The sequence below is a fragment of the Nicotiana tabacum genome, chromosome 2 (assembly GCF_000715075.1).
Source record: "Nicotiana tabacum cultivar K326 chromosome 2, ASM71507v2, whole genome shotgun sequence".
Lineage (NCBI taxonomy): Eukaryota > Viridiplantae > Streptophyta > Magnoliopsida > Solanales > Solanaceae > Nicotiana > Nicotiana tabacum.
Genome location: NC_134081.1, coordinates 33,545,869 through 33,617,957, shown reverse-complemented (window position 1 = coordinate 33,617,957; position 72,089 = coordinate 33,545,869). Strand labels below are relative to the sequence as shown.

The window sequence follows — 72,089 nt, the reverse complement described above, 5'->3', positions numbered from 1 at the left end:
ATTTCCTTTGTGACTAGAGCATTCACTCCCATCCCATTTTTCCCTTAATTCATAGTTGATAACCTTATTGTGCCACACACTTGTTTGCCTCCCATGAACTCATAGTATCATTGTGTCTGGTTTGTTAAGTTTATCACACCACCACTTCATCACCAGTAGTGTCACTTTCCAATGTAATATCTAGACATGAACTCCCTCTATATCTTTTAGTTGATATTCGGCGTCACTCAAGTCGGCTGCATTACAGTTGATCCTTTATATCTTCTATTAACACTTGTGTTCTAGGCGAGTCCACCATTCTGATATGAACTATTTTGCGATAACCATGACTATCTCAATTTATAGATTTTCTTCCAATTTTATCGCCTCATTCTCCCTAGTTATTGAATAGCTATGCGCCCTTCCACATGTTACGTGGTCTTTTCCCTTAGTTAGGAATTCATCTTGCTCGCCTCTCGACACTTGTTGGGATATCCGTGGGAAAGTGTGTTCATCCGTGTATCACTTAATACTTCCTTGCTTGTAAGATCGTTATGAGACTCTCCATCAAGTACCGATGCACTCTTGGGTTATTATAACATTACATTTATATTTCCCACTCGTTCTGTCTTTCTTAAAGCCTTAGAGGTTTAGCTAAATCGCAAATCCGTGATTAACTTATTCTAAAAACTCGCAACCTTTCACATTTGACCTATATCACTTTCTTGGGTTCCATTGTTCCTGACCCCCTAACAAGTATAAAATCCCTTTGTAAACATACTCTTAGTTTCTAGGATCGTTGACCCTGTCATTCACATTGCCATGTATGAAGAATTTACCTTCCTTAACCTTCCACCTTTTTGGGGTACTAGTGGTCTATCATTAGCATATCCTTTCAGAGAATCATGCTACCCATTATCTCTTTTCTAGACTACACCTATCTTCAACAAAATATTCAAACATCATAGCTACATGGTCTTACTCTTGTTTCATTGTATTTAAGTGGCCTCTCTATGGCCCTTCCTCCCCCACTTGGGGTGAATGATTCACATTTTGACACAAGTCTTGAATTTAGCAACTTCAGTGACATATGTCTCATGTCTCTATCCCTCATATATATGTTCGACTATTAGGGAGATTTAAGTCACCATGGTATTAATCTCATATGTTCTCTACTCTTATTTAGCCACATAGGCTTCAGATCCAACTCCCTCATGTCAATATTCTTTTTCGAGTGTAATACCACTTCACACATTCCTAGGATTCTTATAACGTTCATAGTGCTAGGGTCTTCTCATTGTGGGTTCAACCAACTCTCTTTTCATAACTTTTTGTCTCCCGTGAGAGACCTACACATTTATCATTACTTTTCAGGCCATGCTTTTCATATATAACGTGCCTATGTAACATGTTTATATCTTAGAATCATATACATGGTTCCCACACTATCCACACGAATCGCACCTTGATTCAAGTTTAATGAACTATTTCAAAATTTTCAAATTCTGAACTTATGCTGAACACGTCTATACAACTCGGAATGACCCAAAATTTTACACACAAGTTATAAATCACTATACAAACATATTCCAAGGCTCGAAATCCAAAACGAACATCAATAACCACAAAGTCAACCATGAGTTAAACATATCGACTCTCCAAACCTTCAAATTTTTAACTTTCGGCAATTAGCCTCAAAATTATCTAGGAATACAGGAACTCAAGTCTGTGCATATGTCCAAGTCCAAAATCACTATCCGGACCTAACGGAATCATCAAACTCCGATCCAAGTTTAAATATATAAAAGTCAAACTTGGTCAACTCTTCCAACTTAAAGCTTCTAAATTGAGAATTATTCTTCCGAATTAATCTCGAACTTCCCGAAAATCAAAACCAACCTTTAAGGCGAATTCAGGATTTAAATTTTATGGGCTCAACTTTAAGGCTCTTAGCATTAAACCCGTGATATTTTTACAGTTATGAGTTTATATTTACTATTTGTTTTACTTTTAATAAATTTTTACACATAATTTTATACTCCACATCGAAAGTAGTAGGTTTAGATACATCCGTTATCTTTACATTGGATTCGTCCTGTCTAAAACGAAGAAGACTAACTATGGCAAGTAGTGAGGTCATTGTAATGTCATGGACGAAGCCTGTTTTTCACAAAAGGCAAAATTGCATGTGGAGCAAAATGCAAAATATTTTGTTCCTTTTGTATTTTTACACTATTTTGTTATTTGGGCTATTTGGGATCATATACAGTTGAAGAGATTCTCAATCTGAACAGATATGATAAAATTTAGTGCATTATTGCTATGCAAATTATATGAATACTCTTTAAGTGTTTTCTTTTTTTGTGGTTGTGTTTCTGGCTAAAAAGAATTGAGCCATTAAATAGGGAAGAAAAAGCTAAATAAAAAACTTAAACCCTTGACTAAACCAACTGTGATTAAATTATTCATCTTCAAAGCCTAAAAGTCTATATGAAACCAATTATTTTGAATTCAAAGTTTCGTGCATGCAGTTATGTTTTATTATACCTCCATAGTTTATGGAGTTTTATACCTTTTAAAAAAAATAAATCATCCCCTCAAGTAGATAAGAAGAGTTTTTCATTATGTTTAAAATTCACGTGATTGGCTCACTGCAAAGACTAGTATTTTAATCACTCAAATATAACTGAAGTTAGGATTATCGTAAAAATTAAAGTGACTTAATATTTGTACAGGTCTTTCCCGACTTTATAGGAAAACTAAAGGGACATTACTATATTTATAGGTCCTTAAAATTAGTTGTAAATCTCGTCTCTTCTTTGTTTATATTAAACTTCGGCTTGGAACAATGTCTCTTTTTTTTTTTTAATTAAACTTCGGCCTAGAGCCGAGATAGAGAGGATGCAAGCATCAATGTTAATAAAAACAACATAAAAGTATCAAAACTATCCCTATCGTTAACTAAATTATTTAATAATACCCTCCGCCCATCTATTGGTCCAAAATTACACCCAACGTTAATGTTATACCTAAAACTACCCCTCTTTTTAATGGGTCAACATGTGGGCCTCACATTTAAACAAGATATATGGGTCTTTGCACGGATTACAAGGTCATCCCGAGTGAGAACCTCTCGACCCTTCATAGGTTCCTGGTCATGGACCTTGAGATCACGAGGAAGAGGAGGAAGAAGGCGGTGTAAAGCCAACATAGGATCAAGTGGGGAACCTTGACGGAAGCTAAAGCGCAAGAGTTGAGGGTCAAGCTACTGACTATGGGGGCTTAGAGGAGTAGTGAGGATGCTAGTGCTATATGGACCACGATTCCGCAGTGCATTAGGGAAGCCACGAGAGAGGTATTAGGGGTCTCAAACGGTTACTCTGGTGGTCACAAGGGAGACTGGTGGTGGAATGGAGAGGTGCAAAGAAAAATAGAAACCAAGAAAGCGGCGTATCTGAAGCTAGTGGAAAGTGTAGATGAGGAGGAGAAGAGGGAGATTAGGGAGCAATATAAGTTGGCTAAGAAGGAAGCGAAGTTAGCAGTTACTGCAGCCAAGACTGCAGCTTATAGTTGTTTGTATGAGGAACTCAAGGGATGAGGTGAGGATTAGAGGTTGTTCAGTTTAGCCAAGGCGCGAGAAAGGAAGGCTCATGACTTAAACCAAATGAAGTGCATCAAGTACGAAGAAGGTAGAGTTTTGTTGGATGCGGGGCTTATCTGTCGGAGATGGAAGACCTACTTCCATAGTCTCTTGAATGAGGAGGGGGACAAGAGTATTGTACTGGGTGATTTGGAACTCTCTCGGAGTCATTGTAACTTTGGGTATTATAGGCGGATTAGAATTGATGAGGTTGAGAGGGCTATGCGTAAGATGAGCAGAGGCAAAGCGATCGAGCCGGATAAAATCCCGGTAGAGATAGACTCTTGTAGAGCTTATGACTCAGTTCCACCAGATTTTGGGGAGATGTTGACAGTTGTACTACTGAGTTTTATTTTGATTGTTTAATGGTTTAATTTGTGGTTTCATTATTATTCCTGTTATATCTGAATGTATGTTAGGCTTACCTTGTCTTAGAGACTAGGTGTCATCGCTACATCCAAAGGTGAGAAATTGGGGTCGTGACAGAGGTATTACTTGTTGACAACACTTACAATACTCTTATACTTAGAGGTCTTGCTTCTTGAGTTGTTACATGTTGTGATGACCAACTCTTAATGATATGAAATACACCGCCAATTATAGTAACTTTAAATGTTTCATGATGATCAATAAGATATTTAGAAGATATAAAATCAAAAAAACCAAGGCCGAACATAGTGTAATCATTATTTTAGTGAATTTTCGACTATGAGTTTATCCTAGACACAATAAGAGTGGAGGACGCAACTTAAAGTAGACACTCACCCATTAAAGTCAATTAATTTAGGTTGAATGTTAAGGGTTAGGGTTCGGGGTTGGGGTTAGGGTTCAGGATTTATTGACCATTAAAGGGGTTTATTGGCTACTAGTGGTTGATGGAAGACAACTCGTGCCTCTCCCTAACCAAATATGTTTTCGAATCGTTTAAAATTACCCATTTGACCGACCATATTAGAACAAAAAGTACTCAAATTTCAAGCCCAGTTTTTACTTCCGAAAAAACGTTAGTCAAACAATTGAAGAAGATGAGTGAAGGATCAAGTGTGTCATTTGGACCGAGAAAGAACTATTACTGCAGCATTGCTATCAGCCAGTTCACAGCTACAACTCCAGTGAATGCTGGTAGGTGATTCGCAAAATGTTCGAAACCTAACGTAATTTAACAATTTCATCCCTTTTTAACTTTGTTTTAGAAAATTATACTACTAAGAGGGCCCGCCTAGTAGCTATTTTATTAATAATAAAAAGAAAAACTACAAAGGAAGAGTACAAGTAAGGGGGGCAAAAGCTACAGTAGTGTTGCCTCTATTGCCTTGGTTATATAATCATCCATGTGCGCCTCCATTGCCTTATGATGGCAGCCTCATGATGTGGCTGCCGGAAAAGTCTCAGGAGAGCGAATGATCTCATAGTCGTTTGGACATTTTTCAACGGCATAGGACATATAGCAAACACTTACTGAGCTAGACCTTACCTTACAATTCCTATTGAGGCATGAACAACCTCATCTACTAGCAAGCATGTAAAAAATAAGAATTTGAGAGAACTAGATACTCTATAATCATCACAGAGTTTATAACACACTCTATGATGATATTACATATGATGATACTTAAAAAGTGATAGAATAAAACAAGGTAGAAATAAGAATCTTGCCCCTTCTTCTTCAAGCTTGTGAGTTCTTCAACTTGTAACTCCTTGTCTTCCTCTTCAACTATCTTAAAAAATTCTTCAAAATTCATCATTTCTTCTTGGACCTATTTGATCTTGTGGAGGTGGTAGCAGAAACCCCGTTTTGTTTAGCAACTCTTATTGAAAGTTGTCTAATGACAACTTCTTGTGTTACCTTCACATACCAACTATATTGCCTCTCATGTGCCTTCTTCTTATTTTTGTTGGATCCATTTCTCATATGTCTAGGTGAAATATATCCCTACCTAGCTACATTTTTAAAGGATGCATCTAGTAGTTCTTTCTCTTCCCCTTCTTCATAAAAACCTTGCCTTATATCCGCATCAAATGCTTCAATAGGATTGTATCCGGGCACTAGCAAGCTCTCAAAGTATCCATGTCATGAGAAATAAGAGCATGTAGAATATTTGTAAGAATCAATTTACTTGTACTTGCTAGAAAATCTGATTTTGAAACTCGCCTGGATTAATTACATGTTGCTGCCCATAGTTTGCCATAGTATTAGGAGCATGAATATGCAGATCCCTGACAGTTTGTACAGTCAAAATGTTGTGTTTGGATGCAGCAGTGCTTGATGATTTATCAAACCCCAAACATGTGCTAACTCACTAGCATTTGCATCTTCACGTGTGGTGTTGCAGGGCACGAAAACTGGAGCATTTGGGCTTAACAGTCGCCCTTTTTGCATCTCCTTCTTCTACTTTGTTGATGCATCTTTCGATAAGCTTGGTGTATTTAATTATTGTGCGTTGATAGGAGTTGTATTTTCCCCCACAAGCTGCTCCATGGCTATCATTTGAATCAATATCATTCCCTTCCTCTTCTTCAATCTGATCTGCCCAACTTTTTGACATATGTTCCTTACCATCTTCCTCATATCTCATATCTGGATCTTCATTGTCTTCTTCATATTCCACCACTTGATCTGCCCAATATTTAGATTTGATCATAGGTTCTTCAATTTTCCTATCGTCAAGCTCATCACTTGTGTGTGTACTCACTTCCTTTGGAATTTTTGTTGCCGACAAAATCATGGATAATGTTTGTTGGTTGTTTGAAACATGTAACATGTTGCCTGATCGATCAAACAAGTCATTGGAGGGGAAATCATGCTGTGAAGTATTGAAACCAACCCCAGCAATAACATCGTTTATCTTCACCTCTTAGCGTGGAATCCTTTTGTTGAAATAGCAAGAAACCCAGGCAGACCTTGATACAGATTCAAATTTTCTAGAATTTTAACTCCCATTGCAGTGAGATTAACCTTAGTAGGTGTGCTTGAGTTACTGGAATCATGCTTCTCATCCCTAACTACCACCATCAGCCCTTCCTTGTGTTTTATTTCCTTCTCCTTGTTGGTAGTTGCTACTTGATCATCAACCATCAAAACAACATAAGCATTCGTGCTAGGTAAGTACTTGGCACCAACTGTTCGAGCTGGAGATTTCAATCCACCTAAATCCTTCTTCTTACGAGTTACAGAACTCCAACCTTCCTCTCTATTCACATCCACCCCTTCTTTGCTACTTGAATTTGCAGCCTTTTCCAGTAGCTCATTAGGTTTAGTAGATGCATCCTTAGCATGGTTCTCCTGTGTAGCCATACTTCCAGTAAACCTTGCACAATGTGGTCAGTTTCATTTGGTAATTTTTGCATTAGATTACCAGTATTTCCAGCCCTCAAACGAGCTGATTGAACACCAGCAGTAGCCTGATCATCAACCAAATTTTGAGGCTGCATAACATCCTTGATCACTGCCTTAACACCTATAGCAACTGTACCATTCCCACCAGTTGTATTCATAGTAGTAGTAGCCTCCAAACTTCCCTTTTTAACTTTAGGGTTTCAAGTTTAGTGATAATGTTTTTTTCGATTTCATTGAATAGGGTAAAAGACATCGATTTATGGAATGGGACGATGATCTGCTAGATCCAAGGATTGCTGGCCTTATTAGTAGTTTGAAGTATGAAGAGGAAGATCTTCTGAATAAAAAAATAGTTCTGCAGATGAAAGTGGCTGACCTTAAAAATATTTTAGCGTTGGATGTTTCATGTAGAAGATGATGATGATGGAAAGATTGAACTAGAGGCCGTGCATATTCCTGTAGAAGATTATGTTGGAGGGATGGTTATGATGAAGCAAATGAGGCTGAATAAGTGAATTATGCTCTTGTGTGTCGTTGTCGGATTCGTGGCAGCTTGGGTAATGAAATGAGAAGGAATATTGATTTTTGTTGTTGGTAGGAATTGTTTAATTATTCTAAGTTTGCTTTTTTAGAAGTATTTAGGATCATGTAATATTCTACTGATGTACTGTGATATTTGGTGAAGTTATTAGACGCGACTTTAAGTCTATTATGCAACCAAATAGCTAATTTATTAATGGACCCAATATCTATTACGCAACCAAGTAACTACGTTATTACTAGACATATTATCTATTACACAAACTCTAGGTTTTTGTGATACAAAAAGAAAGTGCATTAAAACAAAAATTACAACAACAGTTAATCAATAAAAAGGTAGTTTCATTACATAAAGGTAAATGCAAATATCACAAATTACTACTAGTTCACCTAAAAAGAATTTGTCCCATGACCAACTCAAACTTCAATTACACTAATAAAACTAGGAAGGATCCATCCTTCCCCTGAAGATATCCACTGTAATTGTTTTCCTGACTTGTCATTAAGCTGCACCATCGGTGTATTAGTTAGGAGGAAGTCAATGACCTTCACTGCATATGCTCCACTGATTTTATTGCAATAATTAAAGACACAATTAGTTATTAAACAAACCAGGAAAATGAGTAAAACAGAATGGATGGCACATTGAATTTACCTTTGTTCGATCGATGGCACATCCAAAATACGCTTCGACGACAATTTTGTCGTAAGCACATCTTGGCCTAAGTCTGTACACTGGTTAGTTTTCATCAAAATACTATGCATATATGTGCACAGGGTTGAACAAGTTCTTCTAATTTACCATCATCATGTAAATTGATATTGTTATCCTAAATTCGAATCAAACCCTCTGCCAAGTGAATAACAACATGCACAAAATAGTTGTTATCAATTTGCCACATAGAGTACAATACTTTAGCCTTAAAAGCTCCAGAACCCCCAGATTTTGGCATACTTCCTTGAGGATATAGCATTAGGGGTGTAAGGCACAAGTCTTGGCAAGCATCAACATTCTCACAAAGTCCAAATCCTTCCCGTCTTTACTGGAAGCTTCCTTTATCTTATACCATACAGTGCACATATTGTTGCATAATGTAGCATCTATAACAATATGACTACAGACATAAAGGCGTAGACATTTTATATTTCGCACACTCATCAGCACCAACAATTCCTCCAATGCTAATATTATAAAAAGTGTACATTAAATATGGAGCTACTAAATAAAAATATATGCAATGATTAAGGGACTTACAAAATTGGTTACAGACGGGTTATGTCAAGCCCTAAAACCGAGGAGTGCGACCGGCGCTCAACCGAGTGAACCCGACTGAGCATGCCTGTTAGATTCCTTCTACCCAAACTCATTCATGAATAAAGAGAATATATGTTTTCCTTAATTAAACAATAAAGTGATCATGTCTGCAATTACCAATTTCTTACCATAAGTTTCACCATTTTAAAGTCTCAAATGGACAAGTATTACAACCACAACATAGCTTAGTTTGTCTTTCCCAGCACCAATACACAACCCACACTATGTCTACGGAGCCTCTATAGATAAAGAAGAGTACAATGATAATGTCGGCAACAAGGCCCCGGCTATACCTCAAACAGAATACACAAAGTACAAAAGATTCATGACCCCGGAATGAAGTGGGGCTCACCAAGTCAGCTGCGAAGAAGGTGCACTGCTATCACTGACCAATATCTCCTGCTGTGGAACTACCTGCAACCATTTAAAGATGCAGCGCCCCAGGCAAAAGGGACGTTAGTACTGTCGTATAGCACTAGTATGTATAACTAAAAACCCTCTCAATAGAATGACAAATAATACAAATAAGATTATCATAATATCAATGAAAGCCTTAATTTACATCAAACATCAATTTAGGATCAAGACAGTATTCAAATTAATTTCCATATCTCACATTGGGAGATATTTTTAGTATCAATATACCATTGTCCACAATACCAGTACCATTATTCACCATACCAATACCATTATTCACAAAATCAGTACCACCGCACTATTAGTACGGAGTCCGATCCCGACCCGATCGGCTAGGCTATCTCAGTAGAGACATCAACCACAATTTCTCTCAAGATCAATACCACCGTCTTTAACACGGAGTCCGATCACGACCCGATCGGCTAGGATATCCATTAGGGACATCGACCATAATCACAATTTCAATTACAATTTCCAGCACAATCACCACTATGTGTGCGGCATGGTGTCCGATTACGACCCGACCGGCTAGGCTGTCTTATTTGAGACATCAACCTTTTTATATCAATCATCGCATTTCATAATACTTTCATATCTTTTCATTTCATTGGCACTAGTGGCCATAATTATAAGATCATTCTTGGCACGTTGTCCATATTCAGTATTTCATGCTCACCTTATCAATTTCAAATATCATTATCATCATCAACAACAAACACAATTTAAATCAAAGTGTATAGTACACATGTGAGCGATTTAGAGGCACATAGAGATATTTCACAAAATTTGGCATAATAGCCTTCATTTGAACTTGACTAAAAGTCGAAACATTACTAATGCACAACCCATATTTTAACACATCCTCAATTGGTAACATAACATGAATAGAGCATTTGGGATGCTTGTTGAACATATATCTTTCAACCCAATCTTACTCGGAATAGCCAATTTCATAATGAATCACTCGGGACTTACATAATTTACATGAATATCGTGGGATTTAATTCTAAGAGAAGAGTTTAGCCAACATACCTCACTTGAGCTTCCTTACACTCTAAAACGTTCCGGAATTCTTAGCAACTTCAATCTATTGTAGAAATATAACAAATTTAATCAATATTAGGAAGGTGATCATGGTTCGAGCTCATTTGAGCATTTTATCAAACACTAAGTGTGCATTAAGGTTCCAAGGTCCTTTTATGGAGAATTCCATCACCCCACAACTCAATCTTTACCATTTTTAACGCAACAATCTTCCTACACTCTTTGATAACACATGCATGTAAAATAAACAACTCTCATGCCCAAAACTTATCTTGCTAGTTACCCATTTTCAGAAAAATTTCGAAATTAGGGTTTAGGGTGTAGAATCTTACCTCTAGGATGAAGACCTAGTGAGCTTTCCTTATCACTCTAGGGCACTCTCTCTCACTCTAAAATATTAGATTATGTCTCAAAAATATTCCTAAAGAGTGTATTTAACGAAATAGGGCTGGGTTTTAAAAATCCAAAAATGGAGCTCTGAAACAAGGTCTGCGATCGCATAATCGATATGCGGACCGCATATCGATCGCATAATTGGTTACAAAATAGCCAAAAGAATTGTCTGTGTATGCGGTCACTATGCGGTCCACATAACTTTTCTACGGTCGCATAATGACCGCATAACAGTTATGCGGCCGCATAGTCGACCGCAGAATTGCCTTCAATTTGGCCCTCTCCTGCCTTACTTCTTTACTTTCCGGTGCATTGTTCAACCCAAAGAGTCCGAAGAATTTCTACAATCCTCAAATACGTAAGCCTAGTCTGGCACCATGAAACATTATTTTCTTTGCAAACTTTACCGGGCTTTAAATACATGGTCATTCAAACAAATAAGGATACTTTTTCTTCATTTCTTCCTCGGCCTCCCAAGTAGCCTCTTCAACCTGTTGGTTTCGCCATAACACTTTCACGGAGGCAATTTATTTATTTCTCAATTTTCGGACTTGCCGATCAATAATAGAAACAGGAATCTCTTCGTAAGTCACTTTCTCATTTACCTCAATGGTCTCAACCGGAACAATGAGTGTCGGATCTCCAACTACTTTCTTCAACATAGACACATGAAACACCGGGTGTACGAATGACATCTCAGGTGGTAAGCCTAGTCTGAATTTCTACAATCCTCAAACACGTAAGCCTAGTCCGGCACCATAAAATATTATTTTCTTTGCAAACTTTACCGGGCTTTACACTTAAGTACTTCAAAATTTTCCGAGGTGTTACATTCTCCCCCGCTTAGGATCATTCGTCCTCGAATGAGGGTAAAAATCTGTCATTAGCATCTTATGTAACTCAGTTTGTTTCATACCACATTCGAGCAGCCCCAAATTTGACTAACTCCCAAAATCTCCAAATATTTCGCCAGAGTTTCCCTTATAACTAGGCCTATCCACCTGTCAGAGTGCCCCGGAAACACATCCTAACAACATATACGTATTCCAACGATGTAACATAATACAAAACAACACCAAATGTGGTCTCACAAGCAATATATATCCACAAAGGAACACCCTTAATGCCGGTTGTTTACATGATATAAAATTTATAAAAAGTAAGTCTTATAATATTTTCCTAGATCACAATTTTAAATATATGGTCATTCAAACAAATAAGGATACTTTTTCTTCATTTCTTCCTCGGCCTCCCAAGTAGCCTCTTCAACCTATTGGTTTCGCCACAACACTTTCACGGAGGCAATTTATTTATTTCTCAATTTTTGGACTTGCCGATCAATAATAGAAATCGGAATCTCTTCGTAAGTCAATTTCTCATTTACCTCAATGGTCTCAACCAGAACAATGAGTGTCGAATCTCCAACTACTTTCTTTAACATAGACACATGAAACACCGGGTGTACTAATGACATCTCAGGTGGTAAGCCTAGTCCTGAATTTCTACAATCCTCAAACACGTAAGCCTAATCTGGCACCATAAAATATTATTTTCTTTGCAAACTTTACCGGGTTTTACACTCAAGTACTTCGAAATTTTCCGGGGTGTTACAGGTTAACACTACACAACTGTTCAAAAAACTTCCAACGATAGTTGCCAGTCAAAATGTTTTTAGGAAACTTCTCCTTCTTGTCAAACCATTCATTGAATAGTTTGTTATCTTCCTCCGCAACTGGTTTGAGTACGTCTACCTTCAGTTCCTTCTTCTTCATATTGCTTGCAGAAATTGGACCCTTCCTCAGTATGCTTTGCAATTTGTAACCCTGTACCAAGGTAATCCAGATAGTTTGGAAGAGTTTTCAACTCTTCGCGCACATTTCCAAGGATCTTCAACACCTTATCCAATTTGTCATTGACAACATTCAACTCTTCGCGCACATTTGTATCACTTGGCTGAGCATCGCACATCCTACGTGGTCCTCCTCTACCAGTATCTTTATCAGAAACACCATCAACTATTGGTGAACTAGGAATACTCCCACCTAAAGGTTCATCATCCTCAAAGTCAACTTCATCATTAATCTCTAAGCTCACTTCATATGCCCAAGCCTACATTTTTTGAGAAGGTTTTTTACTACTTACCATGAATGCCCATGGGAAGCCGTATATGGCATAACTAGCGGATTTGGACTTTTATCAGAGATTTTGCTTTCCTTAATCTTTCTCACATATGATTTGTAAATTGGAAAAATTTCCTTCTTCAAGTACTCAATTGAAAGCCCAAAACACTCCTTTCCCCATAGATATTTCATGAAAACTTCCAAATTTTCAGCCATACAAATTCACTTCTTATCGACGCGCGCTATGTTATCCCTTGCATGCAAGATAGAATGGACAAACCACAACAATGAAAGCTTAAACCTCTCTTCTATGTTAAATCTCTTGGATTTCAACATCATCAAAAGCCTCTCTGCTTCCACCCCCTTCCTTCTACTTACGCATACATTGTCACAGAATGCTTCATCATCCTCCAACACTTTGTCCATTTCTTCTTTAATGGGTTTGGCACCATAGTTCAAGCCAGTCATAAAAGCAAACTCCTTCAATCCAAAGTGATCATGCTTGTCTCTAACTAAAAACCATAACTCGTGCTTCTTCGCACAATAAATTTGGCAAATTAGCAGGGAATGGAAAAACTATCTATTGAACTATGTCCAATTCTCTAAAAGTTTTGCAAACTGTCCAAAACAACTACTCTCAAACTTTTGCAACAATTTGATTGTTCTGATGCTTTCCTTGAACTCATGGAATTGGTTATCTTGGATCTCACACTAATCTTAGCCGGAAAATGTCTATGCTTTCTCAGAAAAGTCCTGAATTTATATTTAAATGCATCGATCGCCCTTACAAACACAGGAATTGATAGAATATCCTGGTCACCTTCACCTGCTCCATGTGTTTCACTTTCCAACTAATCTTCACCATCTTAACCATATTCAACTTGTTCATCATCTTCATCATCATCATCCTCATCATCATCATCATCATCATCATCACCATCATCATCATCATCATCATCATCTTCATCTTCTTCTTCTTCTTCTTCTTCTTCTTCTTCTTCTTAGCATTTTTATCAACCTCCTAAGCTAAATCACCATTTCTGTCAAGATCCAAATTTTCCTCCGTAGGATGTCGTGATGGAACATAGTCTCTACGACTAGGTAAGCCTAAAAATAATAATAACTAAATAAATATAAATTAACAATTTACTAAAAATAACTGAATAATAGATAAAAATCCTCCGAAAGCAGAATCTCACAATACACAAACCAAAACCAGTGGAACTGAGTCATAAGCTCTATAGAATATATCTAGAGTACTACTACATCACTGTCCGAAAGAAAATTCAACATAAAGTAAAATAAAGAAGGTAACTCCAAGGCCTACGAACGTGGAACAGGTATACCTTGAAGTCTCCCAAGCAACAACTACAACAATTCTCTAACAACATGCACGAGCAGATGTACCTGATCTACACAAAAAGATGTGCAGAAGCGTAGTATGAGTACACAATAACGGTACCCAGCAAATCAAGCCTAACCTCAGTAGAGTAGTGACGAGGCCAGGTTAAGACACCTATTAGAATATGAAATAGACAGTATAAAATGAAGTACAGATATAAAATAGGAAGTAAGAAACAACTAATACGGATAGATAATAGCAATAACTAGTACCGGGAATCGACAATAGGTATAACGTAAAAGAAACAACAAAAGTGCTACAAGGATCATGTACGGCAACAACTGCTTGAACAAATAAGGGATGATACAGCAAGACATATTTTCCACCAAAGCACCTTGCAACATGAAACGAATAGCAAGAACCACAATAAGGTACCACCTCGTGTATAAAAAAATCAAAATCGAGTACTGCCTCGTATAATCAAAAATTACAACCGAGGTACCGCCTCGTATCTATTTTTCTCAATTTCAATCAGAATCTTTCTTCATACCGCCGTGTGAGCCTTACATTTAAAAATAGGTTTTGAAAATAGTTTTTTTCGAAATAGCTACACACACTTTAGCCCACCTTATGATGCTGCGTGGCTTCACGTAGTTCTCCTACAAGCAACACACACATAGGTCCCACCTTATACCGCCGCACGTACATCAAACAAAGCCTTATACCGCTGTGTGCGCATCAATATCATATCACAATAACAATTCGCACCACAAGTTCCCACATATCACAACTTGCCAACAACAACAATATCAATGTTTCCACCATAATAGCCCATGGCTCCACCACAACATTTACAAGAACATCAATAACAACAATAGATGAAAATGCTCAATAAGATAGATGTGTTAACAATAACCAACATTGCCTCAACGTATTAACGACTTTCACAACTTCAATACCAATTAACTCGACAATGATAAAATAATGTATAACCACAATATTAGATAAGATTAACTCATAATAAAGGAAATAATATTCAACAATGAGTCTCAAATAATGGTAGTTAACAAATAAAGCGATAACACGAATAATTAATTCAAACAATGATAATTAACAATAAAGAGATAACATGTAACAATAGGGAGACAACAAGTTCAACTAGAGCATGGAGCAATTTAACTAGTAGGATGTAGAACAAATACTAAACAAGTCAACTAAGGCATTTAAGGATAGTCTAACACAACCGAGGATAATTTGACTATGAGAATTTAGAACATAATATGGCATTTCAATTAAAGCATGGAAATAGTCTAAGTAGCCTAAACCGGTCAAATACTAAGTACAACACGTGTACCCACTCGTCACCTTGTGTACACGAATTTTACTTAGCACAATTGAATCAAACAATACCAATCCTAAGGGGTAGTTCTCCCACACGAAGTTAGGCAAGACACTTACCTCAACTAGGCTAATTCAACACATGGAAATAGCTTTTCCCTTAAAATCCGCCTCCACGCGGCTCAAATCTAACCAAAATCGACTCAATATCATCAAACAATGCTAGGGAATTTAATTGCAATAGATAAAGTTATGATCTTTACACTTTTCTCAAAAAGTCAACTCGGGGTCTGCCCGATCAAAACCCGAGTCTAATGGTAGATTCCGTCTACCATGACCTCACGAGTTCATATATGTAATTAATTTCAAAATCCGAGTCCAAATCGACTCTCAAAACTCAATTTCTCCTTTTTCATAAACTTAGCAAAGTTTCACCAATTTCTACTTTGATTTACATGATTTTGATGTTAAATATAAGATATGTTGATGAAATATGATTAGAATTATGTTAGAATTACTTGCCCAAGGCTTGTAGGTGAAAATCTCCTCTCCAAGTCATCTCCTACCGAGTCTAGGGTTAAAAAATGAGAGAATGAACTCAAAAATCCCGTCTCCCAGTTATTTGATCAGTTGAAAATGTCGCAATTGCGACATGGGGTCGCAATTGCGAACCCTCGCAATTGTGAATAAAGCATCGCAATTGTAGCACTGAAGTCTTGGGGAAACTCTTCGTAAATGCGAAGATTGGATCACAGTTGCGACCCTTACTGCCCTCGCAATTGCGACCAAATCATCGCAATTGCGAAATTATCCCATCCCAGAAGACCTTCGCAAATACGAACACTGGGTTCGCAAATGAGAATGCAGTAGACTTGGACTACCTTCGCAATTGCGATCAAGAATCTCACAAATGCGAGATCTAAGGCCATGTGCAGAAAAAATAGCAATTCAATTCTAACAACACTCCGCTAAGCGTCCGAAACTCACCCGAGCCCTCGGGGCTCCAAACCAATCATCCACACAAGTCGAAAAACATCATACAAACTAGCTCGCGCGATCAAAATACAAAAATAACATCTAAAACTATGAAGTGAACTCTAAAGCGCATGATTTTCAAAGAGATTTTCAAGATCTTCTTAAATTTTAACTTAGCGTCAAAATCCGATCAAATCAACTCCGAACGATGCCAAATTTTGCAAAGAAGTTCTAAATTCCATAACGGACCTATTACAAGTCTCAAAATCAAATTCAGAACTCAATAGCGAAAAATCAACCTACGGTCAAACTTTCCAACTTTAAATTGCCAAATTTTGGCAAATCAACACAAATCAACCTACGGACATCCAAAATCAATTTTGGGCAAGTCTGAAATCACAATACGAAGCTATCAAAGTCATAAAAATACAGTTCCGGGGTCAGTTTCATAAAAGTCAAAGTTTGGTCAATATTTTCAAACTAAAGCCTCTAAGTCTAGAATCAAGGGTCCAAATCAACCCGAAAGCTTCCCGAAACGAAACTAATCAACCCCGCAAGTCATAAAAGCATAAACACACATATGTGAAGCAATAAAAGGGATAACGGGGCATAATTTTATAAAATAACCGATCGGGTTGTTACAATTTTCATCCTCCTCTGGAGCATCATTACCATTTTCATCCTTCTCCCCACCTAAAGTATCATCTACACTGTCATTTATTCTTCGACAACTGCTTTTTCGGTAACCTGTTCTACTATTTAATTTTTTGCTGAATTTATGTATAAATCTTCCTCCTCCTCCTCCTCCTCCTCCTCATCAACACCCTCTAATTCCAAGCTCCTTGCAACAGATTTTTTACTAACAAGTATATCCTCATCAACTAATCTAGAACTTAATCTTGTTCTTTTTTACTGGTAGGCTTTGATGGATCTCTTTTCTTTTTCCTCCTATCATGCTTAGAAATCTCTTTATTTGCTTTACTAAAGGAAGCTTCCGAAGTATATACATTTTTTTTCCTGGTGTCAGGTTTTTAAGGCTCAATATTTATTTTATTAGGGGAAGCTTCCAAAATATCTGCATTTCGTTTCCTGTTTGTAGGCTTTAAAGGTTGTTCAGTTTCTATCTTTGCCGAAGAATTATGCTTCTTAGCAATTGATTTCTTCCTCATGTTACCTACATGAATATATACAATGTCACATTTAATAATTTGAAACTTATGATCGGAATAATAAAAACAAGCTCCAATTCTAGCAAACATCTATGACCAGACGACAATCGATCACACATTTATCAATAAATAATAGGTCGCCAGACCGACGAAAATCTAAAATATAGAGCCCAAAAGTAATCCAAGAAGGAAATATAACCACACATACCATATAAGATATGTTTATATATAACCAAATCGAAATTATAATTGCACATGTACGAATCCCTCTACAAATCCCAAATCACAATTGTAAGAAACAAAAAAATAAGAATTTAAAATTTATCAAAATTGATAAGTTCTGAGAAAATATACAGTGCTTGTTGGATCTATATATACTATTCAACCCAAAATCGAAGCTTGATTCTTGTTGGATACCGCCGGAAATCATCGTGGTCGAGGGGGTTGAGTGAGAGAGAATAGAGTGAAGAAAGAGAAACTGGCGGAAAATGAAGGAAATAAAGCTTTTTCAAAATTTAATAGTTGAACTACAAGTTTTGAATATGTTAAAAAGGTCCCAACCACCTTAACCCACCCTTTTTAGCCATGCATTTTCCAAACCAAAAGAAATTGAGAAAGAGAATAGGAGGTCATATGGCTAATTAAAGTTTTGTGGAGGTCTTTATTACAATTTCTCTCATGTGACTACTTAAATGAGGATTCTACAATCATATTATCCTTTCTTATACAGACAATCCAAGGTTCCATAGGTTTTGACACTTTGTCATCGAAAACTTCTAGGATTTGATATGTTAATCGTTTAATTTACCAGGAAAATCATCGCGCTAGCTAATTGTTTCTTAGAATACTTTGCTTATCCTCCAACAACTTTAATGAAAGAATTTTTCAGAAACTGTCATGTGATTATAATATGTCTTATGTACTGGTAATATAAGTTTTTTATCCACTATAATACCCCTATATTATTAATTTGCTATATAGACTTAAAAAATCATAGCAATGTTCCCTTATTGCACTCTACACTCTAGAGCTTTGATATACTAATTTTTAGTGCATGTGCGTTTTACGTGTCTAACGTATTAATCAGTACAAATATATACAAAAAGAACAAATTAATTTGTTCTGCATGTACCCCATACACTCCAGTAATCTAGATAAACTGACTTGTGTCTCAGTAATCTTCATAGGCCGTCAGCCATGCACATTTAATCCTTTTTTTGAGTCTTATGTTTCTTCTCATCTCAAAAATTTTCATTTAACTCTAACTTATGCACCACATGACAAAGCAAGAACACTCTAAAAGAACTTCCACCTAATCCCTTCGTAAATAATTATATATATGGATTACATATTTATCAAATAAATAACTATCCATACAAAGATATAAAAAGGATAATTCCACCTACTTATATAACTATTTGAAAGAAAACACTAAAACATATATCGGATAATTAACAACTAATTATGAAAACTTTTGGAAACAACCTCTTTACCCTTGTTTACCCTTAAAATTAGATAACAATTACACTTATAATGTGGTTCTAAGGATACGTGATTTCACTTAATACCAATTGATAAATATGAAGATTAATAACAGAAATGAACTATAAAGTAAAGCAAACCAGTGTTAGAATGGAACCTAGCCCTCGAGTTTGGATACCCTCGAATTGGTTGATGCAAGAACAACTAAAATATAACAAGCTGATGAACAATAGTATAAACGAGAAAGAGAATTATATTACTTTGATATTTGTGAACAATATGTCTTACAGATGATTAGAAGCCCTCCCCTCCCCCCCTCCCCCTCCCCAAATAGTAGAAGAATTCCACTTATGGCATAATTCTAATTACAGAAGAAAATCTCATGATTAGCTAATTAACCGTTTCTGATTTGATCCGTTCCGAGATTTACGCCATGATCCTCGACCAGTCACGGATATCTCGCCTTTCTGTTATTGTGCTATCTTCGATCTTGCTCGATGTCTATCTCTTTTGGCTTCGATCGCTATTAGCCTCGATCTCGACAAGTACCTCAATTATGAACTCGGTACCTTATCCTCGTAGTTTAGTCTATTCCGTTATGAGGCCAACCTTCGATGCGACCTCCCGGTCTCGATCAAATAGTAAAATCGGGTGGTCCCGGTTTTAACCGTATACAAATAGTCCCCTCATTTTTAGGAGTGAAATGACAAGAAACGAATTAAGCCTTCAATTTTCTACCTCGACCTGTCATGACATCATCCTCGTGACGTAAGTGACGGGAGTGACCGAAACGTCCCGTCGGTACAGTTCCCCAAGTCATTAATAAGTGTCAGTTGGTGGTCGGCCATTAGTGCCTTTGAACCATCGCCGTGAATCCAATAAATAAACCCCTTCCTCATTGATTCAAACTTTACTTTCAGTTCCTTCTAATCTCCAAAGCTTTTACATCTCCTAAGTTCTTCCCTTTTACAAATCTTCAGGTTTTGCTGTTAATTCTTTCTCAAACGTCAGGTCCTATTATCTTCCTCTTCTTCAAACTTACACAAAAATGGCAAAAACGTCGAAAAAGGTACCACAAAAAGAACTTGCTTTATCTTCTCAACCGGCCGGCGGGAAAACGCCGGTGGAACCCAGTCTTGAGGAATACATTCCTGCGGGGTGCGCGCTAAACTCCGATTTCAAGACCGATAAAGCCTCGTCGATTCCTGGTCGATGCGAGCCAATGTTGAGGTATATATGCTCGATAACTGAAAGATATCTTAAGCAGGTAAAGAAAGATTGCAACTGGAAGGGCAAAGAGGTGGTGATCCTGACCCCCGAAGAAGACATCACCACCCATGTGGAAGGGTTTCTAAGTGTTTACACTTGCCCTTTCACGCTGGGCCCCATCGACCCCGTCATCATTAATTTTTGCCGTCAATATCAAATAACCCTAGGCCAAATCCATCCTTCCTTTTGGTGAATTGTTATCCTGCTCCGATTCTTCGTGAGCAAAGTCGAGGGGTTCCCTTTCACCCTCGATCACCTTATTAGATTGTATAGCCCCCGCCTCTATCGATGCGGGTTAATAAAACTCCAACGTCGGGCTACCAAAGTGTTGTTCTCGAGCATAGACGAGGACAGGGATCGAGGCTGGATGGGCCAGTTCGTTCGAGTGAGGACTTCCTACCTAATCCCAGCCGAGAAGATGCCATTTCCTGAGAAATGGAACATGAATCGTAAGTACTGTCTCACTGTTAGCTTCCATGTATTATTTGTTCCTTTGTATTTTCTCATTGATGTCTTTTTCCATGATGTAGCGGTCGCTTGGATGCCCCATGAGATTCCCAACCTCGGGAGCTAGGTTCGGAACCTGGCCTCGACCTCTACATACGTCGAGCGCTCATGGCGCGATTTAGCAAAGGGCCGATGGAAGTCCAAGACTCATGGTAAGCCCATTTTTTGTGTATTTGATGATTTGATTAAGATGTCCTTCTTCTACTTATTCAATTTTCTCGTGTACAGGTCTGGGCAAGGATGCGGTCATGAGGCCCCCCCATCTAATGAGGAGGAGATTTCGACCCCGGTTTCGAAGCCGGTGAAGGATAAGAAGAGGAAAAGGACCTCAACCTCCAAGGATCCAAAGCCTAAGAAGAATTCGGTTCGTAAGCCGAAGAAAGACATCGTTGCCCTGCCTGCGGATGTGATTCAACAGCTAAGGGAGGAAGAAGAAGAAGATGAAGACGATGCCTCGAAATCGGTGGCCCGAGTGAATAAAACCATCGAGGCCCCAAAGGCCGCTGAGTCAGTTGTGGTTGAGGATATTTCGCCTCGAGCCGAGGGGATCTTGGAAAAGGACTCGGGCAAAGTCCCCGAGTCGTCAAAAATCAAAGATGCCTCCCTCCGAGGTGAGCAAAAGGCGGGTATGTCTGAAGGCGCTGGCTCCGAGGCCCTTCGCAACGAGGAGAACGCCCCAAGTGGCTCACTTGGGGCAATAGATATTGGAGACTCATTGATTCTTCCTGCATTTTCCGAGGAGGCAATTCAGGAGGCCCAAGCTTTGAGGACTCCCAAAGTAGACGGGGCCCATGGAGAGGAGGACCCCTTCTGTGGTTACTTTATCGGGGTCGAGGATGCTACCAACCTGAATGAAGCATCGAGTCTCTTCGATGAAGCTCAACAAGCCTTGAATCGGGTGAGTCTCAACTCCCTTTGTCGATATCATACTTAGTTTATTTCTTCTCTTCATGTCTAACTTCCTTTCTTCTTTTTTTTGCATATAGGCTTTGGCACTCCATTAGGAGGTATTTTCAAAGTCCCGGGCAGAGTTGAACTGATGTAAGGCCGACCTCCTAGGGCTCACGGAGGAGATAAATGCCCTTAAACTTCTCAGTGGGCAAAAAGAAAATGAGATCAAGGACCTCCGAGCCGAGTTGGCCAAGGCTCACCAAGATCAGACCGACCTGATCGAGCAGGTAATGAAAATCTTAAAAGCTTATGGGCTCGATTCGGGAACGGTGGCTAACATTTCAATCTCACAGCTGCAGCAAAAGGTCGAGAGAATCGAGCAATTCCGTGAGGAGGTCGACATGATGAAGGCGGAGACGTTGGGGTGGAAATAAAGTATGGACCGCTTTGATGCTGAAAAAGAGGTTGCTCAAGCCCAATTGGCTTCGGTCGAACGTCAACTTCGATGCATGAAGGAGAAGAGCTCAGTTCAGGCAAAAATAATAAAGGAGCTCGAGGCTCGATTGGTTTCCGAACTTGCAAAGGCCAAATCTGAAGCCGAAAAGGCAAAGGACGAGGCAGAGATGATCGTGGACGGCTACCGAGCCGATGCTGAACCCGCTCAAGTCCAAGTGAGAGAGGCAGTCGAGACCTCTCAAACTCAAGCACATTGGATTGCTGAACTCGCCAAATGCCAATATCAGAGGAAAACCCTCGAGGAGATCCATGCTCGAGGTTTCGATCTTACTGACGAGATAATAAAGGCTAAAGCGCATGAAGCTGATGCTAGAGCGCTGGCCTCTTCTGATGATGATGATGATGGTGGCAGCAAGAGCGGGTGGTCCGAGAATGGGGAGGACCTTGATGGAGAAGAAGCTGCCCCTGAGGAAAATTAGGAATCTTAGGCTTTTTTCTTTTTTGATTTTTTGTGCGTGGCCCTGATCGGTCCTTGTAAATATTTTCGTATAGATAAAAGATCATTTTTCTCTTTGACTTGTCTTTATTCTATTTCCTGCCTCGTGAAAATTCTATTTCATTCATGCCTTATGGAGATTTTGCTCACAAGTTTGGGTCTTTAGGCAACTAGACCGAAGTCGGACTAGTGTAGTCTTTAAAATCGAGTGAGTACTTACTCAAACTCGAAGTAGAATGACCCTTAGATTTTAGTTGAGTAAGGACGATTTCTCGAACTCAAAAAATAAAATGGCCCTTAGGCTCTTGAATTAGGACGATATGGCCTCAAAAGAATGGCTTTTCCCCTTTTTGGGCTTGAAAAATTAATCATAAAAATTTGTCATGCCTTAGCACGAGATAAATTTGTACCCATTAGGTTTTTCGAGGATTGGTGTTATCGAAGTCCTTTGCTTTGTTATGCCTTAGCAAAATATTGTCCGGAAGTTCGAACAATTCGCTACCCCCTAGGGTTTTTCGAGGGTCGATATTATCAAGACCCTTAGTAATTCAGTCGAGGGTTGCCTTTTTTAACCAGTTTATGAGAATATTTGAAGGCCTGTTTTATAACGGAATTTGGACGTCTCCGAACCATGTTAATTGGGCCATAGCCTTTAGTTTGGGATTTGCCCCTTAGGCTTATTTCCCTGCTATACTTCGAACTCGTTCGAAGTGTTAGTCCCCGAGTGGGGTGGCCGTGACCTATAAAATCGAGGATTACCTTTTTAAGGTCTTACGATTTCGAGGTTTAGTAATTCGATCAGGTCAATTTTTGGACGGCAGTCCAAAAGTATAGGGTAAATTGCTTGAACTTCAGTTGTGATCGGCCTTTAAGCCAGTTTCCACAATAAATCATAAGTATGAAATTGTTAAGTATAAATTTCTCTAAAGCATGGAACATCTAGTAAGGAAAAATACTTCTTTCAATAGATTATACATACGTACATGTTTTGCCATTAGGGCTCAAGTAATCTACATGGACACGGTTCATTTGACCGTTTGGTCCTTTACCTATCGAGACCTTATCGACACGAAGTATTTTTCTTGTAACTATCCAAGGGTGATGCCCCCCAGTATTCGAGGTTGATTGTAAAGGAGCCTCGGATACTGTTGAATTGCTCTAAGTTAGCACGAACAATGGTTGCCTCGTTAAAAACCTCGCCTGAAAAACCCATTTGGGGCAAAACCTGGTCTAAGGGAAAAAGAGTGCAACACATGCTTTCAGACCTTGGGACTTTGTGTTTGAAGAATCCTTTGGTGTCTTCGATTAAACACCTGCAAATGGTTAGTATAAAATATAAACGAAAATGGAGAAGGTCGTACCTTAGCAGTAATATCGTTTGAGGAGTGATATGTTCCAATTGTTTGGTAATTGTTCGCCATTCATCGTGCCAAGTTTGTAGGATCCCTTTCCGATGATATTGAGGACCTGATACGGTCCCTCCCAGTTCGGGCCAAGTTTTCCTTCGTTTGGGTCTCAACTATTGAGGGTGACCTCCCTCAGAACCAAATCCCCGATTTTAAAGTGTCGAAGATTGGCTCTTCAATTGTAGTACCTTTGGATTCGTTGTTTCTGTGTGGCCATTCGAACAAGGGCGGCTTCCTATTTTTCATCTAGCAATTCGAGGCTTGTATTCATAGCCTCGTGATTTGACTCTTCCGTTGCGTATCGAAACCTGATGCTAGGTTCCCCGACTTTAACCGGGATCAGAGCTTCGGCACCATATACTAAAGAGAACGGTGTTTCCCCCGTACTAGATTTTGACGTTGTTCGCCCAAAGGACTTCGGGCAATATTTATTTCCATTTTCCCTTAGCGTCGTTCAATCTTTTCTTTAGATTTTGAATGATGGTCTTGTTTGTCGATTCGGCATGTCTGTTCCCACTAGGATGATATGGCGTCGATAGGATCCTTTTTATTTTGTGATCTTTGAGAAACTTTGTCACCTTGCTGCAGACGAATTGCTTTCCATTGTCTCATACGATCTCGGCAGGCATCCCGAATCGGCATATAATGTGGTCCCAAATGAAGTCTATGACTTCTTTCTCTCTAATTTTCTTGAAAGCCTGTGCTTCAACCCACTTAGAGAAATAGTCAGTCATAAACAAAATAAATTTAGCTTTACCTGGGGCCGATGGTAGAGGGCCAACGATATCCATTCCCCATTTTATGAATGGCCATAGGGATAAGACTGAGTGGAGTTGCTCTCCAGTTTGGTGAATCATTGGCGCATACCTTTGACATTTGTCGCACTTTCGAACAAACTCTTTTGTATCTTTTTCTATATCACCCCAATAGTATCCTGCTCTAATGACTTTGTGAACCAATGATTCTGCACCGGAATGATTTCTGCATGTGCCCTCATGGATTTATCATAGGATGTAGTTAGTATCTCCTGGTCCCAAACATAATGACAATGGTCCATCGAACATACTTCTATATAGTGTTCCATCTTCAGCCAATGTGAATCGTGCGGCCTTCGTACGTAGAGTCCTCGATTCCTTAGGATTCGATGGAAGCTTCCCGTTCTTTAGGTACTCGATATATTTGTTCCTTCAATCCCAGGTCAGACTTGTGGAGTTGATTCGGCATGGCCTTCTTCGATTACTGACCTTGAAAGTTGTACGACAGTCCCCGAGCTAATCTCGTTGTATTCGACTGATGACCCCAAATTTGCAAGGGCATCGACCTCGCTGTTTTGTTCTCGAGGCACATGCTGTAGGGTCCATTCTTTAAACTGATGTAGAGTCACATGTAGTTTGTCCAAGTACCTCTGCATTCGATCTTCTCGAACCTTGAAAGTTCTGTTGACTTGGTTTACCACAGGCAGGGAGTCGCATTTGGCCTCGATGACCTCTGCTCCCAAACCTTTAGTCAGCTCGAGACCTGCAATCATGGCCTCATACGCAGCCTCATTGTTAGTTTACTTGGAAGTTTTGATAGCTTGTATAGTTGTATTACCCGTGGACGGCTTCAAAACGATGCCTAGCCCGGACCCCTTCACGTTCGAAGCGCCGTCTGTGAAAAGGGTCCACACCCCCGATGATGTACCCGACTTTAATAATAGTTCCTTTTCGACCTCAGGTATGAGGGCAGGCATAAAGCCGGGCATGAAGTCCGCTAAGATTTGAGACTTGATGGCCGTTCGGGGTTGATACTCGATATCATACCCACTGATCTAGACGGCCCATTTGGCCAATCGGCCCGAAAGTTTGGACTTATGCAAAATATTGCGAAGGGGATAAGTAGTCACTACACAGATCGGGTGAAATTGAAAATATGATTTTAATTTACTAAAGGCGCTTATTAGGGCAAGCGCTAATTTTTCTAAGTGTGAGTACCGAGTCTCGGCCTCACCTAAAGTTCGACTAACATAGTAAATAGGAAATTGCGTACTTTGCTCATCTCGAACTAGGAACCCACTTACCGCAATCTCCGAAACTGCTAAGTACAAGTAAAGTTGCTCGTCCGCTTTCGGAGTATGAAGTAGTGGCGGGCTCGAGGGGTACCTCTTTAATCCTTTCGATACTTGTTGGCATTCTGGGGTCCATGCAAAATTATTCTTCTTTTTGAGCAGTGAGAAGAACCTGTGACTTCTATATGAAGACCTCGATATGAATCGGCCTAGGGCAGCTATATGCCCTGCTAATCTTTGTACGACCTTAACATTATCCACGACTGTGATGTATTCGATTGCCTTGATCTTATTAGGGTTAATTTTGATCCCCCGATTTGATACCATAAAGCCGAGGAACTTGCCCGAGCCAACCCCGAATGCACATTTCTCCGGGTTGAGTTTCACGTAGTATTATTTCCTTATTATATCGAAGGTTTCCTGCAAATGTGTCAAATGGTCCTCTACTCGCAGGGACTTAACTAGCATATCTTCAATATAAACCTCCATTGATTTACCTATTTATTCTTCGAACATTCGATTTACTAAGCGTTGATAAGTGGCACCAGCATTTTTTAGTCCAAGCGGCATTACGTTATAACAATAGGTGCCATATTTAGTGATGAACGATGTCTTTTCCTGATCCTCCAGATTCATTTGTATTTGATTGTACCCGGAGTAAGAATCGAGAAAGCTAAGGATCTCGTGGTCGGCCGTTGCATCGATCATGCGATCGATATTCGGCAGAGAAAAAGAGTCTTTAGGACATGCTCTATTTAAATCTTTATAATCTACACACATTCTAAGTTTATTTCCCTTTTTTAGGGACTACGACCATGTTTGCTAACCATTCGGGATATTTTACTTCCCGAATGGATCCTATTTTGAGAAGTTTGGCTACCTCGTCCTTGATGAATGCATGTTTTACCTCGGACTGGGGCCTTCACTTTTGTTTTACCGGGCGGAACTTTGGATCCAAGCTCAGTCGATGTGTAGTGATCTCCAGCGGGATCCCTATCATATCTAGGTGGGACCAAGCAAAACAATCCATATTATTGATAAGAAATTTAATGAGTTTTTCCCTGAGCTCAGGGGTTAACCCCGTACCCAGGTATACCTTTCGATTGGGTAGATGCTCGATCAGTATGACTTGCTCTAGCTCTTCGAACTATCAATTTAGTGGCGTCGGAATCCTCGGGGATTATGAAGGATCGAGGGGTCCCACAGTCATCATCCTCGTCTGTTCCCTGCTTCTCCGACTGAGCCGAGGCTGGTGGCTGATGTTGCTATTTAGCTTCCTGTTTTCCTTTGGACTCCGACCCCTTTGTTGACGAAAGTGCCGATACCGGTATTACTTCGTCGACTAAGAACATCTCTTTGGTAGCATGTTGTTCCCCATACACCGTTTTTACTCCATCCGGTGTTGGGAACTTCAACATTTGGTGAAGGGTTGAGGGGACCGCCCTCATGTTATGAATCCAGGGTCTTTCGAGTAGTGTGTTGTATCTCATATCGCCCTCGATCACATGGAACTTTATTTCTTGAATAGTTCCGGCTACATTTATTGGTAGGATGATTTCACCTTTAGTTGTTTCACTCGCCATGTTGAAGCCATTGAGAATCCGAGTTGCAGGTATGATCTGATCTTGTAGGACGAGCTGCTCCACGACCCTCGATCGAATAATATTGGTCGAGCTTCCTAGATCAATAAAAACACATTTAAACTAAATTTTATTCATAAGGATAGAGATTACCAAAGCATCATTGTGGGGTTGTGAGATTCCTTCTGCTTCCTCCTCATTGAATGATAAGGGGCCTTCTAGCACACAGTCTCAAGTTCATTTTTCCCTGGTGATTAATACTTTAGTGCATTTGAACACAGGCCCTGGTGGAATATCGACCCCACCAACGATCATGTGAATCACGTGTTGTGGTTCTTCCTGCTCGTTTTTCCTGTTTGCATCCCTGTCTCTGAAATGGGTTTTAGCTCGTTCACTCAAGAATTCTCGAAGGTGACCTTTGTTGAATAGACGGATCATCTCCTCCCTTAGTTGTCTACAGTCTTCGGTTTTATGACCATATGTACCATGGTATTTGCATATTTGATGTGTACCATCTAGTATCTTTGATTCTCCCAATGGCTGACATAATACCTGATGCGTCGATGCTGAAGTTGTATTCTGATAATCGTGGTGCTTCTGTTGGATCGGCATGTTTATCGAAGCCACTTTTGCTCATGAGCCCTCGAGAGCTTTATCCTCGATCGTTCCTTCAATCATTCCGGATGGGATTGCATCCTGGGCTGCTGTTTCTACGATCTGCATTGTATGGTTGGTACCGATCTCTGTTCGACCAGGGTTCTCTGTCGATATCCCTTTGAATTCTGCCGACGGGCCTGTTTGGATAAATAGAACCGGACGGGGTCCCCAATTGATCATCCTCGACCCTAATCTTTGACTGGTACCGATTATGTACATCGGCCAAGGTTACCACTGGATATTCAATTAAATTATGCTTTAGCTATCGTGATGCCACCGAACTTCATTCGTTCAAACCTTGAGTAAAGGCTTGAGCAGCCCAATCATCTGTGAATGGTGGTAGTTCCATGGGTTCCATCTGGAACCGAGATACGAATTCCCTCAACATTTTGTTGTCTTTTTGTTTCACTTTGAAGAGGTCCGACTTTCTAGTCACAACCTTTATTGCTCCGGCATGTGCCTTTACAAAGGAGTCTGCAAGCATTGCGAAGGAATCGATGGAATTAGGCGGCAAATTGTGGTACCATATCATTGCTCCTTTCGACAAGGTTTCTCCAAATTTCTTCTGTAGAACAGATTCAATCTCATCATCTTCCAAGTCATTCCCTTTTATTGCGCATGTATAAGAAGTGACATGCTCATTAGGGTCGGTGGTCCCATTGTACTTAGGAATTTCTAGCATTCGAAATTTCTTCGGAATGGGTTTCGGAGCCGCACTTGGAGGGAAAGGTTTTTGTACGAATTTCTTTGAATCCATACCCTTTAGAATCGGCGATGCCCCCGGTATTAGGTCAACCCGAGAGTTGTATGTCTCTACTTTCTTGTCATTTGCCTTGATTTTTCTCCCGATTCAATCCGTTTAGTGAGCTCCTCGACCATTTTCATAACAGCGAGGTCAGTCCCCGATTCGTTGGCGTTCGATCTTTCCGGCATAAACTCGGTCCTGTGGCTTCTGGTTCGATCCTACTCGGTGTTCAGTGCTGATTTTGTAGTTGTGCTATAGCGGCTTGTTGAGCCTGTAACATTTCTAATATCAATTGGAGGCTAACTCCACCATCTTATCCGCCTTGCGTACCTCGACCACCTGATCAAACTTCCCTGCGTAGGCTACCTTCGGGATCAACGCCCAAATTTGCATTTAGGGCGACAAGTGAACTGACATCGACGGGATGTGCAATTGGTGCTCCCTCGAGGCTAGCCTGAGGTGCCTCGATCCCTGGGGCTGCTATATTGTCATTTTCCCCATGAAATACGAGGCCGTTGTCACCATGTGTAGGCGTTGCTTATGAGTTTGACATGTTTATCCTGAAAACAAAGATTCTTACGAGAACAACTGTAAAGCAGTGTGTGTTATCGGAATCAGTATTAAGCAATCACTATTATCCTTGGCCCCAGGGTGGGCGCCAAACTGTTTACCCTTAAAATTGGATAAGAATTAAACTTATAATGTGGTTCTAAGGATACGTGATTTCACTTAATACTAATTGATAAATATGAAGATTAATAACAGGAATAAACTATAAAGTAAAGTAAACCAGTGTTAGAATGGAACTCATCCCTCGAGTTTGGATACCCTTAAAATGGTTGATGCAAGAACAATTAAAATATAATAAGCTGATGAACAATAGTATAAACGAGAAAGAGAATTATATTGCTTTGATATCTGTGAACAATGTGTCTTATAAATGATTAGAACCCCCCTCCCCTAAATAGTAGATGAATTCCACTTATGGCACAATTCTAATTACAGAAGGAAATCCCATGATTAGCTAATTAACCATTTCTGATTTGATCCGTTCCGAGATTTACGCCATGATCTTTGAATAGTCACGGATATCTCACATTTCTGTTATTGTGCTATCTTCGATCTTACTCGATGTCTATCTCATTTGGTTTCGATCGCTACTAGCCTCGATCTCGACATGTACCTCGATTCTGAACTCGGTACCTTATCCTCGTGGTTTAGTCTGTTCCGTTACGAGGCCATCCTTTGATGCGACCTCCCGGTCTTGGTCAAATAGTAAAATTGGGTGGTCCCGATTTTAACCGTATATAACCCTCAAGGTAGGGATAAGGTCTGCGTACACACTACTCTCTTCAGACCTAATTCGTAGGATTATATGGGATTTGTTGTTGTTGTTGTTAATCATGAAAACTTACGAACCAAAATAATGACTAAAATAGAAAAGGAATTGTCAAGAATTTGAAAAAATTGCTCTCTAAAATATAAGCTTAGCCAATTAAGATTTGACAACAAAATAAAATAAAAGATTGTGGGGCTTCTTAGGAGAACCTGAGTTTGGATCCGTCTCGGACATGCAAAACTCATACTCTCCTTTTTTTGCACCAGCCTCGTTATGTTGTTGAGGCTTACAAATTATAAATCTGACTTTTTCTTGCAACCACAAAATGTCTTTGGTGATGTGCTTTGGTGATTTCTTAGGGATTCTAAAAGCTAGTTTTTAGTTTCGCGGGATTTAAATGACCCTATATATTAGATTTTCTACATAGTTTAAATAAAGAAATTAGGTTTAATAAGTAAATTTTAGTTGATTTAAAGCTCCTAAATATTAGTAAAATAATTAATAACTATTTTATCCAATAGAAAATTTATTTTTAGAGGGTAAAAAAGATGAACGATATTTCGCTACGGGTCTCCGTGCTTTTGATATAACCAGTCTCTATAAACGTGTGTTGCAACGTTGTCTATAGAATAATTGTCATGTAGTAGAAATTTTGTTAAAGAAATAGTTAAACAACTGCATTAATATTCGATAAATATTTAGTTGATCTATGAAATAGAAAGCTTCTAAATAACAACAAGATGAATGAGAGATACTCAACAAGTGGATCTTAACAATTAACAACTTCACCTCAACGTGATAACGGCTTTTACAACTTCAACACCAATAAGTCAACAAAAAGATATTCTACGAAATAACAACTTCATGTAAGAGTAATTCAACAATTAAAGGGGTAACAAAATAATAAAGGAGATAGCAAATTCGACTAAAGCATATAAGAGAAACTACAACAAAAAAGTATGGAACAAGTGCTAATAATGTAAATTAGAGCATGTAAGAGTAAATTTAATGATGAAAGATGTAACATGTTATAACAAGTTCAATTAAGTACATGGAAGAAGTCTAAAATTTTAAACCGGTCAAATACCACATATAGCCCGTGTACACACTTGTCACCTTATATACACGTCCTCCGCATAATATAATGAACACAAAAGCCCAAATCCTAAGGGGTGGTTCCCCCATACAAAGTTAGGTAAGATACTTACATCAACTAGGCCAATCAACCCACAAAAATAGATTTTCCCCTAAATTTTGCCTCCACACGACTCAAATCTAACTAAAAATGACTTAACAATATCAAACAATGCAAGAGAAATCAATTACTATAGATAAAGCTTTGATCTTTACACAAATTCCCAAAAGTCAACAAAAGTTAACCCAGGGCCCGCTCGGTCAAAACTCAAGTCTAAGGGTAGATTCTGACTACACATAATCCCACGAGTCCATATATGTGTTTTATTTTCAAATCCGAGTCCAAATCGTCTCTCAAAATCAAAATCTTTATTTCTAAAAACCTTGACAAAATCCCAAAATTTCCTCTTTGATTCTCATAAATTTGATTTTAAATCTAAGACATAATCATGAAATATAGTTGGAAAATGATTAAAATCACTTACGCAATATTTGTAGACGAAAATCGCCTCCTACCGAGTCTAGGGTTCTAAGATATGAAAAATGAGACCTAAATACCACATTTTCTAACTTTTGTTCAGTTGCAGATGTCGCAATTGCGATACTGGGTTCGCAAGTGTGAAGGAATTATCGCAAATGTGGCCACTAACAGCCTAAGAGGAAGTCGCAAATGCGACATTGGCTTCGCAATTGCGAAGCCTGCCATCATTGCAAATGCAACACTTTTGTCGCAAACGCGAGCCTACCCTATTCCTGACATTCTTTGAAATTGCGATCTATGTATCGCAATTGCGATACCTGAGAGCCCCCCGCTAGGATCACAATTGCAAGGTTGGTGCTCACAATTGCGACATCAGAGCAATAACACACCAGAAAATCCTATTTCAGTCCAAACCTTTCTGAAACACGTCTAAAACTCATCCGAGCCCTCGGGGCTCCATACCAAATATTCACACAAGTATAAAACATCATAAGAACTTGCTCGCATGATCAAAACACAAAATTAACATCTATAACTATGAATCGGACACCAAAACACATTAATTTCAAAGAAAAATTCAAGAACATCTAGAATTGCAACCAAGCATCCGGATCCTATCAAATCAACTCCAAATGACACCAAATTTTGCAGACAAGTTCTAAATAGCATAATAGACCTATTCAAAGTCCCAAAACAAAATTATGAACCCGATATCCAAAAGTCAACCTACGGTCAAACATGAAAATTCTTCTAAGCCTCAAATTGCTATCTTTCGGCAAAACAATACAAATCAACCTACGAACCTCCGAATTTGATTTCAGGCATACGCCCAAGTCCAAAATTATGATACGAACCTATCGGTACCATCAAAATACCATTCCGGGATCGTTTTCACAAAAGTCAGATATTAGTCAATAAATCAACATAGGCTTCTAAGCCAAGAATCAAAGGGTCAAAATCAATCCTAAACCTTCCCAAAACGAATCAATCAACCAATCAACCCCGTAAGTCATAAAGACAAAATTATACATGTGTGAAGCATCAAAATGGGAAATAAGGTGCAAATACACAAAACGACTGGTCGGGTTGTTATAACCTCTAAGTAGATGAATGTTGTATATTAAATATTTGTCTATATTATAAACATGTGTTGATATTAAGTGATGATTTCAATGATTATAATAGGTAACTATTCATCAAATTGCAAACATTGCCTTAACATTATATTGTAATAATGGTCAATGGCTAGATAATAAAAGTCATGTTAACATTATATTGTAATAATGGTCAATGGCTATATAATTGGTGCTTCATTTCTCCTTTGTGTGATGGGTCCATATCATTGGATACATTCGCGTTATTGCTTGTTTGGTGCACGGATTGCATGGTATGTGGCTCTAGGTATGATTGATATTGTCACGACCCGGTCGGTTGTTTTGAGCTCTAGCGCGTCATTCAATGGTTTGAGACCCTAAGCAGCTTCACTTCATGTATTATGACTTGTACTTATGGTCGGAATTGAATTTCGGGAAGTTCGGATTTAGTTTGGGAAGAAAATTCTAATTTTGAGAGCTTTAAGTTGGAAGAATTGACTAAGGTTTGATTTTTGAGTAAACAAAGTTGGAATTAGGATTGGAAGGTTCCAACAGGTTCGTATGGTGATTTTGGACTTGGGCGTATGTCCGGATCAGTTTTTGGATGATTCCGGGAGCGTTTCGGCTCCTATTATAGAAGTTGGAATTTTGGAAAAATTTCATGAAAATTGGGTTGAGGTGGATTTTAATGTTATCAATATCTGTTTGGGATTTTGAGTCTGGGAATAGCTCCGTATGGTGATTCTGGTATTGGGAGCACGTCCGGAAGTGGATTTGGAGGTTCGTAAGTCATTTCGGTATCATTTGGCGAAAGTTAGAAATTTGAAGGTTTTTGGAGAGTTTAACCGGGAGTGGACTTTTGTTATCGGGGTCGAATTCCGATTTCGGAAGTTGGAGCAGGTCCATAATATTGAATGTGACTTGTGTGCAAAATTTGAGTTCAATCGGACGTGATTTGATAGGTTTCGACATCGAAGGTAGAAGTTTGAAGTTCTAAAGTTCATTAAGCTCGAATTGGGATGCGATTCATGATTTCGATGTTGTTAGCTGTGATTTGAAGTCTAGACTAAGTCCATGTTGTGTCTTAGGACTTGTTGGTATAATTGGTTGGGGTCTCGAGGGCCTCGGGTGGATTCCGAAAGGTTAACGGATCGATTTTTGGACTTAAGAATTTCTGAAGCTTAATGCTTCTGGTGTAATCACACCTTCGTGACTTTGGCCGAAGGTGCGAGATAGTGGGTGCGGAGAATTGCTCGCAGAAGCGGAGAAGGCCAGCTAGGGGGAGGACTGCAGGTGCGAAGTTTTGGCCGCATCTGCGCAAGCGCAGAAGCGAAGCATGGGGCGTAAAAGCGGAAGAACGCGCAGGAGCGGAAGGGGAGCTCGCACCTGCGATGTCGCAGAAGCGGGGAATGTTCCGCAGGTGTGAGGCATTGTGTATGGGTGAGTTTCGCAGAAGTGGAGGCATGGTCACAGAAGCGACGCCGCAGGTACGAAAAATCACCTGGGCAGTGAGGTTTTTAAAAAGATGGGATTTGGCCATTTTCCTTCATTTTTCATTTGGTTGGGCGATTTTTGGAGCTCTTGGAAGGGTGGTTTTTGTTATCTATGTCAAGGTAAGTGATTCCCACCTATTGCAAGTTAAATACTTGAATTATATAAGGATTTAGACTTGAAAATTAGTAGAAATTTGGGATTTTGAAGAAAAACCTAGAAATTGGTATTTTTGGATTTTGACCACAAAATTGGACATGAAATTGAGAATAAACTATATATTTGAGTTCGCGATGCTATCCAGTAGTGTTTATCTTCGAACATTTTCGGAATCCGAGCTGGGCTTGAGGGTGATTTTATCAACTTTTTGAGCGGAGTTGGAAATTGTTATAAATTGATTAATTATGAATATTAGAGTATATTTTGATTGGGCTGCATCTTATTTGACTAGTTTTGGATTGGCAGGCATCGGTTTAAGGTGTTAGAGAGGCTTTGGAGCCGGTTATAAAATTTCGGAGCAAGGTAAGTCTCCTGTCTAACTCTGTGAGGGGAAAATTACCCCTAGGTATTGTATATGGATGTGTGATACTTGTTGTGGGGGCTACGTACGCGCAAAGTGACGAGAGCTCGTACGTAGCTACATTCATGTTATTGTTCGGGTAGGCTTAGGTTCACATCAGGTTATAGCTATATTATTTGAGCAGTCTCTCCTATTAAATTCCTCTGTTTTACATTACTACTTGAGACTAGACTTGTTATTATAGAGACTTCACGAGTTCACGATTAGTCACCAAATAACTTTACTCCTCCTACGGCATGTTTCAGTGATATATATATATATATATACATACACACACACACTTCTTTGAAAGGTTTTTGTTAATGAAATTACAACTCACACTTTTATTCGTGAGTGGGGTTAAGGACCCATCAAAGCTGCTTACTCTTATGGGATCGGACCGTTCGCCTCGGCGGATTTATGTACCACACTCTCATGGGAGCGGGTCGTTCGCCTAGGCAGGTTAAAAAGATGCATCTATGGTTCGTGTTGTTCGACCCTCGGCAGTGCACAGTTTTATTATTATGTTGGATCGGGCCGTACGCATCGGCATTTTCCATATTATATCCTCATGGAATCGTGCGTAATATTTGGAAAGAAAATAGAGTATCTATAAGTTTTTCCGATTTGGGTTATGAAAATCTATCTGATGAGATCCACTATATTCATATATATGCTCCGGTTAAGGAGGGAAATTTCCAAATGGAGAGCTCGAGTTCCTCGTAAAGAGGGGTATTCATACCATATAATCTATACTTGTTTATCTCATTTATTTATGCTGCTTCATATTTACTTACCTCTTACTGTACATGATATTATTGGACCACTAGTAAGTGTCGATGTCGACCCCTCGTCACTGCTTCTTTGGGGTTGGGCTAGATACTTACTGGGTACACGTTGCTTACGTACTCATACTACACTTGCTGCATATTTTTTAGCAGGTACATACATGACTAGTGGCCTCGTGAGATGAGAGGCGTGTATACATGCGGGGACTTACGTGAGCTGCATTTTACATTATGACCCACAGCCGGTAGAGTCTCCTTCAGATTATTTACATTCTTCCTATCCAATTTGTATTCTGAACAACTGTTGTATTTTATTTTATATTCCTAGTTAATGCTCATGCACTTCTGACACCGGATTTTGGGGTGATTATGGGTTGTTCTATATTGAATTTGTTAAAAGTATTATTATTTACTCTGTAAATCCCCATTCTTTACTATTTAAATTGAAGGAAAATATGATTTCAAAAATAATAAAAATGAAAACCCAATTAAGTAATTATTGTTGGCTTGCTTAACTGTGGTGTCTGGCGCCATCACAACCTTTATGGATTTTGGGTCATGACAGGTATGGCATGTTGGTAGAGCAGCTTGTATTGGATGAGGTGAGGTTATTGGACCTGAAACGAGTGCTATCGGATCTAATTGAGGTATGTTTGGAAGAATAATGTCACTAGTCAACATAGATTTTAGCTAATGTTCTTAGCGGGAGAGAGAGCTTCATGACTTGTTGATCAGATGGATGGTTATGAGTATCTATGTGTTTCTTTCATCATTGGCAAGGTATGAAGGTTCAGAACGAGAATATGAGTTATATGGGATATCATGTGATTATAACCCGGGATATGGTTACAGCTTGATTCAGACTTTTACAGTGTATAGATGTGAGAATCGGGTCTTATAGTAGATTCCGAATGTTGGAGATTGGGTTCTAAAGGTTGTGAGCTACGGCTAAGGTAAAGATCTTCAATTAGATTGTTTTGTCTGACTTATATGGATTGGGATGACGTGATCTCACCCATGGGTATGGGCATGGTGAGTTTATACAGTGATTTGATAGCTTTGGGACGACTCTTGGCACGTTTGAGGATGCACATATGTTTAAGTGGGGGAGAATGTAATGACCCGACCGGTCGTTTTGAGCATTTGCTTTCAGTTTGGTAGTTTGAGGTTACGAGTATCTTTATATGGTGTATTATGGCTTGCTTGTTTCGTTGGTTTTGGTATTCTAGTGGTTCGGGATTGATTTGGAAGAATGACTCCTAACTACGAATCTTTAAGTTGGAAGAGTTGACTTGGATTGCCTTTTGTGTATTTGACCTCAGATCAGAGTTTTTACAGTTCCGTTAGGTCCGTATGGTAATTCTGGACCTAGGCGTATGTTCGGATGTGGATTTGGAGGTTTGCAGGTTATTTTGGCTTGAATTGGAGAAAGTTGGATAGTTGAAGGTTTGGAAGGTTGATATGTTTGACCGAGAGTTGACTTTGTTGATATCGGGGTTAGATCGTTATTTCGGGAGTTGGTATAGGTCTGTTGTTTCATTTGGGACTTGCATGCAAAATTCAAAGTCATTCCGAGTTGATTTGGTATGGTTCAGCATGAGTTTTAGAAGTTAAAAGTTCATTAGTTCATTAGACTTGAATTGAGGTATGACTCGTGGTTTTGATGTTGTTTGGTGTGATTTGAGGCCTCGAGTAGGTTTGCGTTATTTTTTGGGACTGGTTGGTGTTATTGGACAGGGTCCAGGGGGCCTCGGGTGTGTTTCGGATGAGTTTCGAATCATTTTCACTCATGTTTGGATTGTTGGTTTTCTAATACTTCAGGTGTTTTACGCGATCGCGAAATTGTGTTAGCGATCGCATAGTGTGTTTGGTGATTGGCAGCTTTTCTTCCTCGTGTTCGTAGTGCTTGAGTTGCGATCGCGGACCTTTGGTGTGCGGACTCATCGTGTTCGCATTTGCTGGTCGCAATCGCGTAGTAGTTGGTCATGCTGGGGAGGCAGGTGCTTTGGTCTTCATGTTTGCGGATGGTGCTCGCGTTCGCGTAAGCCTGGGTAGTTGGTTCATCGTGTTCGGGCCTGATGTTTGGCTATAAATGTGTATTTTTAGTGCATTACTTACCCTACATTTTAATGTTCTAGTGATTAAATGTGCAATGTTTGAGCCTAATTGTATCGTTTCATGTGTAGGATTATTGAAGGATGAAAATACATGAAGGTTGCACACATGGACAAAGATACACAAAAAGAGCACCAAAAGGCAAAAAAATTGGACCAGGCACCAGAGTGGGCGACGCCTGGTCCATCGTGCGGTCAACCAGGTTATATAGTGGGCGACGCCCACTCTGCAGTGCGCCCAACATCAGGCCTCGCGAGCTCTATGGCCTGGTTCTTTCCTAGTACGTGCATTAAACGTTTTCTACATGGATTTGGACTTGGGGACTCCGACCCTTCCTATAAATACCCCCTAAACATGATTAGTTGGGGGTTGGTCAATTTTGGAGGCAAGAAATGGCAAAGAAACACGAACGGAGAATAGAATCCATCCATCTTCCTTCTTTCATCTAGTATTCATAGCTTTTATGTTTAAAACCCATATTTTGATTTTTGCCATGAACATGAGTGGCTAAAACCCATAAGTTCTGGGGTTGTGATTTATCCATGAATATTGTTGTTTGAAGTTGGCTTGACCTTGATTATAATTCGTTAATATATGTTTTTTTCTTCAATTTTGAGATTAATTGCTTAATTGTCTAGCCAACAGTTAGGTTCTATTTACTATCTATGCTATGCTTGGTAAAGCTACATCTAGATTAGAGAAGAATTGAAAAGGGCACGATCTTAACTCTGAGTAGTGGGCAGATTTGTGGTTAGGATAGGAATATACCTAGTCACTATGCTCAATTTGAATATCATAATCTTAATGTGTTCTTAATAGATTGATTCCATATGACTATAGGCGTTAATCTATTTTGAATAGGCGAGTAGTAATTCAGGAGAATACTACGAGAGCAATTACTCGATTAATTAGCAACCATGAGCGAATTGTATAAAAGGGAGAGTTAATTAGAGCGCAATAAGATTGGTGAATCGATCACAACCCTAGAATGTTCGTCTCTATTGAATTAACAACAACTATTTTCTGCTTGATTAATTAGTTACTTGTTACAATTATTACTTAGTATAATCACACTCTTACACTCTGATTGACTCGAATGGATAACAATCTTGGTGAAATTATTAGGTAGTTAACACAAGTCTTTGTGGATTCGACACTCGACTTATCATTTTATTACTTGTACGACCACGTATACTTGCGTGTGTGTTTGGAAGCAACAAGTTTTTGGCACTGTTGCCGGAGACTTGAATATTGACTTCTTTACTAGCTTTTACTTTAGTTGTTTATTTAGTCAAGTCTAATATTTCTTATTGGTTGCGCTACTCTCAGGAACCTTGATTGAATGCGAAGGGTCAAGAGGTCAAGAGTCAGGATAGACTTCAAGGCTTTGACCCCGAGCTAGGGAGAACATATCACAGGAGGTTGAGAGAAGGAAGGGACACAGATAATCTTCATGCACTTGTTCAATTACCTGTGAACATGGCAGAGGAGCAACATATGGTTGTTCAGGAGGTGGCGATGCCTAGCATTGCTAATGTCACCTCCAGCATTCTGAAGCCCAGAATCACTGGGAACTTTGAGCTAAAACAGAGCATGATCTAGTTACTACATGCAAATGAATAGTTTATGGGTCTTTCGCACGAGTATCCACAACTACACATTCTGAACATCTTGGAGATTAGTGATACTTATATCACTAACGGAGTCACTCCAGACTATGTGAGGATCACAGTGTTCCCCTTTTCTTTATTGGCCGAAGCAAAGCGATGGTTGAAGTTGGAACCAGCTAATTCTATTACATCATGGAATGATCTGGCAAGAAAATTTTTGGCACAGTTTTTCCCTTCAGGCAAAACTGCAAAGATCAGAAGTGAGATAGTAGCATTTAAACAAGAATCGGGAGAGTCTTTATATTCAACTTGGGAAAGGTTCAAGTGGTTTCTCAGAGATTGTCCTCATCACAACCAGACAAATGAAGTGTTAGCTCATACTTTCATAGAAGGACTACATCCAGAGACAAAAATTATGGTGGACGCTGCAGCGAGAGGTCAAGTGTTGGAGAAAAGCATTGATGAAATTTATGCATTATTGAACAAATTCTCCAAAAGTAATTCTAATTGGAGAGGAGAGATGGGCAGACACACAGTTCAAAAATCTACAGGGGTCCTCGAGTTAGACGTTGTTTCTGCATTATCAGCGCAGATTGCCATATTGTCCAACCAAGTCAATAAGATGGCCTTGGTTATTAATAAGCAACAAGATCAGCCAGTTCAGCAGGTTCAAATATTTTGTGAAGTATGTGGAGAGGGCAACACGAGAGACTTATGCCCAGCTAATCTAGAGTCTGTATGTTTTGTGGGTAATGCAAATATGGGCTAGACCAATCAGTATTGGAACAATTACAATCCTAACTGGAGGAACCACCCAAACTTCTCTTGGGGTGGAAACCAAAATGCTCAGAATCAGTACAGGCCACAAGCTCCTCAACAGCAATATAGACCACCATAGACTGAGCAACATACAAACGCGACGAGTCACATTGAGGAGATGCTAAAGAAAGTGATGGCTGACCAGTAGGCCCAAGCAGCAGCCCACTCAGCAGAGATTAGAAATTTGGAGCGACAAATAAGGTAACTTTCCAGTGCCCAAAATACTTGACCAGCTGGAGCACTTCTAAGCGACACTGAGGCTAATCCTAAGACATCTATTAAATTTAGTGTCATTTAGGAATGAGATACAGTTAAAAGAAATACCATCAAAAAAGAGAAAGTAAGTTACATTTAATGAAAAACAAGCCACCATAGAAGCGAAACCAGAAATTGCAAGGGAGTCAGAAAAGCCAGTTGGAGAGGAGGGGGAAAAAGCAACCCCAACACTAGTTGCGAGACCACCACCTCCGTTCCTTTAAAACTTTCTTGATATTTTGAAGCAGGTGCAAATCAATATTCCGCTGGTAGACATCATGCAGGAAGTGCCCAAATATGTAAAATATATCAGAGACATAGTGGCAAATAAGATGAGGTTGGCCGAGTTTGAAACTGTGGCACTCACCGAAGAATGTATCTCAAGAATTCAAAGCAATATACCTCAAAAATTAAAGGATCTAGGTAGTTTCACTATCCAAATCTCGATTGGTAAGCACGCGTTCGGGTGAGCTTTGTGTGATCTTATGGAGAGCACCAATTTGATGCCAGTATCTATTTTTAGACAGTTGGTGTTGGGTGAGCCACGCCCAACTACGATGAGTCTACAGTTGGTTGATCTCCCCGTTGTTCATCCGGAAGGGGTGATTGAAGATGCGTTACTCCAAGTGGGTTCTATCATATTCCCGGATGATTTCAATATCTTAGACTATGAGCCTGATCAGGAAGTCCCATTTATTTTAGGGCGTCCATTCTTAGTTACGGGCCGAGCTATTATTGATGTGTGTGAAGGCAAGATGACAATAAGAGTGGGTGATCGAGTGGAGGTATTCAATGTTTATAAAGCACTCAAATTGCCAGCCCACTATGAAGAACTATCCATGATTTCTATGGTGGAAAGTGATGTGACTTCATTGGTGACTTATATGAGCTCCATAGACCCACTTGAATGAGTTTTGATGGGGGATGAAGAAGAAAGTGAAGATGAGATGATGGAAGAAGTTGAGCAAGTCCTTAACATATCTTGCAAGTATGTCCATGGGCTTGGAAGATTTGAGGAGTTGGACAGACCTGTTACTCTGACCCCTCCTAAACCATCTGTTGAAGAAGCTCCAAAGCTAGAGCTCAAGCCTCTTCCAGCGCACATGCGTTATGCCTACCTGGGAAATTCTGAAACTTTGCCAGTGATTATTTCATCCAGCCCAACCAATGTGCAAGAAGAAAAGCTGATAAGAGTGCTTCATGAGCACAAAAGAGCTAGTGGGTGGACAATTGCTAATATAAAGGGAATCAGTCCATCATTCTGCATGCATAAATATTTTCTGGAAGATGGACACCGCCCCAGTATTAAGCAACAATGGAGGTTGAATCCTATTATGAAGGAGGTCGTGAAGAAGGAAGTAATTAAGTGGCTTGATGCAGGTATCAACTTCCCTATTTCTAATAGCAACTGGGTAAGCCCAGTGCAATGTGTTCCTAAAAAGGGGGGATGACTGTTATAGAGAACGAAAAAAATGAGCTAATTCCTACTCGCACCATGACGGGTGGAGAGTTTACATTGACTATAGAAGGCTCAACAAAGAAACCCACAAGGACCACTTCCCACTTCCATTCATTGACCAAATGTTTGATAAGTTGGCTGGGCATGAGTATTATTGCTTCCTTGATGGTTATTCGGGGTATAACCAGATGGTCATACACCTAGAGAATCAGGAGAAAATGACTTTCACGTGCCCTTATGGTACTTTTGCTTTCAAGCAAATTCCATTTAGTCTTTTTAATGCAACAACAACAAGCGAATTCCATTTTCATTGATATGGTGGAAAATTTGTAGAAGTCTTCATGGATGATTTTTTAGTCTTTGGGTCTTCTTATGATGATTATTTGAAGAATTTGGGCAAGGTGTTGGCACGTTGTGAACAAATTTGGTATTAAATTGGGAAAAGTGTCATTTTATGGTGCAAGAGGGCATCATGTTGGGTCATAGAGTATCAAAGAATGGTATTGAAGTTGATAAGGTGAAGGTGGAGGCAGTTGAAAAATTACCTCCACCCATCTCTGAGAAGGCTATCCGGAGTTTCTTGGGACACACAGGTTTTTATAGACGCTTTAATAAAGATTTTTCTAAAATTGCTACTCCATTGTGCAGGTTGCTTGAAAAGGATGTGACTTTCAAATTTGATGAAGTTTGTCTGAAGGCATTTTAGGAGCTCAAGAAAAGGTTGGTTGCCCCCATCATTGTGGCACCAGATTGGTCCTTGCCATTTGAACTCATGTGTGATGCAAATGACCATGCTATTGGGGCAGTGCTAGGCTAGAGGAAGGATACGATGTTTTACTCCATATACTATGCGATTAAGACTCTTGATGATGCTCAGCTGAATTACACTACCACTGAGAAGGATCTATTGGCAGTTGTGTGGGCCTTTGAGAAATTTTGTGCTTACTTGGTGGGAACAAAAGTTATAGTCCACTACGATCATGTAGCAGTCAGGTATCTATTTACAAAAACGAATCCAATGCTAGATTGATGTGCTGGGTTTTTTTGTTGTAGGAATTCCATGTAGAAATACGAGATCGGAAGGGCACATAAAACCAAGTGCCTGACCACCTCTCAAGGCTGGAAAATCATGAGCACGTGGACGAAGGTGGACAAATTAAGGAGATATTTTCTGATGAGCAACTTTTTGCCATCACCCATGACCCTGCCCCATGGTACGCGGACTATATGAATTATATTGTTAGTGGGGTACTTCCTCCTGAAATTCAATCTGAGGCTAGAAAGTGGTTTTTGCATGATGTGAACTTTTACTACTGGGATGAGCCATTCTTGTACAAACAGTGTGCTGATCAGTTGATGAGGAGGTGCATTCCTAAAAGAGAGGTGGAATTAGTGTTGTATGACTACCATGCCTCGTCTTATGGGGGCCATCATGGAGGCGATAGGACAGTTGCAAAGGTGTTGCAGTCAGGGTTCTATAGGCCAACAATGTTCAAGGATGCCCATGAATTTGTTAAGAAGTATAACCAGTGTCAAAGAACAGGAACAATCACGGGGAGGCATGAGATGCCTTTGGATAATATCCTGGAGGTAGAGATTTTTGACGTGTGGGGCATAGACTTCATGGGACCATTCCCATTGTCTAGAGGAAACAAATATATTTTGCTAGTGCTGGAGTATGTGTCAAAATAGGTAGAGGTTGTCGCATTGCCAACCAATGATGCCAAGCTAGTAGCCACTTTAGTGAAGAAGAACATATTTCTGCAATAGGTTGTTGAATAACCTTCAAGCTAAGTATGGGGTCCGCCACAGAGTTGCCATAGCATATCATCCACAAACAAGTGGACAAGTTGTAGTGTCCAACAGAGAAATAAAGCAGATACTAGAGAATAAAGTGAATGAACAGGAAATATTGGGCTGCAAAGCTAAATGATGCCTTGTGGGCATATAGAATTGCATACAAAATACCAATTGGGCCATCTCTGTATAAGCTTGTTTATGGGAGGCATGTCACTTGCCGGTTAAACTTGAACATAAGGTGTATTGGGCGGTCAAGAAGTTGAATATGAACTTTGAAGCCGCGGGCGAGAAGAGGCTCTTGCCATTGAATGGGTTAGATGAGTTCAGGCTACACTCGTATGAAAATGCTAAGCTTTACAAGGAGAAAACAAAAGGATGGCATGACAAGCATATTAAGCCGCGTCACTTTGAACCGGCCAAAAGGTACTATTGTTCAATTCCAGGCTTAAGTTATTTCCTGGAAAGTTAAAATCGAGATGGTCGGGTCCAATTGAGGTGGTGAGAGTCACTCCTTAGGGTGCAATTGAGTTGCGCGCTTTAAACGGTGAAATCTTTTTTAGTGAATGAGAAAAGTGTCAAGCACTATTGGGGAGGTGACATTGATCGTCAGAAGTCCAAAGTAATACTCGCTGATGAGTAAGTGAAGCCCTGCGTCGTGCCGCGACGTTAAATAAGGTGCTTGTTGGGAGACAGCCCAATTTGTAGTGTAGTGTAGTTAGCTTAATTAGCTTTTAACTTTTATTTTAGATACTAATGAGTCTTGGTTGAATTTTGAGGTTTGGATAGGTACGGGATCATGTAAAAGGCCAATTAAACTCATGAAGAAGTCCAAAACACGAAGGATCTCACTACAGAGCTGGCCTAGCCCAGCCCAGCATGCGCCCCCATCTCGCGTTACACTGGGCGTCGCTTGGCCCAGCGCCAGGTCCAGCTCGTACCACAGTGGGCATCGCTAGGTATGCTGCTCGCCTTAGACTGGGTGTTGCCCAGCCCAGCACCCGGTATAGCTCGTGTCAGAGTGGGCGACGCTAGGTAAGTTTTTTGTTCGTTCTAATTTTGATAACCCTCAACACTCCATTCTAACACCCTCTTACAACATAAAACACAAACACATGCACAAACACTCCCTCACAAGCACAAAAACACACTGCCTCCCGCCTCTCTCTCTCTTTAACTCAACCAAACCCCTCCCATTCTCAACTCACTCAATACTCTCTCAAAAATCACTACTAATTGAAGACTCTCACCTTCTGTACAACATTCAAGGTATGGATTCTTCTCGTCTTCTCCTCTATTTTGGCAAAATTGAGGTAAAAATTGCAAAGGGCAAAATCTATGAGTGTTATGAATAAGAAAATGTGCATGCTTGTCCAAACCCCATAAAACCCTTAGGATTGTTATTCTTATTGTTCATACGAGTGTTTACACTCAAATCCCGAGCCGATTTGGGAGGGTGAGGGAATCCCTCACCCACACAAAAGCTTCAATCATACTAGTGCGTACCATGTGTTTGATAGAATTCCTCAAAGGCACGTTATGTCCCAGTTGGAGCCCGAGTCTCCAGGATTGATACACTAGTAGGTTGTAAGCATCCCGAAAATCAAAATTAAGTGTGGGGTGGCTCACCGAAGCCGGGTTGAATGGTTCAAGCATTGAACTTACATTGTATTACATCATGAACTAGTTGTCTTGTAGCGCGAATTATTACTTAAATTCAAGGGTGAAGCATGAATAACCTCAAATTACTTGACCGCCATATGCTAAACTGCTAAGTGTGTGGTTGTGCGACCATGTTTCAAATTAAATAAATGCCTTCTAAAATTGATTGACGTTCGCTTGTGCAGGTACAAAACAAAGATGGTGTGACTAACTGATAAGGAAAAAAGGCAAAGTTGTTGCTGCCACAAAGGGGTAGACATCCTCTATAGCACTACTAAAGAAGCGAAAAAGGGGAGAATCCACATCCAGTCAGGTTGAGGGATTGAAGGCAGTTGCAGCAATGGCAGCCTCACGTCCCAGGCCCCAGGGGCATCAAGAGCATGGAATTAAAAGTATACCCCCTCTCTTAAAGCATGGTATAAGCGTTGTCGCCCCAAGTATATGCATCTTGATATGGCCGTTGAGGAGAGTCGCTTACGAGCTAAGTATCTGGCGATCTGGAAATCTGTTCATGAGCTTGGATTGGGCTTTGTGTTTGGGAACCCCGGTGACATTAATATGAATATTGTACGGGAGTTTTATACCGGATTTGATCCAGATGATCCAGAGTCATACGTTCCTATTCGGTGTAGATTGATTGACTTTTCATCCACAACTATCTGCAACTACTTGGGGACCCTAGATGTCCCACATGAGCCTCTGGGAAATTTCATCGCCTGCCCAACGTATCGAGAGCTGAGACACACTTTATGTGGTGTCAATTTTATGGCCGCCTGGGTCCGTGACAAGAAGATCTGCCTCCATAAGAAATTCCTGAAGAAGAAGATGAAAATAGAGGCACATGTTTGGTTGAAGTTGATTAACACTCGATTGCTGCCATGCAATCATGACACTTTGATCAAGAGATATAGGGTGTGCTTGATGTACTCTCGGATGACCGGCCAAAAGGTTATTGTGGGTCATCTGATACGTCACCATATGACGCTTGTGAGGAAGAGTAAGATGGTTGATAGACTATTCTTTGGCAATTTGTCGACTCAATATCTGAAGAAGGAAAAGATATAAGAGGATAAAGAATTTGATATAATCATCCCAACACCCCTTCGTGGGACGGACATGACTAGCATCCTGCTGAAAAATGAGACTGATGTGGATGCACTCACTGGTCCTGAGCGAAATGCTCAAGATGATAATTTTATGGACCATTCTTTATGGGATGTTGGACATGCAGCTTCAGATTAAAGGGTGGCCAACTATTCAGGAAGAGAGAGACCATTTGCATGCACTGTACCCGCTCAATGCCCATGCACAGCATCTGGTGGGGCTTAGCCAGGGTCAGCGCTTTCCCGAGGATGAAGATGTTAACATGCTCGAGTGTTCCAAGGCTGAGCCCGAGCAGTCTGATGATGACGCTGATGAGGATGATGAACCAGGGGATGACAATGTGGATTGGGCAGCTGCAGACATGACCTTCTATGATGAGGGAGATGACGAGGAGTGACCAGGAAGTTTGTTTTCACCTCACTTGTTTTCATTGTTTTGTATGCATTGAGGAAATTGTATAAAAATAAGTGTGGGGTGGGAATTCTCTCGATCATGTATATAGTAGGTAGTGCTAATTAGTATATTTTTTTCAGTTAGTAATTTTTAACTTAGCTTCTTGTTTTTATTTTTTTTAGTTGTAGTTAGCCTAATGAAAAAGAAAAAAACACGAAAAAAGAAAGAAAAAGGTATAAAATACAGAAAAGCAATAAATAAATTTAGTATTAGAAAAATTTAGACTTTTCCCGACGATGGATCTCGTAGGCAGTTTTCTTGAGGGATTAAAGTCTAACAAAAAAGATTTGAAAAATAGAAAAATCCAAAAACATGTCTTTTGTTTTCCTTTAGGTAGTAATAATCCCCCGTGATTTTTCTTTGTGCCTCGGTTCTTTTTCATAGGATGTAGTTTGAACCAAGTAGTAGTTTTTTTTTATTTTTAGAGTAGATTAGGAATTTAGGAAATACAAGGAGGAAGATTGATGATCCTAGGCACCCTTGACTTATTTGGTAGTAGCATATTTAGGCTTAGCAAGTGGAGTATCTTCCCCTATGTTTTGAAATCGATCATGATGCCTTTATATATTGGATAGCATGTCTTGTGACGCCTATGTCTCTTTTGCTTGACTTATATTCACTTTGTGCTTGATGCTTAATATCTTGTGGCTCTATGAATACTTGCAATGTTTGAGAGTCGGAATGAGACCATCCTTAGTGAGTCATGTGCCATGTGTGAAGTGAGATTTTGTGTAGTCCATGTTATTGTGATTGAGTCTAGAACTTGCCCGGTATGTGAGTTGAAGCGAAATTTTAGGTGATGCTCGGTTTAAAAAAAATGATTTTAGGATTTCTTTGATCTTTTTAAGATTAATTGCTTATCACAAATAAAATCTATCCCTAGTAAACCCTTTTGAGCCTGTAGACTTTTTATTTGGCACCCACATTACGAGCTTATACCCTTTGTTCTTAATTGACATTATTTTGATCTTGTTACCTCTTAAGGTACTTTAATTAGGAAATGAGCGCTAGAAGAAGTAAGGACTAACTGTGGGGTGGCTTTCGAGTGGAACAAATAAAAGAAAGAAAGGTGCATTTGTTTTGTAAAATAATACACCACTAGCGAAAATTGAGAAAGAAAAAAAATAAGGAAAATATAGTTGAAATAATTGTTGTCTTGTTCTTGCTAGTGGGGTATAAAGTAAAGTAGTGCTTACAGAAAGAGAGAATATTTTTGGGGTATGATCTTGTTTGTGAAATTGAAGTGGATTGAAGAATTTGCGCTTAAAGTTTACTATGTGATGTGTTAAGGTACTTAGGAGGGTAAACCACAAATCCTAAATATATCCTACCCGTCCCTTAGCCCACATTACAATCATATGAAGTCCTAATTGATTTTAGACCGAGTGAGCCTACATTAGTAGAGATTTACATTATGTGCAAGCATATGGTACCAATTGCATGCATGTGACTTCTTTTGTGAGAGTGAGCGATTTCTTTGATATATGTGAGTCCTTAAACTATATTTGATCATGAGATTTAAACGTGTGGATTCAACTTACTCTCTAGTTCTTGTTGTGAAGGCACATGGTTTCAAGAGGGATAGGTAATATTATTAGACTTCTCTGCGACGTGGGTGTTCAAGCCATGAGTTCATTGTGATATCGAGTCGGCTTTTGAGGCTAGTATTGTTATGAGCATGTTGTCATCGTTGTGAACGTTTCTTTTGAAGAATGTCATAAGAAAAAGGGAAGTGTTTGTGATTGCATATGCTCTAGCTTAATTGTTGCTATCAACCGTGGTCATTGGTGCAGTGTGCTTCGATTGTGTAAATGTAAAGTGCTCAAGAATAGTGTAATATGTTGGTTGACTCGAGGACGAGCAACGTTTAAGTGTGGGGTTGTGATGTTTGGTTATAAATGTATATTTTTAGTGCATTGCTTACCCTACATTTTAATATTTTAGTGATTAAATATGCGACGTTTGAGCCTAATTATGTCATTTTATGTGTGGGATTGTTGAAGGATGAAAATACATGAAGGTTGTACACATGGACGTCAAACATACACAAAAGGAGCACCAAAAAGCAGAAAAATTAAACCAGGCGCCAGAGTAGGTGATACTTGGTCCAACGCACGGTCAACCAGGCTATATAATGGGTGACGCCCACTTTGCAGCGCACCCCACATCAGGCCTTGCAAGCTCTGAGGCCTGGTCCTTTCCTAGTACGTGCATTAAAATTTTTCTACATGGATTTGGTCTTGGGAACTCCGACCCTAACCTATAAATACCCCCTAAACGTGATTAGTTGGGGGTTGGTTGTAACGACCCGACTGGTCGTTTTGAGCATTTATACTTCGCTCGGGAGTTCGAGGGTACGAGTATCTCCGCATGATGTATTATAAGTTGTGTGAATGGTCGGTTTGGTTTTCAAGTTACTCAGAATCGATTTGGAAGAATGAACTTCAAGATTGAAGCTTTATGTTGGAAGAGTTGACCAAGTTTGACTTTTTAGCATTTACCTCGGATTGAAGTTTTGATGGTTCCGTTAGGTCTGGATGGTTATTTTGGACTCATGCGTATGCCCAAATTTGCATTTGAATATTTCTAGAAGGATTCGGCACTAATTGGCGAAAGTTAGAAATGGGAAGGTTTGAAAAGTTCATAAGTTTGACCGGAAGTTGACTTTAAGGGTATCGGATCCGGATTTTGGTTTCGGAACTTGGAATAGGTCCTTTTCATCATATGGAACTTACCTGCAAAATTTAGCGTCATTTGGAGTTGATTTGATATGTATCGGACGCTTGGTTGCGAATCTAGAAGTTCTTGAAGTTTGTTGTGATCCTCATGCATTTTGGCATCCGATTCATGCTTTTAGAGGTTATTTTGATATTTTGATCACGCGAGCGAGTTCGTGTTGTATTTTTGGACTAGTGTGGGTGTTTGGTTTGGAGCCTCGGGGGCTCGGGTGAGTTTCAGATTAGTTTCAAAATGATTTTTATGATTTTTGAGTGCTGGTACTGGTTTCATCGCATTTGCGATGATTTTGTCGTAAATGCGACTATTGCAATTGCGAAGTGGCCCTCGCATTTGCGAAAGTGGGCTGCTAGGGAAAAATTCGCATTTGCGAAGTGTGATTGTTCGCTTTTGCGAGGATCAATGCTGCTTTTGCGAGGCAATTGTCTTCGCATTTGCGAAGAATTGGGTCGTAAATGCGACCTTAGAAGAAACTCTCCTAGTTCGCTTTTGCGATGAATTGTCCGCTTTTGTGGGGTTCGCAAATGCGACATCTGCAACCTGCATATAGCTGGGTAATTCCGAGACTTAGCTTCATTTTGTTATATTTTGAACCCTAGCCTCGATGGGAGGCGATTTTGTGGAGGAATTTTCATACCAAATCATTTGTTAAGCACCTGTAATCGATTTTCAATTATATTTTATGATTATACATTAGAAATATCATTAAATTCATGAGAATCTAGGGAAAATATTGGGGATTTTGTCTAAGTTTTGAAAAATAAAAATTTGGGATTTGAAAGTCGAATACAACCCGAATTTGGAAATAAAACACGTAAATGGACTCGTGGGGATATGGGTGGTCAAGACCTACCCTTGGACCCAGGTTTGGACCAGGCGAGCCCGGGTTGACTTTTGTTAACTTTTTGGAAATTGTATAAAGGTCATAGCTTTATTAATTAAAATTGTTTTCTCTTGCATTGTGTGATGTATTTAAGTCGTCTTTGGCTAGATTGAGCCGGGCGGAGGTGAATTTGTAAAGGAATGAGCTAAATTGAGTATTTAGTTGGCCGAATTGAGATAAGTGTCTTGCCTGACCTTGTTGAGGGAATTTTTCCTACTATTTGACATTATTTGCTACATGTAGGGTGATAGATATATGAGGTGACGAGCATATATGCATGTGCCAGGGTTAATCATGCTCGGGGGTAAATTATGCTATAAATTGTGCCTAGTTGAATTATGTGACCTTCTTGCTTCATGTCTTACTTGACTTCTAGATACTAAGAATATGGAATTAAATGTTAGAAACCAAGATTTAGTTTATTATAACTTGATTAAAATTTGACGGAATGTTGAGAAACATTGATGTGTCTAATTCGGTCATCATTATGCTTAATCACTAATACATTGCTACGACTGTTACTCTTGAGATATTAGATTCTATACTTGAATTGTAGATCATTTTGAGAATTGTTGAAATACTTGAACAATAAGGTTCCTGAGGGTTATTGAATTATTGTCGGCTTGAAGGTAGTGATTAAGATTCATTTGGACCATTCGTTTAACCACCGTTGATATTATTTATGCTTCCTTCTTTGCTTGTCATTGATATGCATGTGCTTGGTGAGGAAGAGTGTAAAGCACGAAGGGTGATGTCGTTTCATAGTATATATATTATCATGTGAGGGAGAGTATACAGCACGAAGAGTGATGCAGTGCCATTGTATATATATTATCATGTGAGGGAGAGTGTAAAGCACGAAGGGTAATGTCGTTCCTTTTCATATATTTTATCATGTGAAGGAAAGTGTAAAGCACGAAGGGTGATGTCGTGCCATTTCATTTGAGTGTAAAACACGAAGGGTGATGACGTGCCATTTCATTTGAGAGTAAAAGCACGAAGGGTGATGCCGTGCCATTTCATTTATATTATCATGATTTTATATTATCACGAGTTCATGGCACGATGGCTGTTTTCATGCAGGCGAGGACTTGGGACATGCATTATGTTGTGATATCCTTTCCTCGTGTATACATTCATTCCTTTATATTGAGCTGTCATTGTCGTACCAATGTTTCCTATGTGACTTGTCATTATTGTCCTGTCTTTTGTTCTTTATCTCAATTGTTGTTGTGTTGTCCATGCCTTCTACTTGCTTAACTTGCAAATATCATGCCTACTTCTTGCTGTTATATTTACATCCATGTCGCAACTATTTTGTTTCACTTTAGTACAAGCCTTATACCATGTTATTCATTCATGCCTTTACTTGTTAGATTATAAAGATCAAGCTCTTTCTTCTTGTTTGTTATATTTATATCTAAGCCTTCCACAATGTTAGTTAGTGAAATTTATGTTCTTCTACCATACTTGTTTTTATTACTTCTGTGCCCTCTATCTCGTCTATTTCTATTTTCTATATGTTTCCGACTTGTTATTTGTTACTATCTGGGTACTCTCTACTTAGTGGACATTAATATTGTAAATTATTCTACCTGGTTGGTACTGCTACATGCACATTTGGCAAGGATGAGATAAATGCACGAAGGGTATTGCCGTGCTAACACACACACACACACACACACACACACACACACACACACACACACACACACACACATATATATATATATATATATATATATATATATATATATATATATATATATATATATGATGAGGAAGAGATAAAAGCACGAAGGGTGTTACCGTGCCATTTGATTTGATATCTTGAATATACTTCTCACACCAGGAAAATTATGAATTTACTACTGAGATTTCTCCTAGTAATTGTTTACTGCCTCACATAGTTGTTTATGGTACCCTTATCTGTTATTTTCTATAACTGTTTCTACTATTAGTCTACTACACAGGTTATAACAGTGAGTATCTTTTTAAACTAAAAATCCCCGTCACTACTTCGACGAGGTTAGACAATATACTAACTGAGTGCATGGGGTCGGTTGTACTCATACTACACTTCTGCACCTTGCGTGCAGATTTTGGAGCTGGAGTCATTGTGTATGTCGGGAGCTGGCATTGAAGATGTACCTGCGTTCCAATTATGGCTGCCACTTGTCCTTTGTAGCTTTAGATCTTGCTAATGTGTTTATGTAAACTTTCAAACAAATGATGTGTATAATTGTACCAACCTTGTAAATTTCAAATTCTTAGAAGCTCGTGATTCGTACTACCAGTCCTTGGATTAATATATAAATGTTCAGATAATTCTTCATTGTTTTCCTATAAATCTCATTTGGATTGTATTGACTGTTAGTTAGCTTATCTAGCGGGTCAAGTTAGGTGCCATCATAACTAGTGGATTTTGGGTCATGACAAGTTGGTATCAGAGCACTAGGTTCGTAGTTTCTACGAGTCATAAGCAAGTGTCTAGTAGAGTTTTGAGGATCGGTATGATGACGTCCATACTTATCTTCGGAAGGCTACAGGGCATTTAGGAAAATTTTCCTTCCTTCTTTCCTTATCGTGCGGCCTTGTTTCAGCTTGAAACCTACGATTTTGATTCTTCATATTCGTTCATATGTGATGTGGTGCACTCAGTGTTTGTTATGCGCCGACGATCTGTGATGTTACAGATGAATCACGAAGGGCCACGGATGCTTGATTATCATTGCGATGTGCTGCCTAGTCTCAGGAGCAAATACAGTGTTAAATCTTCCAGTCGTTCATTTGTGGTATGAGGCGGGTTCTTATATCTGGTTGGTAAGCATAGAATTGGGAAGACTGGCTGGTGGCCTAGCTGTTGTGATTAAGGTGGGTTCATGGTAAGGTGTCGATTTGAGTACAGCCGGTGGGCCATCTCTTGCGTGATGAGTTTGGATCATGTGTTTCGTATAAGGTTTCCATTCGGTGGAGTACACATATTATCGTTTCAGAGAATTTTGGGGAAGTTTGCTTGACTATTTCTAGGATGGGTAAGCGCTTGGCAGAGTTTTCCGGGTGTTCTATGACCAGTATTGCATGAGTTTTGAAGTATTCAGCTGAATAGCCATGCGAGATCAAGGTAGCTATAAAGATATGGTATCTTGGACTACCGATGATATGTTCTATGGCTTTGGGCTAAGTGCGGAAGTCTGCTAATGATGATCGAATTGTAGGGTCTTACGTTGTATCAGTTTTCGGGTTGAGGGATTGCTTGGTTGTTTCTTTGAATAGTCATGTGCTGGTGAAGCGCAGGTCGCTCGATGCATACTAGCTGTGTATTGAAGATTAGAGTAAGGTGAGTGGTTATCGAGAAGGTTTTGACGAGTTCCAGGTCTTACGTAGCATTTAAGTACTTCTAAATTTGTATACGGGTAGGGTTGAGATCGGTAGCGAATGGTGATCGGATCTGCAATAGTTCTATGTCAAGAATGAATCTACATGGAAATATTGGAGAGATGCAAGAAATGACTTCGGGTTCGCAGAAGGTTCCTTCAGAGCGAGCATATCGGATTGAGTTACTTTCGGGTTGGCAGTTTGTGTGACTCGGTTGAGTTATAGGTAATTGGTTCTGGTGACTCGATTATGTGTTAATGAGTTCCGAAGAATTCATCATGGTTATGACCACGGCCGGAGTTGGTTTTTGATACAGGTATAGAATCTATATTGTGTGTGTGGTGATGTTCTCCTGGATTAAGTTAAATGAAAGGTTCACGGTTGATGAGATGTTCAATTTGCTCATGGTTCAGAGTTGATTATGAAATTTTCGTAATGTCACGAGTTAGCATGTTAGAGGAGATACGCCATGTAGGGTTGAAAAGTTACATGTACAAGGTTGCGGTTTAGTTTTGGAAGGAAAGATATGAGTTCTTGATGACACAGATGATTTCGGGTGTTTAAGATTATGGTGGCACTATTTGTTATTGCCGGAGGAGAGTTCGCATGTTGGCAGGTGCATTGTGTTTTGACTTGTGGGTATTTTTCAGCAAGATGATGGGGTATGATGACGGGTGTATCATCGAGCGGAATGGATGTTATTCGTGCCTTGGTCTAAGTTATGCGTTTCTCTCTTATGCTATGACGGGTTGTGATGGTTACATGATTTTACGAACGCATATTGTAATTCTGTATGGGCCTTATGGCGTTATGGGCAAGATGGCTCTCATGATGTTGAATTTCTTATTGCAACATAGTTGTGCTTGTCTTTTTTAGTATTGTTGTGCCTAATCACCTTCCCACAGTTATATTGGTGCACTCTATCGTGTTTGATGTTGACGCACATGTGATCAGTGAGCCCAAGTATTATGGCTCGATGGGTACCCTATGTGGATTGATATGATGGGATCGGGTTGCGGGCTGCAATGGTACTGTGATGAAATGTAACTCCTTATGCTTATTTCGTGTATTTTGCTTTCACCTTGTGGAAAAGTGTTCATAAGAAAATGTTAAAATTACCTGTCTGCTTAGCTTGCTTAGTAGCCTTCTTATTGAATTTTCTTACTATTATCGGTCATGTCTGAATTTTTACTTGTTGGTGTACGGGACCACGTTGTGTGGGGCTCCATATGATTTTTTTGTTGAGACTTGTCGGTTGGGCTGCTTGTATTGGCTGAGATGAGGTTTCTAGACCCGAGATTTGCACTATCGTATTAGGATGAGGAATATTTGGAAGGATGGTACTATATTTCGGCTAAGGATTTGGGCAATGGCCCTGGTCAGGCGAGTGAGCTTCTTGGCTTATTGATCAGATGAGTGGTTAAGAGATTCCACGTGTTTCTTTCATTGTCGGCAGTGTATGAAGGTTTTGAACAAGGTTCTAATCGATATGAGGTTTACTACCGGTACCGAATTTGTTTTTGGGCAGCCATGGTGGTCAGCAGTTATTGCTGTGAGTATCTGAGTGATGGGGTATATCATGTGATTACATTTTGGGTTATGATTATGACTTAATACAACTTGTTCAGACTTATACAGTGTGTAGATGCAAGATTCGGGCTTTGTAAGGAATTTCGGATGTTGGAAATTTGGGTTCTAAGGCTTATGAGCTAAGGTTGAAGTAATGATCTCCAGTTATATTGTGTTGGCAGGCTTATATGGAGCGGGGTGACGTGGGATCACCCCCAAGTATGTGCATGGTAAGGTTACACCATGATTTGATAGCCTTGGAACGACTCTTGGCACGTTCGAGGACGAACGTATGTTTAAGTGTGGGAGAATGTAACGACCTACTGGTCGTTTTGAGCATTTGAACTTCGCTCGGCAGTTTGAGGGCACGAGTATCTCTGCATAATGTATTATAACTTGTGTGAATCGTCGGTTTTGGTTTTCAAGTTACTCGGAATCCATTTGGAGCAATGAACTTCAAGATTGAAGCTTTAAGTTGGAAGAGTTGACCAAGTTTGACTTTTTAGCATTTGACCTCGGATTGGAGTTTTGATGGTTCCATTAGGTCCGGATGGTGAATTTGGACTCGGGCGTATTCCCGAATTTGCATTTGGATATTTCTAGAAGGATTCGGCACTAATTGGCAAAAGTTGGAAATGGGAAGGTTTGAAAAGTTCATAAGTTTGACTGAAAGTTGACTTTAAGTCTATCGGGTTTAGATTTTGTATTCAAAACTTGGAATAGGTCCTTTTCGTCATATGTAACTTACCTGCAAAATTTAGCGTCATTTGGATTTGATTTGATTTGTATCGGATGCTTGGTTGCAATTCTAGAAGTTCTTGAAGTTTGTTATGATCCTCATGCGTTTTGGCATCTGATTCGTGCTTTTAGAGTTTATTTTGATGTTTTGATCACGCGAGCGAGTTCGTGTTGTGTTTTTGGACTAGTGTGGGTGTTTGGTTTGGAGCCTCGGGGGCTCGGGGTGAGTTTCAGATTGGTTTTGAAATATTTTTTATGCTTTTTGAGTGTTGGTACTGGTTTCATTGCATTTGCGATGTTTTTGTCGCAAATGTGACTATCACAATTGCGAAGTGGCCCTCGTATTTTCGAAAGTTTGCTGCTGGGGAAAAATTCGCATTTGCGAAGTGTTGTTGTTCGCTTTTCCGAGGATCCCTGCCGCTTTTGTGAGGAAACTGTCTTCGCATTTGCGAAGAATTGGGTCACAAATGCGGCCTTAGCATAAACTCTCGTAGTTCACTTTTGCGATGAATTGTCCGCTTTTGCGGGGTTCGCAAATGCGACATCTGCAGCCTGCATATGGTTGGGTAATTCCGAGACTTAGCTTCATTTTGTTATACTTTGAACCCTAGACTCGATAGGAGACGATTTTGTGGAGAGATTTTCATACGAAACCATTGGGTAAGCACCTCTAATCGATTTTCAATTATACTTTATGATTATACATGTCACGGCCCAAAAATCCCACTAGTCGTGATGGCACCTAACCCAACCCGTTAGGTAAGCCAATTTCCAACTATCCAATTCCAATAAAATTAATTAAAAGAAAATAACTAAAACCGATACATCTCCCCAAGAATCGGTAGTATAAATCATGAGCTTCTAAGAATAGAGTATACAAAGCGAAAATGAAATAAATACATAGTCTGTTTGAATAATACATAAACAGAGCTTTTATAAATCTAAGGCTACCCTAAACAAAAGGCAGCTACAACAGGAATGCAGGTACATCTTCAAGTCCCGCAACCATCGATCACAGCAACAACAGCAGCCAACATCTGCACGCAATATGCAGAAGTGTAGTATCAGTATAACCGACCCCATGTACTGAGTAAGTAACAAACCTAGCCGTAGGTTGAAAGTAGTGACGAGCTTCCACCAAGTCGGGTCCAAAACCAATAGTCCAAAATAATCCATAACAACATAAAGCAAATAATACCAGAAGTAACTTAGAGACAAAATGCTCAGCCAAATCATGATTTCAAAATAGTAGTTCTTTCTTTCAAATACATCAGTGAAAACCCAAATCGTTTGCTGGAGTTGCCAAAAATATGAATAGTTTGAAAATAATAAATTTCTCCCAAAATCTTGTCAATAATAAATAAGATGTTTCATTTTCCTTCCGGAAAACCCGTGTAAAAAAAACAAATGCATCACTATGCCCATCTGTCAACAATGTGTGAAAAATCATGAATGATGTGATGCAGTACAGCACGAGGAAATACATCTCTATGCATGTATGTCATGTGTGCATGCCAATGCAATGCAACTCAATGATAAAAATCATAAACAGCCCCTCGGGCAGAACATCACTCATATACAGCCTCTCGGGCAAACCTCACAGTCACTCGTGCCACTCGGGCATACCTCACAATCACTCATGCCTCCCAGTCACTCATCACTCGACACTCAGCACTCGACACTCGCACTCAGTAGGTACCTGCGCTCACTGGGGGTGTGTACAGACTCCGGAGGGGATCCTTCATCCCAAGCGCTATAATCTGCACGGACAACTCACATGCGATAATAATAAAGTTGGATCCGCACGGTCAACTCACGTGCGACGCGGACAACTCACACGCTATGGTATAAATACCTGGACCCGCACGGTCAACTCACGTGCTACGCGGACAACTCACGCACTATGGTATTAATATCCTCACAATCAGGCCCTCGGCCGATATCAAACATGTTGCGGCGTGTAGCCCGATCCCATAAATATGCAACATGCTGCGGCGTGCAGCCCGATCCCATAAATAGGCAACATGCTGCGGCGTGCAGCCCGATCCCATGAATATGAAACATAAATCAGGCCCTCGGCCTCACTCAGTCATAAACCTCTCAAGCCACTCGGGCATCTCAGTAAAACAGGGCATTCGGCCCAAAACATTTTTTATGCATCAAAATAGAGTTATAAAACTGAGTTATGATATGCAATAAAATGAATATGACTGAGTATGACTTTTCAATTTAACACAATAATTCACAGTAATATGACCTCTGTGGGTCCCAATAATACTGGCACATAGCCTCAACATGATTTGTAATATGCTTTTCAGCTCAATTTCTTTAACACATAAAACCGCATGGAAAATACCAAGGTTATTTAACTATAAAATTCCACATAAACAATTATGTCACAATTTCTATACACGCCTGTCACCTAGCATGTGTGTCACCTCCCAACAATTCAAAAAATACATATATTCAGGGTTCATACCCTCAACTCCAAGATTAGAAGAGTTACTTACCTCAATCCAAGCAAATTCTTTATTCCAATAAACCTTTTCCTCTTGATTCGGCCTCTGAACGCCTCGAATCTTAGTCAAAATAATTTGATACAATCAACACGAGGTATAGGAATCAATTCCATATGAAAATGCTAATTTTCCATAAAAATCTGAAATTTAGCTCAAAAATTGCCCATAGGGCCCATATCTCGGAACCCGATAAAAGTTACAAAATCCGAACACCCGTTCCGATACGAGTCCAACCATATAAAAATTATCAAATTCCGACATCGGATTGACCTTAAAATCTTCATTTTATATTTTTGGAAGATTTTATAAAAATCTGATTTTTCTTCCATAAATTCATGGATTCATGATGTAAATGAGTATGGAATCATAAAATATAATCAATATAGGATAAGGAACACTTACCCTAATATTTTCCCGTAAAAATCGCCCAAAATCGCCTAAACCGAGTTCCATAAACTCAAAAATGAGTAGAAATGGCAAGAACCCCGTTTTATAGACCCTCAGCTATTTCGGGCGTCACAGGTAGCGTGGGGCGCTACCTGTGGCGCATTTTCCAGCATCCCAAAATTCCCTGTGCCAGGGCTAGCGCCCCACGCTACCCTGGGCGCTCGCGGCGATGGAAAATTATTCCGGACACGGAAATAGTCATAACTCTCACATACGATGTCCGAATTCAACGATTCTTTTTGCTATGGCTCCGTAATTTCAATACGGATCTAATACTTCAATAAAAACTGAATTTGGAGCTCATTGGCTTAATGTGATACCACATATTCTTGAAGAATCGACATCCGGTCACTATTTTAACTTAAGCTTTAAACCTTGGAACTAGATGTTCCAATTCATTCCAAAATCTCACTGGACCCGAACCAATTGCCCTGGCAAGTCACACAACAACTGTAAAGCCCAATTTGAGAAGTAAATGGGGAAACAGGGTTGTAATACTCAAAACGACCGGCTGGGTCGTTACATTCTCCCCCACTTAAACATACGTTCGTCCTCGAACGTGCTAAGAGTTGTTTCTAAACCATCAAATCACTGTTCCATCTTACCATACACGTACCCGGGGGTGAACCCGCATCACCCTATTCCATATAGTCTTGACAACACAATCCAACTGAATTCATTAATTTAACTCTAGCCCATAAACCTTGGAATTAAATTTCTAACCTTTAGAATTTCTTTCAAGACACAAGTCTTACATTTACACACCGTATAAATCTGAAAAAGTTGCATCGAGTTATAACTATCACCACGGATATAATCAACCAAATGACACATCCCTCAACAATAGCAGTATGGAGCCAACCATTCCGGCTCGGTGTAGAATGCACATCTTAATTGGGCCTACCTATGGACCCCCAAATCAACTCGGGTTACCCACAATAGATAAAAATTCTTCCGTCAACTGACAAAATTTGAATATCAGCAGTCTATAAACCATGTGAGTAACGCAATACTAATTTATACATCTGTAAGTAAAAATACAATGCGCCTTCTGAAGTCCGCCCCTTTTCTCATACAACACCAAGTAGTAATAGTATTTATCTAGTTATTTGAAACCGTTCATGTTGTCCAACATTCGTTACCTGCTTTTCAAGAATGTACTGCCACCTTGTACCTGAAAATCTAGCTTTCGTACAACCCATAAGCAATTGTACTATTCTTAAGCACCTTCAAAACTACTACAACTGTAACCCTTACTCTGAGAATACCTTATGTGAATTTGAAATTTTTCTTCTTACCTTCCTTATACAAAAGTGTAGAATCCATAGTTATATAGAATTTTCGTAAGTCCAGGCACCATCAAACGAAAATCTCAGATTTTATGCACACGCGAGTCCGAAAACATTCTCAATTGCTATATATAATTCTCAAACCCATTGGAATTTTCTCGGGAGTCACGCACTTTGCTCACATCTAATTGCACCGCTCAAATGGGCCAAAAGACACGTGCCCCATTAGCACCACAACACTCAAAGAAGCAACTCTATTTTAACACCACGTATCAAATTCATACTCCGTGCGCACTACATCATTCGCCAATAACAACTTACTCATCCCGCGAATTTCATTTACTCATACGTGCAATATAATCCTTATCCAGGAATTTCCTTATTCGAGTCATACTCGATCTCAACTTCTGCAAGTCATAGCTAACCCACAAGTAAGCCTCAGACCAAAATTAAAATTTAACACCTAACCATTAAATCAAATTATCAATAGAAGACTCCCCCACTTGGCTCAAAGCCATAGATTAAAACATTCCATAACTCACAATACCAATACTCTCTTACTGCCATAATGCCACAGTCCGTCCAATGAAACTTCTTCCCAAGTTCATACAACGCCAACCATAAAAATACCTCAATCATCCGCTAAGCTCGTATTCATCCTCTTAACACACAAGTCAACTTTCTCAACCAGATTCAGATTCAAATCTCCACCCATACACCCCGTCGTTAGAAAAGAAACTCTCTACTCACAGCATAAGGAATACTCCTACGTAGATTACTCCGCAGGGGATAATCCACCTGCTTAGCCTCAATCTGGTATCTTGTTATACCCTTTCGCATTCACAATTACTATGCAATCACTTAGTCTATCTGAGTCCAAACTCATTAACCAGACGTGAGAATTTAGTTTTACCCCAAAGTTTAACAATGTGAAATATCCATCAAAACATTCATACTACAGATTGTACGCCACATCAATTCGAAAATCAAGCACCCAATGGCCTTTCCTTTACATTTCAAGGAAACACTTCTCGTCATATTCAAATCGTCTTAACACATCCCGCAGTTACATCATACTCATCACAAAGCCATTTCACCGCTCATCAAGCCATAAATTCCACTCGTATGGACATTACTGGATATATGAGTCCAAATGTACATGTTATAACTGAAGCTACCGAGCTCAAGCTGTGGTCTAACCATGGCCTCAAGTACTCTAGACTGGTCCATCACCAAAACACAGAATAATCTCGCATAACATCCCTAAAATCACAAGCCGGCGATGCACAACTGATACCGAGCGCTCATGGTACGCATAAGAATACGTGGAAGGAATTCAAAGAGTTATATTTCAAGCTGAATCAATTCCGCACGATAAGGAAAGAAAGATGGGAAATTATCCTAAATGCCCTGTAGCCTCTCGAAGATAAGTATGGACGTCATCATACCGATCCGCAAGACTCTACTAGACACTTGCTCATGACTTGTAGAACCTATGAACCTAGAGCTCTGATACCAACTTGTCACGACCCAAAAATCCCACTAGTCGTTATGGCACCTAACCCAACCCGTTAGGTAAGCCAATTTCCAACTATCCAATTCCAATAAAATTAATTAAAAGAAAATATCTAAAACCAATACATCTCCCCAAGAATCGGTAGTACAAATCATGAGCTTCTAAGAATAGAGTATACAAAGTGGAAATGAAATAAATACATAGTCTGTTTGAATAATACATAAACGGAGCTTTTATAAATCTAAGGCTACCCTGAACAAAAGGCAGCTACAACAGGAATGCAGGTACATATTCAAGTCCCGCAACCATCGATCACAGCAACAACAACAGCCAACATCTGCACGCAATGTGCAGAAGTGTAGTATCAGTACAACCGACCCCATGTACTGAGTAAGTAACAAACCTAGCCGTAGGTTGAAAGTAGTGACGAGCTTCCACCAAGTCGGGTCCAAAACCAATAGTCCACAATAATCCATAACAACATAAAGCAAATAATACCAGAAGTAACTCAGAGACAAAATGCTCAGCCAAATCATGATTTCAAAATAGTAGTTCTTTCTTTCAAATACATCAGTGAAAACCCAAATCGTTTGCTGGAGTTGCCAAAAATATGAATAGTTTGAAAACAATAAATTTCTCCCAAAATCTTGTCAATAATAAATAAGATGTTTCATTTTCCTTCCGGAAAACCCGTGTAAAAAAAACAAATGCATCACTATGCCCATCTGTCAACAATGTGTGAAAAATCATGAATGATGTGATGCAGTACAGCACGAGGAAATACATCTCTATGCATGTATGTCATGTGTGCATGCCAATGCAATGCAACTCAATGATAAAAATCATAAACAGCCCCTCGGGCAGAACATCACTCATATACAGCCTCTCGGGCAAACCTCACAGTCACTCGTGCCACTCGGGCATACCTCACAATCACTCATGCCTCCCAGTCACTCATCACTCGACACTCAGCACTCGACACTCGCACTCAGTAGGTACCTGCGCTCACTGGGGGTGTGTACAGACTCCGGAGGGGATCCTTCATCCCAAGCGCTATAATCTGCACGGACAACTCACGTGCCATCATATCAATACCTGGATCCGCACGGTCAACTCACATGCTACGCGGACAACTCACGCGCTATGGTATAAATACCTGGACCCGCACGGTCAACTCACGTGCTACGCGGACAACTCACGCGCTATGGTATTAATATCCACACAATCAGGCCTTCGGCCGATATCAAACATGTTGCGGCGTGCAGCCCGATCCCATAAATATGCAACATGCTGCGGCGTATAGCCCGATCCCATAAATATGCAACATGTTACGGCGTGCAGCCCGATCCCATGAATATGAAACATAAATCAGGCCCTCGGCCTCACTCAGTCATAAACCTCTCAAGCCACTCGGGCATCTCAGTAAAACAGGGCATTCGGCCCAAAACATTTTTTATGCATCAAAATAGAGTCATAAAACTGAGTTATGATATGCAATAAAATGAATATGACTGAGTATGATTTTTCAATTTAACACAATAATTCACAGTAATATGACCTCTGTGGGTCCCAATAATACTGGCACATAGCCTCAACATGATTTGTAATATGCTTTTCAGCTCAATTTCTTTAACACATAAAACCGCATGGAAAATACCAAGGTTATTTAACTATAAAATTCCACATAAGCAATTATGTCACAATTTCTATACACGCTCGTCACCTAGCATGTGCGTCACCTCCCAACAATTCAAAAAATACATATATTCAGGGTTCATACCCTCAATTCCAAGATTAGAAGAGTTACTAACCTCAATCCAAGCAAATTCTTTATTCTAATAAACCTTTTCCTCTTGATTCTGCCTCCGAATGCCTCGAATCTTAGTCAAAATAATTTGATACAATCAACACGAGGTATAGGAATCAATTCCATATGAAAATGCTAATTTTTCATAAAAATCCGAAATTTAGCTCAAAAATTGCCCATGGGGCCCACATCTCGGAACCCGACAAAAGTTACAAAATCCGAACACCCATTCCGATACGAGTCCAACCATACAAAAATTATCAAATTCCGACATCGGATTGACCTTAAAATCTTCATTTTACATTTTTGGAAGATTTTATAAAAATCTGATTTTTCTTCCATAAATTCATGGATTCATGATGTAAATGAGTATGGAATTATGAAATATAATCAATATAGGATAAGAAACACTTACCCCAATATTTTTCCGTTAAAATCGCCCAACAATCGCCTAAACCGAGCTCCATAAACTCAAAAATGAGTAGAAATGGCAAGTACCCCGTTTTATAGACCCTCAGCTGTTTCGGGCGTCACAGGTAGCGTAGGGCGCTTCCTGTGGCACAGTTTCCAGCATCCCAAAATTCCCAGTGCCAGGGCTAGCGCCCCACGCTACACCGGGCGCTTGCGGCGATGGAAAATTATTCCCGACACGGAAATAGGCATAACTCTCACATACGATGTCTGAATTCAACGATTCTTTTTGCTATGGCTCCATAATTTCAATACGGATCTAATACTTCAATAAAAACTGAATTTGGAGCTCGTTTGCTTAATATGATACCACATATTCTTGAAGAATCGACATCTGGTCACTATTTTAACTTAAGCTTTAAACCTTGGAACTAGATGTTCCAATTCATTCCAAAATCTCACTAGACCCGAACCAATTGCCCCGGCAAGTCACACAACAATTGTAAAGCCCAATTTGAGAAGTAAATGGGGAAACGGGGTTGTAATGCTCAAAACGATCGGCTGGGTCGTTACAATACATTAGATTTAACATCAAATTCATGAGAATCTAGGGAAAAATTTGGGGATTTTGTCTAAGTTTTGAAAAATAAAAATTTGGGATTTGAAAGTCGAATAGCACCCGAATTTGGAAATAAAACACGTATATGGACTCGTGGGGCTCTGGGTGGTCAAGACCTACCCTCGGACCCGGGTTTGGACCGGGCGGGCCCGGGCTTGACGTTTGTTGACCTTTTGGAAATTGTATAAAGGTCATAGCTTTATTTAAAATTATTTTCTCTTGCATTGTGTGATGTATTTAAGTCGTCTTTGGCTAGATTGGGCCGGGCGGAGGTGAATTTGTAAAGGAAGAAGCTAAATTGAGTATTTAGTTGGCCGAATTGAGGTAAGTGTCTTGCCTAACCTTGTTGAGGGAATTTTTCCTACTATTTGACATTATTTGCTACATGCGGGGGTGATAGATATATGAGGTGACGTGCATATATGCATGTGCCAGGGTTAATCATGCTCGGGGATAAATTATGCTATAAACTGGGCCTTGTTGAATTACGTGACCTTCTTGCTTCATGTCTTACTTAACTTCTAGATACTAAGAATATGGAATTAAATCTTAGAAACCAAGATTTAGTTTATTATAACTTGATTAAAATTTGACGGAATGTTGAGAAACATTGATGTGTCTAATTCAGTCATCATTATGCTTAATCACTAATACATTGCTATGACTGTTACTCTTGAGATATTATATTCTATACTTTAGTTGTAGATCATTTTGAGAATTGTTGAAATACTTGAACAATAAGGTTCCTGAGGGTTATTGAATTATTGTCGGCTTGAAAGTTGTGAGTGAGATTCATTTGGAACATTTGTTTAACCACTCTCCTTGATGTTATTTATGCTTCCTACCTTGCTTGTCATTGATATACATGTGCTTTGTGAGGAAGAGTGTAAAGGACGAAGGGTGATCTCGTGCCATAGTATATATATTATCATGCGAGGGAGAGTGTAAAGTACGAAGGGTGATGCCGTGCCATAGTATATATATTATCATGTGAGGGAGAGTGTAAAGCACAAAGGGTGATGCAATATCATTGTATATATATTGTCAAGTGAGGGGGAGTGTAAAGCACGAAGAGTGATGTCGTACCATAGTATATATATTATCATGCGAGGGAGAGTGAAAAGAACGAAGGGTGATGTCGTGCCATAGTATATATATTATCATGTGAGGGAGAATGTAAAGCACGAAGGGTGATACAGTGCCATTGTATATATATTGTCATGTGAGGGGGAGTGTAAAGCACGAAGAGTGATGTCATGCCTTTTCATATATTTTATCATGTGAAGAAAAGTGTAAAGCACGAAGGGTGATGCCGTGCCATTTCATTTGAGTGCAAAGCATGAAGGGTGATGCCGTGCCATTTCATTTGAGAGTAAAATCACGAAGGGTGATGCCGTACCATTTCATTTATATTATCATGCTTTTATATTATCATGAGTTTATGGCACGATGGGTGTTTCCGTGCAGGCGAGGATGAGGGACATGCACTCTGTTGTGATATCCTTTCCTCGTGTATACGTTCATGCCTTTATATTGAGCTGTCATTGTCGTACCTATGTTTCCTATGTGACTTGTCGTTATTGTCCTGTCTTTTGTTCTCTATCTCAATTGTTGTTGTGTTGCCCATGCCTTGTACTTTCTTAACTTGTAACTATCATGCCTACTTCCTGCTGTTATATTTACATCCATGTCGTAACTATTTTGTTGCACTTTAGTACAAGCCTTATACCATGTTAGTCATTCATGCCTTTACTTGTTAGCTTATAAAGATCAACTTCTTTCTTCTTGTCCGTTATATTTATGTAACGACCCGGCCGGTCGTTTCGGGAGTTATAACCCCATTTCCCCTATTTCTATTTCCTTTAAGCTCTTAAGCTATATTATGATATACCGGGTTAGTTGGTTCGGGCCCGGAGTGGTTTCGAAGTGAAATGAGACACTTAGTCTCTTATTTAAAACCTTAAGTTGGAAAAGTCAACCGAATGTTGACCTATATGTAAACGATCTCGGATTTGAATTCTGATGGTTCTTTTAGCTCCGTTAGGTGATTTGGACTTAGGAGTGCGTCCGGATTGAAATTTGGAGGTTCGTGGTAGAATTAGGTTTGAATTGGCGAAGTTGGAAATTTGGCGATTTTGGTCGGCAGTGGAAAATTTGATATCAGGGTCGGAATGGAATTCCGGAAGTTAGAAGAGGTTCGTAGTGTCATTTGTGACGTGTGTCCAAATTTTGAGGTTATTCGGACGTGGTTTGGTTGGTTTCGGCACGGTTGCCGAATTTGAAAAATTTAGAAGTTCTTAGGCTTGAATCCGAGGGTTATTTGGAGTTTGGATGTTGTTTTGAGTGATTCGAAGGTTCGACTAAGTTTGTATGTTGATATATGACTTGTTGGTATTTTTGGTTGAGGTCCCGAGGGCCTCGAGGTGATTCCGGGTGGTTAACAAATTTGTTGAAGTTGGAATTTCCAGCTGGAAGTGCTGCTTCTGCTATTTCCGCACCTGCGGAAGGAAGAGTCGCAGGTGCGAGGCCGCTGGTGCAAGTGGGGAGTTCGCAGGTGCGGGCAATGCTGGGCTAGGCAGGATGCGCAGGTGCTATTTGGAGGCCGCATCTGTGAGCCCGCAGGTGCGAAACCTGGGGCGCAGATGCGGAAAGGGGGATGCTAGGCAGGCTTCGCAGAAGCGGAGGAAACGCGCAGGTGCGCCTTCGCAGGACGCGGGGTTTTGGGCTGCAGATGCTGATGCTGGGTTCCTAAGTGAGTTCTGCACCTGCGATGGATTTTTCCGCAGGTGCGGTGGCGCAGAAGCGTGAAATGTTCCGCAAGTGCGAAAAACCTAGGCAGAAACCATAAATAGAACCCTTCGCGAATTTGGTTCATTTCCACCATTTTCAAGTCGGTGTTTGGAGATTTTGGAGTGATTTTTGAAGGGTGATTCAAGGGTTATCAGTGAGGTAATTTTCTTGAGCCCTAATACTCGTATATGTGGTGATTTCCCGTTGTCTAATCATGTAATTAGTGAAAATGAGGGGTTAGGGCTTGGAATTTTTGGAGAGTAATTTAAGGATTTGAAGGACCAACGATGTCGGATTTTGATGAATTTGGTATGGTTAGATTCGTGAGTGAATGAGCTTTCTAGTTTTGTGAATTTTGTCGGATTTCGTGACGTGGGCCCGGGGGCCGGGTTTGAGCCAATTTCGGGTTTTGCTCTAATTTGATAGTTTTTCTTGTGGAATTCATTCCATTAGCGTATATTTATGGCATTGTACTGATTGTAAATAGATTTGGAGCATTTGGAGGCCGAGTCCAGAGACAAGAGCATTACGGGTAGAGATTTGACCGGTTTGAGGTAAGTAACGATTGTAAATCTAGTCCTGAGGGTATAAACCCCGAATTGTTTGTATCATTCTAGTATTTTGAGGTGACGCACATGCTAGGTGACGGGTGTGTGGGCGTGCACTGCTGGGGATTGTGACTTGGTACTTTGTTGAAACTATATGATACTTATATGTTTTAGAAAGAGTTTCTGTAAATTGGGTTGAATGCCATGTTTGAGCCTTGTGCCTGTGTTGTTTGGACCCTTAGAGGCATTTTCTTACTATCCTCTCATTGTTTTCGATTGAAAATCTATACTCAGTCACGGTTATACTTGTTTACTGCATAACTCAGTTTTATGACTCTATTTTGATGCATATAAATGTTGTTTTGGGCTGAATGCCCTATTTTTACTGAAATGCCCGAGTGGCTTGAGAGGTTTATGACTGAGTGAGGCCGAGGGCCTGATTTGTGAGGATATTTATGGGATCGGGCTGCACGCCACAGCATGTTGTATATTTATGGGATCGGGCTGCACGCCGCAGCATGTTGTATATTTATGGGATCGGGCTGCACGCCGCAGCATGTTTGATATCGGCCGAGGGCCTGAGTGATTTATGCCATGATTTGGCTTCATCTAGTGCTTGGGCTGAAGGAGCCCCTCCGGAGTCTGTACACATCTCCAGTCTGTACACACCCCAGTGAGCGCAGGTACCTACTGAGTGCGAGTGCCGAGTGCCAAGTACTGAGTGATTGTGAGGTATGCCCGAGTGGCAAGAGTGATTGTGAGGTATGCCCGAGTGGCAAGAGTGATTGTGAAGTATGCCCGAGTGGAAAGAGTGATTGTGAGGTGTTCCCAAGTGATACTAGTGACTGTGAGGTTTGCCCGAGGGGTTGTTTATGATTTCATCATTTTTGCTCACCTTTGCATTTTTCCTCTGTCTGAAAACTGTTGAAAAATATCTTTAAATGATTTTCACTGGAACTGGGTTTAAACGAGATGTTTTAATTCAAATCCTGATTTTTAAAAGCATGTGGTATTTTACTGAGATTTCCTGATATGAATGTTAAATGCTTTATTGCTCGTCACTACTGCTCAGTCTTTATTTATTGTTGTTATATACTGAGTTGGAGTACTCACGTTACTCCCTGCACCTTGTGTGCAGATCCTGGTGTAGCTGGACACGGTAGCGGTTGTTGATTGTTCTGATTGCAGATTTTCCCGTGGATAGCAAGGTAGCTGCCTGGCGATCGTAGCCCTGCTCTTCTCCCTCCTATCTTCCTTTAGTTGTATTTAGCTATTTTCTAGGCTGAGTTAGTCTTGATATTGTTAGACAGATTGTAGTAGATGCTCATGACTAGTGACACCCCAATGTCGGGCTTTTCCTTCCGCACTTTTATTTTTGATTGGAACTCCTTTACGAAGGTTTTTATGTTAAATAACATTGAAATTTTCTTTGAAATGAAAATATCAGTTTGTTTTGGAAATGAGTCGACTTGCCTAGTTCCACGATAGGCGCCATCACGACAGGGGTTAGTTTGGGTCATGACAGATGGTTATCAGAGCCTAGGTTACATAGGTCTCACGAGTCATGAGCGAGTTTAGTAGAGTCTTGCGGATCGGTACGGATACGTCTGTACTTATCTTCGAGAGGCTGCAGAACCCTTAGGAAAATTTCACTTTCTTGTATTCTATCATGCGAAATTGATTCAGCTTGAAACATAACTCTTTGATTTCCTTCCGCGCATTGGTATGCGCACATGAGCACTCGGTATCAGTTGTGCATCGCCGGCTTGTTATTCTATGAACGAGGTTCGAGATGTGTATTATGTGTTTTGGTGATGGGCTAGTCTGGAGGACTTGAGGCCAGGTTTAAACCATAGTTTTGGCTCGGTAGCTTCAGTTGTAATCTGTACATTTGGACTCATATGTCTGGTAATGCCCCACGAGTGGAATTCGTGGCTCGATGAGCGGTGGAATGGTTTTGTGATGAGTATGATGTAACTGCATGATGTGTTAAGACGATTTGAATGTGACGAGAAGTGTTTCCTTGAAATGTAAAGGAAGGCCATTGGGTGCTTGATTTTCGTTTTGATGTGACGTACGGTCTCGAATGTGAATATTTTGAAGGATATTTCACGTTGTTAAATTTTGGGGCAAATTAAATTCTCATGTCTTATCAATGAGTTTGGACTCAAGAAGAGTAAGTGATTGTGTAGTAATTGTGGTTGCAAATAGGTATTTTTGATGTTGATGGCTCGAGAAAGATGATCTTCGAAGAGACTTAGAGTCGGTAACATTTTATTGGTTCAGGTGCGACAAAGATACATTTCGATTTGATGCAGCAGTTGGGTAGCAAAGTATGAGGGAAGACATGACGGGAAGTGTTTCGCGGTGGTTGAAGTACTAGCAGATCAAGTAGGAGAAGTAGAGGTTGAGAAGTTTCTTAAAGGAGATGATTTAACCGAAGTAAGAGTGGCAGATTAGCATATGAATTCACTAGTAGGGTAGTCGTGTACCTTGAGAAAGTGTAGAATGGTTTGGAATCATGTTAGTAGGTGAATCGGCCTGCAGACTCTATTTGGAGTGATGGTTAGTGTACAAAGGAAAATTGAATATGGCAGAAAGGAGTGTGTTTGAAATGAATAGAGGCGTGAAGATCTGATCATCGTGTCAGGTGCAATATGACTTGAGTTCAGAAGGTATTGTTGACGTACAGTTGATGTCAATAGGGAAAGTGCAGACTTATACAAATAGTGGGCGAGCATGAACTCAGGATAATTTACGAATTTAGTGGTCGTTGCACTCAGTCCAGTGTCATTGGAAGAAGTCGGTAAGGAATTTTCTTGCTAGCGGTGTGGCGTGTTGTTGATGAAGCTTTTGCGAGGAATATTACTTGCTACCCGGTAGGAGGTCGCGTGTGTGATTTTGGCTGGAGATTCAGAATGTTCATGAAAGGCTTAATAAAAGACTTCGAGAAGTCTGGCAGGTTAACGGTGCGAGACCTTGGTAATTGAGAAGGAGAAATCCTTACAGATTCTAATTTTATATAATTGCAGCTTAAGGCTAAGTGGGGGAGTCTGCTATCGACGAGTTGATTGCACGGTTATGGGTCGTATTAGTTTCGGTTCGGGGTATACCGGTGAATCAGTTATGACTTGCAGAGGTCGAGATCGAGGATGACTCGGGTAAAGGAATTTCAGGACACAAGTTATATTACACTCTATGGTTATAGGAGGACCATAAAATAATTGAGTGGTTATTCACAGAGAATGTAGTGTACATGGAGCGGGAATTTGCTCGGTTGCGTAAGAGTGCGGGTTGCTCTTTATTCCCTTGGGTGTTGGTGTGCTAATGGGGCACAGGTCATTTCGGTCCGTTTGGTCGGTTAATTCGAGATTTGAGTAGAGTGGATGACTCTTGAGAATGGTTCCAATGGATTCAAGATTTATAAACATGGCTAGAAAACTAGGAGTTGCATTGAACGGTGTTGAGACTCATGGCATCTTATATCATTATGAATTATGCATTTCAGTATCAAGAAGGTAAAGGAAACAGTTT

General features: G+C 39.9%; 2 protein-coding genes across 2 annotated transcripts; both read left to right on the top strand.

The window, feature by feature from the left end:
• The first annotated feature begins 39,772 nt into the window (after positions 1-39,772).
• LOC142166423 (uncharacterized) lies at positions 39,773-41,741 on the top strand. Its single transcript, XM_075225679.1, has 3 exons — positions 39,773-40,423; positions 41,079-41,253; positions 41,341-41,741. Exons 1-3 carry the CDS (start codon positions 39,773-39,775, stop codon positions 41,739-41,741), a joined length of 1,227 nt encoding a protein of 408 aa, XP_075081780.1.
• Positions 41,742-43,118: 1,377 nt separating this feature from the next.
• Positions 43,119-44,222, top strand: LOC142166420 (uncharacterized). The gene is made up of 3 exons (XM_075225669.1): positions 43,119-43,282; positions 43,408-43,965; positions 44,060-44,222. Exons 1-3 carry the CDS (start codon positions 43,119-43,121, stop codon positions 44,220-44,222), a joined length of 885 nt encoding a protein of 294 aa, XP_075081770.1.
• The last annotated feature ends 27,867 nt before the right edge of the window (positions 44,223-72,089 follow it).

What these genes read in the sequence shown, in the direction of transcription:
- LOC142166423 (XM_075225679.1), top strand. Translation starts at nt 39,773, where the DNA reads ATGGGTCTTTCGCACGAGTATCCACAACTACACATTCTGAACATCTTG. An exon ending in AAGATCAGCCAGTTCAGCAG is followed by an intron (nt 40,424 to 41,078) that starts GTTCAAATATTT and finishes ATTTTGAAGCAG; the next exon opens with GTGCAAATCAATATTCCGCT. An exon ending in TCAAAAATTAAAGGATCTAG is followed by an intron (nt 41,254 to 41,340) that starts GTAGTTTCACTA and finishes ATTTGATGCCAG; the next exon opens with TATCTATTTTTAGACAGTTG.
- LOC142166420 (XM_075225669.1), top strand. Translation starts at nt 43,119, where the DNA reads ATGTTTTACTCCATATACTATGCGATTAAGACTCTTGATGATGCTCAG. An exon ending in TACGATCATGTAGCAGTCAG is followed by an intron (nt 43,283 to 43,407) that starts GTATCTATTTAC and finishes CCACCTCTCAAG; the next exon opens with GCTGGAAAATCATGAGCACG. An exon ending in TATATTTTGCTAGTGCTGGA is followed by an intron (nt 43,966 to 44,059) that starts GTATGTGTCAAA and finishes TTTCTGCAATAG; the next exon opens with GTTGTTGAATAACCTTCAAG.